The sequence below is a fragment of the Amphiura filiformis genome, chromosome 3 (genome assembly GCF_039555335.1).
Source record: "Amphiura filiformis chromosome 3, Afil_fr2py, whole genome shotgun sequence".
Lineage (NCBI taxonomy): Eukaryota > Metazoa > Echinodermata > Ophiuroidea > Amphilepidida > Amphiuridae > Amphiura > Amphiura filiformis.
Window position 1 is genome coordinate 61378511 of NC_092630.1, and position 72089 is coordinate 61450599.

A 72089-nucleotide genomic window follows, 5' to 3' on the forward strand; every position below is an offset into this window, starting at 1 on the left:
CCCTTGTTCAAAAAATTGGTACATTACAAGTGTATTTCAGTTGTGATTAATGCCAATTGCTGACGCAGTTTAAGAAATATCACCTCAAACCCCTATGAATTTGATAATAACAGCACAATGTTGAATAAGGTCCGAAATTGTGTCCACACAAAGCTAAAATTCAGCCTCCCCAAATCCGCCATTTTAGGCAAATTCGCTGAGCACCATAATGTAAACTTATGGAAAGCACATTTTCTATAACTATTTTACACCATCTCCCGACACACCTCAATTAATATATAGCCCGTGCGGTTTATTTAGACTCCGTCCAGACCAGTCTTGGAATTTAGCGAAAAAAATTATTCCATATTAAATGTCAAGTCTGTACAATGGTAATAAACAAAATTGAATTGAATTGAATTGAATGAGTAAATGACGAGTGTAGGTTGGCTTTGGCTGGCCTGCATGAAACAAAATTTAAGAATGTGCAAGCGTAGCGAGCCAAAAAATGGATTTTAAAGCTTTTTGGGTAAAAGGTCCAAATCTGGGGAAAGACGTCCACTTTTCACAAAATTGCCCCCCTTGGAAAAAAAAAGTCCATGACTTTGTCAAAATCAGCACCCCCACAAAAAAATCATCCTACTTTTAACATGACCGAGGCACACCCCTGCTCTGATCCCTGCCATTTCAGATAGGGAGTGAATGTGACCCCGGGACTGTTTGTTTTCTACCAATCTACATTGTTTTTCCTTTCTTGTTAGCTCTTGTTGGACCGAGTTGGTTTGGGTCATAGGACCGAATCAATGTTGGGCCGAGATGACTTGGGCCGGTAGTGTACGCGTTTGTGAAACCGGAAGTGATGTTGTGGGCAGGTCGCATGATGACGTACAAAAAACGTAAACAACGAATTTGTCACAAATTTGTGGTGAGAGTTTGTTTCGATTTGAACGCTTGAACTGTATCGAATGATTTCAAATTGAAGCAGAAAGTGTCCGTGAATGGATAACATCACGGAGTTGTAATAAACAGTACATTAGTGCCGACCTTAAAGCCAGGACCAGGTAATATTATAAAAAAAAAGCTTAAGCTTACTTACTAACAATTTAATAATATTATGATCATGATGATATAACATGCTTTCTATATTATAAGTTACTTATTACTTAGCTTATTTCTTCATTAGTTTATTTTAAGCCATATTGTAACATTTCTATATTTCTATCATTTTGTATTTCTTTCTGGTTCTGGTTCTGGTACAATACTCCAACAAAACGGGTTCCCGCATCACGCGTCAGAGGTGGATGACCTGCAGTTAACTTGTAGTGTCGTGTCGGTGTCGTCAAAAAGGTCGCGGAGTCTTGATTTAAATATTTTTGAGTTCAGAGCGTCTGATGTAATTTCAATAAAATATTAGCTTTTATACTGTCAGATATACAGGGTGCACAACTTCTAAGTTCCCCCAAATACTTTTTTAAATAAATCGAAAAATATTTGACAAAATGCAAATTTGTAAAAAGACATGTGTAGCCTTTGTTTTACACCTATGGAACAAATAATAGCTCGTCACACATCATTAAGTGCTCAGTCACAGTAGTTCATTGTGTAAAAAAGAGACCGTTTTAAACTGTGTTAAAAGTTGCATCTGAGTCCATAGGAGTCATCTCTCAAACAATACAGCAGGCCAGGCCTTTTCATGTGTTTGATCAAAGAAAACCTGACTGCTATGGGCTCAAGTGCAACCAGGGTATACCAGAACGAAATTACAACAGTGGCCTATGGAGCAGTGTAATACACATAATCATGCATAACTCACAAACACAAAATCGGAATCAACTGAAATTTTGGGAATAAGCTTTTTTTGTGGATATCTACTGGAAAATGTTATAAAAAGAGGATGCTAGGATCACGAAATACTCTTTTAAGCTATTTTACATGTTATTTTTTTTATGTCAAACATATCTAGGCATTAACAGCTGAAATCTTGGAGATAACGCTGATGAATCTTCGGCCAGGCACAAGTGACCTGATGAATGAAGGGGACGCCGTAGATAGCTGGTCAGGGCAATTTTTACAGGACAGTCAAGTGTAGCCAACAATCGGACTTGTTACCCTGATCGGAACCGACTGGCTTAAATCAGTCGAAATTTGAAATATGGGGAAAATAGCATTTTAAAATGACATTCCCGAAAATATTTGTGTACATAATAAATGTTTTGTGTTGCTTATTATTGGACTAATACTAAAAAGAGTTGTTGCTTGTATCCAGGGTGTTAGCTAGCCGTCTGTCCACCCATCATTTTAGACAGGCAGTTCAAGGGCCAGCAAAATGACTAAAAACAATGCTTGAATAATTAAAACAAGACCAGACAAAGAAATGAAAGACTACTTGTAAACCCCCAGTACTATGGGCAGAGGTCTGGTGTTTGTTTCCAAATTTTGCACAGGCAGTTTTGGTGAAAATGATGGTACTTCATTTAGTTAAATCCTAGCTAAGACCCTGCTAATATCCCATCAGTACTGTACCATGTTTGCTGGAATGTAAATTCTTTGTACCATTCTTTTTACCATCTGCAGAAAGTTCTGCTATTTTTGACAAAGTCCCTAGATACAGGCCACTTGCCACCTTGATATTAGGATGGCCACACCAAAAGGCAACAGTGGCTATGCCGTCTTTGGTGACAAGTCTGCCGAATTCTACAAAGATCCAATTGCCTTTGTGACCAAGAGAATTGATGAGCATGGAGCTAGGATCTTTCAGTCTAGGATTCTGAACAAGCCTACGGTGTTTGTGTGTACAGTGAAAGGTGTTAGAGACCTTCTTGTGGGTAAGTTGAGATTCAAAACCGTATTTCATAAAACAGTAATTTTTCAATGTGCATTATCATTATAAAATCACATTTATTGAACAAGTCATGTATGATGTAGCTTTGTAGGTGAAGGTTGTGAGTTTTCTTGGGTTAGCTTCCGAATTTAGAATTTTATTTGTGTGCATGTGCTTTGGTAGACTTAGTGTTGCTCTTGTTATCTGACTACTTTATTGTATACATTTAATCAACTTTGGAAATGAATTCAAACAAATAGAATGGACCAAGATGTTCTCATTTGCAATTCATGAGTGACCCAACTTAATCAATCCTTCGGTTTTTGCATTCTAAATCAAGGCAATGTTTATTGCAAATTTGTTAAAATTTGCAACAAAGAAAATGTATGTTTTACTATTTCTGTGCATTATGTCGAGTTGTGATCAGTATTTATATTTTGGAATAATCTGTTTTTGTCTCAAAACTTGTCCTTTTTCATTATGTGAACAGGATCTAGCCAGTTTGTTCATTGTCATGCTGTCATAGAAAGTTGATCCCATCAACTTCTATTAAAGAGCTATTTTAATTGGTTACAATTAGATTGATTAATTATATTATGTATTGATGAGCCAATCAGAGATATGATAAGAATAGTCAGTAGGGCTGAAGTGGATTAAGGTGCTACATCCCTGGATAAATTTGTGACTATTTTTGAATTATTCTCAAAAAATAATAACACACTGGTAACAAAAGTTATGTATATTATAGAGGCAAGGAAATGAAGGAATCCAGTTACTACACTGGACTTTCAGACAGTGACTCAAGACAAGCGGTACATTATTTATGATAAGAAAAGAGGTACTGCTAGAATGTACCTCATTTCTTAACATTTAATGAACCACTTGTCTTGAATCATTGAAATTTCAGTGAAGTAATTGCATTCCTTGCCCCTATAATATACATAACTTTTGTTAACAGTGTGTAGTTATTTTTTAAGAAAAATGCAAAATTAGTCACAAAATTTATCAGGGGGTGTAGTACCACCTTAAGCTTAAAATTAAGAGATATAAAAGCTCTATTGATTGGTTACTCAGGTGATTACCGGTATATATCATGTGATTAACCAATCACGGGCGCTGTAATAAATTTTTGTCTTTCCTCATTTCAGAGCAACATCATCACTTTGAAATGGGTTATAAAGCATTCATGTATCAACTCTACGGAGACAACATCATGTTTTCAGATGCGGTTGATGCAGCTAGGTTACATGGGGTCATACATTCCTTATTTGGCAATGGTGGGTTGCCAGATGTGAATCAACTGATTGACAGATTGATCGAAAGACACTTAAGTCACTTAGATTCAGAGTAAGTATGTATTTGAAGAATTTTTTGTTTTGGTCCAGTGAACTAGACTGTGTGAACTTGGACTTATTCATAGAGGGGAAAGTAATGGGCTAGGTCCACACTACCCCTGTGGATGATTGCGAATATTAATATCTACCAAAAAGTAATTACCCCCTTATAATAAATATAAAAAAATTGATGCATCAAAATTTAAAACTGAAATAGCAAAAGGAAACCCAGTTTTGGTTTGCAAATTCTGATACCTTATTTGTCTTAATGGCACAAAATGTGTTGCCATGGTGAACCTTTGAATGAAGAAGACCAGTATTCAAAAGTTGCTCCTAAACCCATTGAAAAAATTGCTTTAGTTCTTGGTCATCACTGGTCACTGCAGATCATCCTTGACCAGTCATGTAGAGAATGTAATGGTACACTGACTTGAATAGCTTTTTTTTAAAATTTTAGTGCAACTTTTGAAAATGCATCTTTTTCAATCAAAGTGTCACCATGGCTACAAACTTTGAGCTATCCAGACAAATGAGGTATCAAAATTTGCAGATTTAACCTGGGTTGTTTTTGCTATTTCAGGTTTTAAATTTGATGCATAGATTTGAGCTCGTAATAAAGGGGATTAATTACTTTTTGGGAGGCATTTACATGTATCTTCCAGAGAGGGAAGTATAGATTTCAAATGAAATTAATTTTCCAACTCTATTTGAAACTCACCCTCCCTCTGTGGAAGATTCAGGTTGAATTGTTCTAAGATAGTATATGAAATTCAAACGGACCAGCCTAATGTGTTCATTTTATTTGAAATTCATACCCCCCTGTGGAAGATAATTCTGCCACCTTCCACTGGGGTATTGTGGATTTTAAATGAAATAACTCAATGCATGTGCTTCCATGTTATTTTGCCATCCACCCAGCAAAATTCCATTTAAAGGTGGGTTGCCAGATTTTTTCATATTCTGTTTTCTATCTTACATTGAGGCCTACCATTAAAACAATCCGTTTCCAAATTTTGGGTTGCATTGCTCCAGTGGTTTTTTGATATGATAAGGCCAAGAAAAAAAAACCCATTTGTCTCAGCTTCCTGCGTGCATAGCTTTAAAAATGCCATTTTCCACATTTAAAAAAAATATTGCCCTAAAAAGAAACTGAAAAAAATAACATGAATATTTTCTTTGTGGATCTTTTCCATAAGTATTGCAAGATATCTGGAGTCTTGAACCTGGAAAACAATGAGAAGAAAATTCAATTACATATTTTATATTTATTTATTTTATTTTATTTTTTTTTTCATTGCACTGTGGTGTTGTCAATAGATGAAGAAAAACAACAAATTGGCATTGCCCAAAAATGTTTTTAAAAATCGCTTAGTGCTTGGGGTTTTGACCTGAAGAAAGCTGAGACAAAGGTTTTTTTAATATTTGCCTAATCAAAAACTTGCATAACAATGCCCCATACATGTAGGATAGTACATACTTACCAAGGTTTTGGTCAGACCATATAACCTAAGTCAGAAAATGGGGGTGGTGGGTGGGTGAAGGTGGCGGAGGATGCGGGTGTTGATTTGGTCACGCACCTTTAAGCTTGTGTTTTGTAGTGCTTTTTGTCAATTAAATGCATGCTAGGCACTGAATTACTCCCAATTGTAATTGTTCGATTACAGGCCTTCATAGCTGCATCGGTAAATTTTTCCCCATGTGTGATAATTCAGTATTCAGAGTTCCCATAATATTATGCATGGATATTTACTGGGTGAAGCCACCACTTTTAAAATTCTTTGTGTGCACCTTGCTCTTTGTGTCATCTTCATGCTTAGTTGCTTACTTACCCATTTCAATTGACCTGCTTGTTTAAAATTTCTGCTTCAAGTCATTTTTCATTTATTCCTTTATTATCTTCATTTTTTTTTGTCATTGTGCAAATTTCAGCGCCACAGACCAGAGTTGGTAAGACACATACATGTTTCTCACATAGGTCTCATTTTCTTTTGTGTTTCAGAGAATGTCTTTTATTGTCAAAGTACTGAAAATCAAAACATCTTTTAAACTATTGTCATCTATTTTTATCAGGCCTGTAACCAGGATTTATTTTTTTTTTTGGAGGGGCTGATTTTGAATAAGTGACACTTTTTCCCAAATTTGGACCTTTTTTGAGCAAAAAAGCATAAAAAACCCTATTTTTTCGCTCGCTACACTCACAAATTAGACTTTTTTGCGTCAAAACGGGGACTTTTCAGGAATTTTGGGATGGGGGGGGGGGTGGCTGCCCCCTGTTTACGAGCCTGATTTTCATGAAACTTTGTTGTGAGGATAATTATCACTATATAATTATCTTGATATTTTATCAATTAGGATGTTATATTGTAGATGGAGGTATTAGCTATTAAATTTGTCACATAATTTCTGCCCTTTCCACTTGTTCGGTCAAGCATTTGTGCTTTCCTTTATAGATGGAGTAGTTGCCAGACTTACTTGTTATTTAAAATTAAAGACTGAATTAAAAGGACTAATTTGCATCTGACATCACTGTCAATCAAACTCAGTGTGCCTTATGGTTAATTTTGCACCTTCAAGCATACAAACCCGTCTCAAAAAAGTTTGGTCTTAATAGTAGGAAACTTTCTTTCCTGAAGGCACCATGTCAACAATGCCTAGAAAATTGCTTTTTGCCTTATAAAAGTACCATAATTTTTGTGCGATTCCTTTTCTCTGATCTGCACCAGCTTAATCAACCTTCTTTTTACACACTTCTAACCAATCTAGGAATGTGGGAAGTTTGTTTAACAGAATGACAGTGACGTCAGATGCAAACTAGTCTTTTTAATTCTTTAATGTAGATGCACTATCCACAAAAACATGTACCGTATTCATTCCAATAAGCGCCCAGGGCGCTTAACAAAGTCATTTTGGGTGGGCGCTTATTTTTAACATTGTTAAATAGTCATCAATCACCGTCTGAAAAATGTGTCTATATAAAACAATTTTGAGGGAGCACTAACTGTGAATAAAGATGGCCGGCGCCATAAAAAATACGATTTTGAGACAAAAATACCTCAAATTTGGCCTTTTAAAGGCATTTGCAGGTGGTTATTGTGAAGTATTTTTAATATCTATACATCTGCCCACTATGAAATAGCGTCATAATTTAATTTTGATGCTCATTTCCCCACATGCATGCATGTAATATCACTCGACAGGTAAGCTTACTGGAAGTATTTTGACAACATTGGATGGGCGGTTAATAATTTCATATTGTGTTTGTTGCAAAGTCGCTGGGTGGGCGCTTATTGGGGCATGGGCGGTTATTGGAACGAATACGGTACTATCTGTAAATGGTTAGGTTTTCATGTATTAAGTTTTCTTTATTTTACTGTAGTATTCATGACATTTTTGGTGGTGCTATATCTCTTGTATGATACGTTATACTTCCAATAATCATTTTCCAAACATCTGTATATGTTTGCTATTGTGTATAGATCTATTCTCAGGTTGGTAAATTTGCATGCATGTGATATTGTTATGGGAAGAGTACATCTGAGTCCTGCCTGGATATTCATTAGACCAAAAAAAAAAATGTTTGGTTGCCCTCAAAGACCGACCCCAAAAATTGGAAATCAAGTTCGGTGTTTTTTTTTTTTTTTTTTTTTCAATCACTTTTTTAGAAGAAATCTTAAATTTGGACAGTATCAAGGACATTTTATATTTGTTATTCACTCATTTTATTTATTAAATGCATATTTGATTAAAAACAAGAAGTATTTCCATTTAAATCAGTCCAAAAATGCATAATTTTTTACTGTAAAATGATCAATCATTAATTGTCAATACTAGCCTTTTCAAAATGTAGGAAAAATGGAGGAACAGCCCATGGAAAAAAAAAAGGATCGACCTACCGACCCTCCAAATTTTTATCTTAAAAGGGCAACCGAACAATTTATTTTTTTGGCTTTATTGAGCATCTTCACTGTTGTAAGATTCAATTTGTCATTTTATTTAATCTTTTCTTTTTCATTTTCTTTTCCCTTTCCAGTCCTTCCACTTCAATCTACAATGTATTTAAACGTTTCGCAACGGAACTATCGTTAGCGATATTTTTAGGACTCGATGCGGAGAAATATCCAGAGTTGGTTGAAGAGTGCATAGAATTAACTACAACCCATTGGCATGGTAAGGTCATGAATAAGTTCAACAGGACTGTTAGATTTCATAGTATAGGTAAATTACTAACGTTTAGATGTTTCATCTTCTGTGGAAGACTTCATCAGTAATGCGATGAACCAGCAACACTCATACTCTCATCTCCAGAGTGTTCAGTTCTTTGCAGTAGCTCGTCGTATACTCAAAATGCACTTCAAAATTTCATTAAAAATTTACCACGATAAAATCCTGTTCTGTGGGGAACCACCATATTGAATTTGAACCCAGAAACAAACTGGAAGTGAGCGATAATTTTGATTTTCACCCCAATTTTTAAGCTATTTTCAGTGAAAATGTTCATCTAATAAATGCCCTTTTTCGAAAAATTGCATGCCCTGGAGCGTTTCTTACAGACATTACGGTATTATAATATTTTGGAGAAATGCACTGGCTGGTTCTTAAACAGTTAGGTGGGGGTGAAGCTAACACAAGGTCTTTCTTTTTATGCCTTAATTATTTAGTGGTAAATGTCTCTCTCCCTTCCGAATTTTACTACTAATTATGCTTTTGTGATTTTTTAATATATAAAAATAATTTGAACACAACTTTACAATTATATCTTTAAATGGTAATTGGTAAGTTTAATACCACTAATTAAATTATCTTCATGATATGTGTACTTCCATATCAAAAGGATGCACTTGTCGGCTGCTACATGTGTCTCGATCATTTCACATAATAACTGGAATAAATACCAGACTCATTTCAAGTTGAGGTCAGTTCAAATCATCCCTAAGTCACATGGCTTATTTTAATACAGAGAGTTTTTCATATTAAACCATGTCACTTGGGGATGATTTGAAGTGACCTTGAAGTGGGATGAGTCTGGTAGTTATTCCTAGCTATTATCTAAAATGAGGCACATGTAGCAGCCAAAAAGCGCATCCTTTTGATATGGATGTACACATATATTCCTTATGGCCATTAAAATGATATTTACATCTATATTTCTGTACAGTATGTAATCTTTAAAATAGCAGATAATTATTGTTGGAGGTATGTAGTGTAATATTAGTGATTTCAAAGCCACAATTGGTAATCAGGAATTTTGTCAGAAAAAAATTGGTTTGTCTGATCTTTTCCTTTAGACCACCCTCGCTATATAGGGACTAAATTATTACTTTTACATCAAGGTTTACTTTTGCATCAAGGTTAAACAGTTGCCAAACACTTTGAAGTCAAGGTTTAATGTATTGGAAGGAGGACAGGGCTTCGAATAATGAGGGAAATCATGGGGTAAAAAAACAAGGTTAAAAATTTTTTTTGAAACAAGTGAAAACAGCTATTCTGCTAGGAAGTTTTTGTCTCAAAAAACGATTAAAAAATAATCGGAAAAGCAAAAAACATACCTTCATAATATCAGCATCACTTTCGTCACATGAAAAGATGATCAGATGCGTGAAAAGTGGCAAAGAATTCGTGAAATGGAAGAATGTTCCCAGCAAAATATGTTACGTTTAAGAGAAATTCGCCATCTTGAATAAATGCAGAATTGCGTCAGGCAGTAAAAAACTGTCAAACGCGCTTGAAAATACATGATACGCTAGCGTAAATTACCGTCAAAATGAGCGTACATCACGCGCTTGTGTTTCGGAAATGGCATCACCGGTTTTGCAACCAGCTCTTTTACGTCCAAAATACCGATAAAAACATGGATTTTGGAACAAAATAAAGCTTGTTCCACGAAATAAAAGGTATGTTTGTATAGCTAAAAACATTTTAAACCTTGAATGATGCGAAAGTTTAATTTGATAAATTCATAGTTTTAACCCTATATAGCTCGGGTGGTCTAAAAGAAAAGATCGCCGAGATCAGTATGTGACAATTAATGTTCAGTTCTGTTATTTTATATTGTACATATAGGCCCTTGGCCCTTTGGACTACATATATAAATAACATTATGACAATAAAGTTGCAACATATGTTTGTTTGGAAGTCCATAAACACTGATTATTTTTACTATTGAAAATGTGTAATTATGGAACAATATGTAGCATGCAGCAGTTGCAGCTGTCAAAAGTAGCCAAGTTTGAATGTGGTAAAAAATAAAAATAAAGAATTCTCCCATTGCTAATTGGACATAAAATAAGTCAATTTGTGATCAGAAAATTACTGATTGTGGCTTGAATAATTTTTACAATTCATTAATATTTTATTATCATGTTTTCTCAATATCTGCACACACTTTACATTGGGAAAATAGATAGTAATATAATAATACATGACATGCACTTTTCATATTTGGGGAAAATAAGAGTAAAAAGCTTAAATTTTTTCTTCTCATGAATCAATATAATTAGCATGTAGTGTAGTGTGTGGGTCTGTGCTTGTGTGAGTGGATAATCCCTGCCCCCCCCATGAGGGCACACAATAAACTAAATAAATCAATATAGCACATTTTTCTAGAGGTTTCAAAACACTGTAATTTCACTGCCTCGGGTGAATCATCACAATCAGATCGCATCAACTAGGCCGGTTGCAGCCGATCCACATTGGCAAACCTATTCGCACTTAGATTGTAACATCCACCAATTGTCTGTGCAGCTCCCCAAATTCCATTGGGTGAAGAAAGTTTTTGTTAACCAAATATCAAATCACCGATTTTGAAAGCAGGAGGAAACAGGATGTCCTGAAGAAAACCTGCAAGAGCGAGCATGGTTTGGGGTAAACCAAGTGCATATACAGACCTTGGTCATGACCAGGGCTTGAACCCGGGACTGCAGTGGTGCAAGGTGAGGGAACAACCGCTGTGCCAACTTGCTCCCCCACTAATTCCAGACAAACCAGGAAGTATGGATTGTCTTCATTTTGAGATTTGGTGCAATAGGTTGCAAATCACACAAAATATAATGTTTAACATTGGTCTACTGCTGTATGATAACTAGAGCGATAACCGCACCATAGCTGAACCATGTGGCTTCGGCAGTATATTGTGGTAAATGAATCTTAAAATGCTTTTAAAATGTTTAGAATGTCATAAGGATCATTGCATGACCCCCTTAATGACCTTAAATGAATTTTAAAATATTTTTTAAATGGGTAGAATGTCATAAGGATCATTGCATTTAAATTTCAGCTCAATTGGAGCATTTTGAGAACCTTGACCTTTGACCCCTTTATGACCCCTTAATGACCTTAAATTAATTTTTAAATGTTTTAAACATGTTTAGAATGTCATAAGGATCATTGCATTTAAATTTAAGCTCAATCGGAGCATTTTCGGTTAAAATGACCTTTTTTGACCCCTGTGACCCCTGGATGACCTCCGACGTTTGGAAATATTTTTATTATATTCTTTATATTTTCCTCTTTCATATGACACCACTCATGGGGTCATACCTTCGTGGCATTTAGAGATATGTCCATTTCAGACCAAATGGTTAGTCAGTTAGTAAGCTAGTAAGCTAGTAAGCTAGTAAGTAAGCTAGTAAGTAACATTCACTCATATAGGCTGATACCATTTCATGGTTCAGCAAAAACTCAAAATGATGAACTGTTTTTGAGTAACTAAAACATTTGATTGATTAAAGGTTCTTTTTCTTTTGGATCTGAAAAAGAACCTTTATCAATCAAATGAACTATGAACGGTCCTAATGAATCTGTTTCAAGAGTAACTAAAACATTTGTATGTGTCCATGGCAGGTATGTTTATAGCATGTGGGGGTGTGTGTGGGGGTATGTGGGAGTGGAGGTGTGTACGTTTTAGTAGTGAGGGCTGGCCTGTATGGACTATCTTGCATTGTGGAAATACTGTATACAAGAAAACATAAAGATTAGTACTCATATTGGCAGAATTTTGCTATTTTCTCACTTTCATTATTGGTTTATGATATTTGAGTTTTGTTTCTCAGTTTGTGCATGTTTCATCGAAAATGATGGTAGCTTTTTTACATGCATGTTGTTACAGGTGACCTGCCACATATCATATCTCTAATGGATGCAGTTGTCACCCTTGCAAGATAGACCCCCCCCCAAAAAAAAACCCGATTAAAAACAAAACAAAAACAAACAAACAATTGTTTGCTTGTCCATGGACCACTTTTGATTGATGGGTTGGTTGGTTGATAAAAGTGAGTTTTCCCGCAGCATGCCAACATTTATGCATTCTTACTTCTTTAGGACTGGAGGTACATTCTGACCTTTCAATTCTGGTCAAAAAACACTTTTGTTCAAACTCTTTATTCAAATGCACAGTTCATGTGCTAGCTATCCATCTCTTTTGACCATCGGGTATGTTACTACATGTGCCCAATACTGCCCATCTAATATAGATTAAGAATTTCCTTTTACTTTACCCAAAGGCTGACAGTAAAATTGTTCACTTGATTTATTGGGAGTTGCATTTTTTTTAATGATTTGATTTGATTTGTTCGGGTTTTGACAACCCTGGATAACCCAAGAAAGCCTCTTTTTGAAGCTTATTTCCATTAGGGTCCATTTGAACACCGGGACGGGTTGGGAACAGTCAGGGGTTAACACCCTACTCTTTTCGAAACTGACTGTGAGATACATGTACAGGTTTGGCTCTCTGCACAAGGGACCGACGGCTTAACGTCCCCTCCGAAGGACAGAGTACTTTCATGATTCATTTACCCAATTCTATATAAATGAACCGTGGGGAGAGTGGAAGTCTGAATGTAATCTACCGAGGTTACCAATTAATTTCATACTGTTTTCTAAGTCAATATCCCAGCAAATCACCACCACCGGGAATTGAACCCAGGACCTCATGCACTAAAGGCAAGTACTCAAACCATTGCGCCATGCTCTCCCATAAAACCTCATTCATCTCCAAATCTTTGCCTTTCAGTATGCGTATATACATGTAGGCTTTGTATCAGTCTGGTTTGAGCATTTTGTTTTGAGCCTTGAGTATCAGGACCCAAATTTGTATCTGAATGGAGCAACTGTTTTAACAAACTTTATGGAAAAGGCATGTGTATCATTGTACTGTTGTCAACTGCATCCATATGATAGGACAGTACACACTCTACTCATTCATACCACCAAACATGCAAAATTAATGTCTAATCAATTACATTTATAGTAATCATCTGCAGGGACTGACTTTTGCAATTTGCAGGAGACCATTAAATAGCTCTTCTGGAGACTTCAAGGAGAGCTATTTAGAGTGTTTACAATAGAATGTAAGGAGAGATTGGTCAACTAAGGAGAGCTAAAAATCACTCTCCTATATCAGATTTAAGGAGAGCAGCAGAGAGTGATTGCTCTCGCTTGCCTCAAAAGGCAGTCCCTGCATCTGTATGTCTTTTCACAATTACTTTAATTTTAAACTATCGATTTTAGTAGATTAGTCCAAAGAGATAAGACTTAAATAATAGCCCATTGTGAAACACTAGATGTTTAATCTGCCATATTGGATTCTCATATTGGGGACCAAAATATTGGGAGTTATCAGCAATAGCTCAAAATCATATGATAATTGGCCTCTTTAAGCTTGAGCTTTGTGACAGCTTGTGTATATAGCACTTAGCATTGCACTGTTTACAATAGGTTAAATACTGATTGCAAACAAGCACAAACTTGAAATCAAAGTCTACCAGTCACTATGCAATCCTAGGGTACTCTATTTTGCCCACCATGGGCGACATGAAAACAAACACTTTTAAGTTGAATCTCTTTGGATTTGTCACCTCTCTGCAAATCTCATTCAAATGCTATTATATGTTTGTAACTTAATACCCATCATTTATGATTTCATTGTAGGTATAATATCAGTACCTCTTAGTGTCAAATTACCTAGCTGGTCATCATCGTGGTCATCCGGTTATAGCAAAGCAATAGAAGCTAAGGTTAGTAGTGATCTAAGACTAGTAGAACTTGTTGCTTTATTAGTCTCAAGTAGTCGCTTGTTATCTAAAGTAGTAGTCTAGTAAGCTTGTTGCTTTATTATAATTGAAGAGCAAATTAAAAAGACTAGTTTGCATACATGATATCCTGTCAACCAGACCAAAAATCCTGCGCAGGTCAGCAACCAATCACGTTGTGCCTTTGCCCTGACGTCAGATGCAAACTAGTCCTTTCAATTCGGTCTTCAATTATAGTCTCAAGTAGTGACATATTATCTAATATAATCAATTGCCTCTGTCAGCGCTTCTCTCCAGTCATCTCAAAAGATGGTAGACTGTAACATATTTCACAACACAACCGAAGGTGTATTTTTGGAATCTATTATTACTGCCCATCATTTGGCATAATCATCCAACAAAACACAAAACAAAATTTAAAAAGCGCAACTTTCAAGCACAGGTGAGAAACTTATGTGATACATTGGGCTTTTCCAGTTGAAATCCATATATACATCCCCTATGGAAGACTTCAATCTTCTACACAAGGGGTGTAGATTTCAAATGTACCCATTCAGGTACCCCCATTTGAAATGTACACTCCCTGTGTGCAAGATTAAGGGTATGTTTTATCATAGGGAGTGTATGGATTTCAGCTGGAATATCTCATTTTGAATGTTACCAGACCTTGAAAATTGCTCATATACATGTACAGTAGAACTTTCAATTGAATGAACACAGCCTGTTAGTGTGACGATTTTTCGTGTACACTGCACGACATATGCCAGCATGTACTCCTGTGCATACGTAACAAGGAAGTAAATCTAACCATGCCAACTCACTCGTGATTGGTTAGTATTGTATCCAAGGTTGTCCGTACACATTGTAGTTTGAAATACGCGATATACAATTGCGGTTGGATCGAGTACAGCTGTTGAAAGCTGTGTTCATTCAATTGAAATTTCTACTGTTGGTACACATCACTTTCAGGAGAAACTTATTAGGAGAGCTATCAGGAGAGTCAACGAACCTTGTGATCTGTTCATGACTTTAGGTGAGCTATAAATCACTCTCCCACATGATTGGTGGAGAGCAGAGTCAAGGAGAGCTGAATTATACTTGGTTAAAGTTCATACCCATCTCTTGCAAGCTATATCCTATGTGAACAAACTGGTGTTTCTTTTTCCCCGCCATCTACAGGATCAACTACTTAAAATAATCAACTCAAGAATATCCAATGCGGACAACGATAATATACTGAGACACATCAAAGAAGCCGGGTTTGACGATACTAAAGAGTTAGCCCAACATCTACTATGTTTTGTATCTGCCTTAGTACCAAAAGCCTTATCATCATTACTTACATCATTTACTTTAATGACTGCAGGACCAGAAAAGGTAAACAAAGCCATTATTTTGTGTCATTATACGTGAGTTCTGGGTGCAATCCTAACCAATGTTAGGTATTCTTAGGTATGCGGCATGTTTCATTGAAATTTGACTCAAAGAACTGGTGTGTATACATGTGTGATCAAAGGCAGTACATCTTTACATACGCCAAGTAACTGAGACAAAGTACTGATGTCCCTTTCTCTCCAGGAAGCCATATGGTCTGAGAAATGGACTCTCTAGTGTAGCCTTTATGGGTTCAGCATATCTGAGTGCTTTGCGGACCAAACTCAATCTGATCAATTTTAGAAACAAATGATATAAGCTGATAAAAATTAGTCAACATTTTGACCAGTAAACTACACCATGATCTTTCAAGTTACTTGAACCCAAATAAAAGCATTCCCTTTAGTTGTAAAAGAAATACACAGTGTGAAAAAACTCACTACAAATCATCAGCTTGATATTACTTTTTATCTGGGATGGTTCAGATTGTTTCACTTTTGTTAGGAACCTTATGTTTTTATTTCATTTAGTTTTGTTCATTTCTTCAGAAACATGTAATTTGAACATGTCTGTGTTATATTTGACATACGGTAGGCAGTCAAGTTAGCTCAATCGATAAGGCGTTCGACTATGAGTTAGCTTAAAATTCCCCTGGACTTGCTGCTAATTGTCTCGTTGTAACCCGTGCAAAACTCGGGAAGCTGATCTTGGTTGGGAAGGTTATTTGTCGAATGTCTAGGGTGTGTGCTCTTGAAGCAGCAGAGTCCTTGAATTGTTGTTAAATGGTTATGGAATGATGTGGGGCCGTAGTGGTCAGCGACAACCTATAAAGTGTGCTGCGGCTTGTGGATCAATGTCTAGGCGTTATGCCTGTGCGTAGCGCACTATAAATCACTGCACTTTTTTTTATTACACATTTCAGGAAGCCATGAGGATACGAGCATCAGACAACTCACAATATTTACACAAAGTGTTATTAGAGGTACAAAGATTAGTCCCTCCTTTTATCGGAGGCAGACGGCTCACAAGAAAGGTATGTGTACAGACTTATCTCCTAGAGTAAAACTAAAACCTGAAGTTAAAACCTGAAAGCTATGAAAAAAATGAGGACAGTCCCCTATTGCAGGTAGGGCCTTGTTTATATGTCAAGAAAAATATTGTTTGGCACCAAACACTAATGAACACACACCCCTGTGCACATTCCTCAGAATTCAGCACTTTACAGTGTGATCATACCTCTTACTGATTAAGAATCCAAACTTAAGGGTGGTGGGTGCCTTTTCCTTTGAGCTTTGAGCAAGAAATGAATAACGTAAAGGCTAAATATTGCCTCCTCAATGAGATATCAGCCTATGTCTTTGTTCTGGAAAATATGAAGCAATCCAATCCATCTTTTTTGTCCACGTGGAGTTTTTCAACATGTTTTTATTATAAGTTTTAACCACTAAATTATGTTTTTATTATATTTATTGATTTACAGGATAGTTTAATAGATGGCTATAAGGTGCCAGAAGGTACTGCTGTTATATATATCACTTACGCAGCTCATAGAGATCCTTCAGTATTCAAGAAACCAGACAAATTTAGACCAGAAAGGTGGATTGATGGGTAAGAATGCTATCATTTTCTTGTTTTGTATATTGATTTGATAAATCAAGGTGAATATTCAATTTCAAGGTTTTGCTTTACATCAGTTAATAACACTCTAAAATTTTGATTCAAACCCCATAAAAATTGAATATCTGGTTACCATATTATAGGCAAAATATCACTTGTGAAAACATTAATCACTTTTTAGATTAAATAAATTTTGTTTGCACAAAACCAGAAATTTACTCACGATTGACAGTTTCGTCTATCATGGGCGATAGACATCTTCAGAATGATGATGGTAGATCCTCACCACTTCCAGTTTGCCGGATCCCGACTGTAGATGGTGTATCAGCCAGGAGAGGATCATAGACGTGACTTAAGAAGTCACGTCTATGATTTGGTGCAAACGAAATTTATTTAATCTGTATATCTACAAACCTGATGAATCTATTCAGTGATTAATCACTTTTGAATGTTGAAATGACTAACCTAGCTTACTAACAGGGAACCAGAGTTTTTCGAAACTAGAGAACCTGTACATGTATAGACCTGTGACGTCACGCAGACGTCACAGGTCTATTAGATCTGTCGATTAAATGCACTTTTTTGGCCCAGATCTATGCTGTTTCGTATATTTATCTATGCGCTACAATGTCAAAATTGTGGCTACATCATAGATATCTCGGGCATCTCAGAGCATTACCTGGTTTTTCCATATAAAAGTAATTTTAATTACTTAAAAGGTGTTCCATCAAAGCTTTCGTCGTGTGCTGCCACCTAGCGGTGGTTCCGGGAACGTTGCGTCCAGTAAAAAAACCACCATATTTTTGCATTATTATTATTATTTTGTGTGTGTGCAGGTGAACAGTTTTAAACATGTTTGCAATTTTTTATTTATTAGGCGGAGGTGCCATGTTTCGCGATAGCTTTGGACATTTAATTATTTTCGACCCGACTTACCCGGGTGAAAAATAAAGAATATAATTAAATATCCAAAGCTAACGCTAAATATGGCGCCTCCGCCTAATGCATTAAACCGTGTGGGTCAAACTATTTTGCTTGCTTTTAAATTAGTAAATCTAAAATGAACTGTAAAAAGCGGGAACATTTTTGTTTGTTGTATAGAACCTTTTACTTTGGATTATAACCTCTTAATGTTTGCTACATGTAGAATGCTTGCACTTTTAACTAGTGTTGGGTATATTTCTTTCGCATGTTTTATTATACAGGGAGCAGAAAAGTGAAGATGTTTTATCTTGTTTTGGTGGTGGACCAAGATCATGTGTTGGTGTTGGGCTTATGAAAAATAGTATGATGGTAAGAAGTGTTTGTGTTATATTCCAAATTTTAATTTTCTTATATAAAACTTAAAAGTTTTGGCCTCATGGGATTGTCAAGCATGGGTACCAAAGTGATAATGGCATGTTAAGTATGAAGATTGCAATGGTTTGTGCATGTTGGATTTATTGTGGGTAATCGGTTCAATTACATGTGATGAAATAATTCTGATGGACACTATTTTCTCTTGAAAGGCACTATGGCAACATCTGGTACAATATTGTAATGTTGATTTACAGGTGGTATTAAAATCAGTTTCATCACTTTGTAATAAAAAAGAAAAGTATTTTTTAAATAAAGAGCATAACTTGAATATGTGCCTGTATCATCATCATCTGCAATATCACCCATTCACCTATCATTATATTCTTCTACTCTTTTCAGCGTGTATGTAGTTATTTACTTGATCATTATGAGTGGCGATTACCCGGCGGTCAGGATCTTACCTATAAATGGTTACCGGTGTCTAGGCCAAAGGACCCACCATATGTTGTGTTCTGCAGCAAGGGTGAAGAGGAGACAGAAATAGATTAATGCCGGTGATCAGAAGGCTAAGTGCTCTATGGAGAAAAATGTTCTACTATATCATATCGTTATGATCGCTGCATCTTACTGAATGGCATCCAACCATAATATTAGGCCGAAGAAATGTTGTATTGCCCTTAAACAAATTTTTTTTTGTTGCTCTTTTAAACCTACAATGGTGGTCAATAACTGTAAAAAAGAGGAAAATACATTTCAAGTTAACAGGTGTTTGATCAGATTTTATCATTTTAACCTAGTAATATTGATTTTTACTGCTTTTTATTGATTTTTTTTCGCGTAATTGTTAAAGTTTTATAACATGCCGACCCAAGATTTTGCTTAAATTGGGTAAGGGCAACACAACAATTTGTTTTTGGCCTATACTGCGCGCAAACCGAACCAGTTTTTCCTTCATGCTGTTCGCATGTTGGGGAATCGCATAAAACACTTAGATAGGAACGGTTTATAGTAATGTGTTATTTGGCATTATGCACAAACCACAATGCTATGAGATCAGGCCCAGACAACTAGATCTCCAGACATCAGATTCTCTCTCTCTATATAAGCAAAGATGAGAGTTCCAATTCAAGTTACAGGGTATCGGATGTTTGAGATGTATTCTATTACCTCTACTGCCCATTATTCAAAATCACACACTGTGATTTGTCTCAACACGTCATGTGACTTTACATTATTCGCAATTATGTGCCCTGATTACATCTGAAGCACAACAAAGCTTGTCACAATCTACGCAGAGTCTTATGTGTGGTTGGTTACACAACGATTTTCCACAATATGCACAGTCACTTATGCTGTGGATACGCATTCTACCTTGATATAAACAACTTAAATTATATGGGCAAACTTTTCACTATTTTTGTAGTAACTATACAAAGACATAAAGGATGTTGCAGTATCTTTAACACCCAAATAATGTGTCCTCAAGCGTAAACTGTGTAAAGAATGGTGGAAGCTACATTATGTACACTGTTACTGCCTTGGATACATCTGAGAGTACTAAATTAAGAGAGGCGCTACTTCGATCGCTAAAGTGAGGACAGCATGAGCTCGGTACCTGTGTAAGAGTTTGTTCGACAAAGGTGATTGTGAATATGTAATGATATGAATGAGCTATAATGTGACGTAGCTACGAAAAGGATGATTGACAGCGCCGTATATGGTTCATTGGGCGGAGCCATTATGCCCATATTAGGCTGTTGTTGTGCAGACTTCATGCTCTGCGAACAGTATAAAAAGGTGACTGTCAGATCTATTACGGGTTGGCAGCAAACAGATTGCAACTGTCCTCTGACCCTGTATGTATGTCACGTACACAGACCGTGACCTGGGTAAACACGTACAAAGCAGGGAATGCGACTGTGCCACAGGTCTTGTCCTCGGAATCGGTATAGGCAATTTGTACAGAGTACCGCTAGCCTGGATACATTAAGTGGGTGTATGGATACTGCATTACCCTTCATGTGTTCAATATTAGCTATTGATGGAAGTGGATATATGGTATGGGAAATACCATGCAAGAAGTGTTATACAATAGGCAAATCTGAAGGCCGAGCCTGCTATGACACTGTGCAAGATATTCAAGGTTTGGCAGTGCCTTTGGTGTTTATGTCAAGTTTATTTACAGGTGTAATAATTAATTATGTACTTATGTAACATTAGAGTCCTAAGAGAGAGCAGATAATTATGTGAAATCCACCAGATTGGATTGTAACATGCACTGTGACCAAAATAGTGTACATCCGTCATTTTGTGGAATAAGCTAACATTTTCAAGTTATGGGCCCTTGTCAGTTTTCACTGGCTTTTTGCCTGCCTTATTTCTATCTAATACAATGTACAACCATTATGTATGGTATCAACTGATTCATTTATTTATTGAATTTGAGTACAATTGCTGCAGTAACAAGTACAACTCATTTTCAAGGGCCATTTGTACCCTTCCGTCTGAAAATCTACAGACCTTCATCAATTTTTACAGGCTTTTGGCCTTATTTTTGTGTTTAAGATTTTATTCAAGTTCAAATATTTTGAGTAGTTGAGCTGTTGCCCCATTTATCCTGACACTAACCCTAATCTCTACTCTTAACACTAACCATAACCTGTACCTAGCCATAACCCTCATAAGCTAACCTAAATACCCTGGACAATCATAAGGTTTTCTTTTGAGAACTTAAAACAATCAAGCCTTAGTAGCTATAAAATGTTTAAACAAATAATGGTAAACTTATATTTATTCTACTTCTCATAATGTACTTCTTTATGCATTCAAATATGTATTGTAACAGCTGACTTTTAAATGGGAAGAGAGGTGTATGCTAATGCAATAAGATTCTCGCAACGTTTATAGATTTTGGCATCGGATTGCAAATTTGCAATAGCACACACCAGGCAGAGTTAAACAAAGGTTTGAATTATTTGGCGTAACTAAAAAATGTTAATGTTCAAATGAATAGTGGTATCTGAGCTATTGAATTGTTTTGCTATCAAGCACTATAGAGCTCGAAGGCATAACAACTGCTGTATGTATACATACTGTATACTTGGTCATGTTGACTGCACATAACCAAATATGTAATATAGCCAACTTACATGTGTGCATAATATCACTACATATATATGTATGTATGTATATGTATATAATATCAGATAAAGCCAAAAAGAATAGATTAACATTAAGTGCTCTATCAGGCCAAGAAAAGAAAAAGGTTTGTCTCTCAAACGTATGCATGTAACTATGTGAAATCGGTTTTGCCACATAAAAAAAGGCACAACGCCTAGACGTTGATCCACAAGCCTCAGCACACTTTACAGGTTGTCGCTAATCACTACGGCCTCACATCATTCCATAATCCAGTAAACAACAATACATGGACTTGCAGCTAAGAAGTGCACACCCTAGACATTTCACAATAGACTATCGCATCCAGGATCAGCTCTCCAGGTTTTGTACGGGTTACAAGGAGACAATTAGCAGTAAGTTCCTTTTCCAGTGGAATTTCAAGCAAACTCAATTTTTTACACGAGAGGGGGTTCGAACATGCAAACTCTCACACCATAGTCGAACGTCTTATCGATTGAGCTAACTTGACAGCTCAGGCTTGTTGTCTATACAACAAGCCCATTTTCTCAAAAAACAACAAGCCCATTTTCTCAAAAAACAACAAGCCTGTTTTGTCAAAAAACAAATTGCCACAAAAAAGTGGGCTAAAAACACAATTAAAAGCAAAATCCCACATTTCGCATAGCTTTTTTTGTCAAATGTTCGAGAGACAAATCATTTTTTACATGACTTCAGTAAAGGTTATTTATTACTTGTTTATCTCATGAGTAATTTATTATGTGTGTACAGTAAGAGCATTTCTGTAAATAATGTTAAATATTCAAAATAAGATATCGTACATTCTATTTTCATACTGTAATAATGTTGCACAGAATTTGTAGTGAATTACTACTGCAAATACATGTATCACTAAACATAATTACCTTGATAAATATTTTCAATTTGAAAGGTAATTAATGAAGTGGTACCAACTACACATTTTATAGGGTTGAAAGAATTGTTAGAATAAGCTAATTTACTTTTACAGGCCCAAACTCAATTTTAAAATTGACACATACATATGTTTAACATTATGCTGATTTTAATATTACACTACTAATATCATGACACTTTCTAAAATGAAGAAGCTTATAATATATGTAAATTTTCCTGCTCACATTATATAGGCCTATCTAGACCATTTGTGACATGATCTGGTCCATGGGGGCCAAAGGCGGCAAATTTGAAATTGAGATAAAGGCAAACATATGGAGTAAAAACAATAAAATACATAAGAAAATACACATCAGAAAACTTCAGAACTTTAGAACCAAGTATGCTAGACCTTTGGTGTTTTCAGTATATGATAGCGTAATGTTTGTATAAGGTATTAATAATAGTAACTCAATTTTCAATAATGCCTCCTTTGGCCCCCATGGAGCAGATCGTCTCACATTTAAGGTATGCAAATTAGGATCCCAAACATTTGTGCAAAGGGGGAGGGGCAAAGATTTTTTTGCAGGCCAAGAGGGGGCAAGCAATTTTTGGCAGGCTGAGAGGAGGGATGGCAATTTTTGGCAAAATTATTACACAGCCCCTAATAGCAGGGAAGGATTTACGTTGAAGTCGGTGTTGACATTGAGTCCGTCTTGCCCACTTTGATAGCAAAATCTTACTGGGCTGGACATGTTCTTAGCCCAAGAGCTTGCCTTATTTCTAATACGGGTAAAAATGCTTGATTGCACTTTTTTATATGTTTTAAAAAGAAAGCCTATCTCTGGCCAGCTATACCCAAGGGGACAAAGCAGTGGTGACATTCTCCATTGCTTATCATGTCATGTCTGTCATTGGGTGGCAGCTGGCTCTTTTGGGAGAAACTGGTAGAACCGGGTGTTGTCTTTATAAGGTGTACTTTTTCGCTTCAATCATTCCTTTTTTCAGTCAAAAAATTGTGTTTTTACATATTTCCAAATTTATTTGCACAAACTTTTTATGCAACTTGCAGTTTGTTTTTTACTCATTTTATGAGAAAAATACTCATTTGTGGCAGAATGTAATTCTTTTGACCCTCATTTTCTCAGGGCATAGTGTGTATATACAACTTGTCACCTAGAGAATGGTAGTGACGTCAATGCATGGTTAAGGTGCATCGCCTTGACACGTCTGCATCATTTTCGGAATCACAGCATAATATGCTTATGTTTAAAGGCGGTACAGTTGTAGCACTCTCATGCATATAGAGACATATTTTGACGTCACTAACATCTCGAGGTAAGAAGCAGAATAGTATGTATGACCCTTGGATGGAAGGTGAGACTTGTTTTGTTCGTAGGGTTTATTCACTGATCGCATGGTCATCTCAAAACGAGGTTCTACCTGCAAAGTGTGTTTGGGTACGCCTGTCAAACGCATGCTTGTGGTGCGTTGCTAGTAAAGCTAAAGAAACAAAAATGCATTAATTGTGCATGCATTTGCAGGGAGAACCTCGTTTTGGTAGCAATCTGTGCAAAGGCGGAATACCAGGGTTCCTAACCTGTTTTGGAATCCCTGACCACAAGTTTTGAAAGTGTGTTACATGCCTCGCTTAGGAGCACCTTATTCCAGGGTAATCGTATGACCCTGTGTTTTGATGTCATAGCCTGATGTCATAACCCCAAACAGGGACTGTGGTTTATACAAAGACCAAACATTCACCACACATTTTGAACTTGTCAATGAAAATGCCAATCAGATAATCCCAAGTTTAAGAACTTGTGGAACCATGTTTTCCCAAATAAACTTTTACAGGAATAGAGACTCAAATTTGGTATGTTACTCCATTGTGTAAACACACACACAAAGTCACACAATTTTGCAAAAAAAATTGACAGATATATCCAAGCTTTAAATTAAGGGCCAAAAGATATGTCTTTTTATATGGATTTTCTTATTCGCTGTCTTGATATAACATCAAGAGAAAAACATTACTTGCAGAAAATTTATATTTGCAATTTCAAAGATTGGGGAATAGGTATAGGCTACCCGGGCTCCAGTGTGTTAATAGTGGTATGCATTATATATATTTTCTTCTCAACATAACAATGCACATCTTACTGTCATGTAACTCATGAGTTTTACTAACTTAACATATAGTGTGCTTTTTCTGTAAGCTTATTTATCACTTGTACCGATATTGTCAAATTAGATAATATATATATTTTGACAGCACTGTGAATTTATGTTTTCATGTTTATATATAAATTTGTTTCACTGTATTTGATTATGTTGTTTGTTAAATAATGTTCCAATGTATATATATGTTTATTTATTGGATTTGTTATACTTCTATACCAAACTCAAAATTGCTTTTACATATTCTAATTGAAATCCATACACCCCCTGTGAAAGGCATTACCTTATAATCTCCCACACATGGGTGTAAGTAGATTTCAACTGGAGTCGCCTAATCAGGCAACCCCCATTTGAAATTCACATTCTGTGTGGAAGATTCAGGTCATGTCTGGATTTCATCTAGAACAACCCAATTTGTATGAGTACAGACAACTTGTAAACTTACAATGAGTAACTTAAATTATGATGTATGTTTATTAATTAAAGTAGTGTTTTGTGATCCTAGCATCCTTTTTTATGACATTTTTCAGTAAGTATCCACGAAAAAGCTTATGCCCAACATTTCAGTTGATTCTGATTTTGCCTTTGAGAGTTAGGCATGATTATGTGTATTACACTGCGCCATAGACAATGTTTGTAATTTCATTCTGGTGTACCAGAACGTAATTCAAATTTCACAATATTTTTGCTAAATGAATTAATATGCAAGACACTTTTTGTACATAAACATTATGTAGCCAGAGGTTTCCAGTGATATAAAATTCTCAACATTTGTTGAGAAAAGTGTGTAGGGGGGGGGATGCTGTGGATCACGAAATGCCCTTTTAAAATATGATGTATTTTAAAAGAGCTTTATGAAGTAAAATGAGGATGACTCATAGCTCAATTGCATCACATTTTATATAGCTTGCTTGTATTTGGACCTCTTATGATAAGCGAGTTTACAACAAAAGAAAAATTAAAAATTGTTATTGTCCGATTCAATTCTCTTTGTCATATAATGTATTAAATAAAGATAACATATCACGTCATTGTAATTACATATAGATCTATTTTGGATACACTGTCATTGCTAGCTTTGTAATATAGACTTTCATTATGATAATGTAGATTCGGAATGTTACAAAAATGATTGAGGCTGCGTATGATTACTGGAATAATTAGAACAGTTTTAGAACAGTGGTAATTTTCACAGGGTTTTTATTTTCTAGAATTTTGCGAATGGAGTTCCAAGCGCTCAATTAACATCTCACAAAAATCATAGGAGATGAGTCAAGATGATGTGTTACACTCGACATTTGTCGCACTTTCAAAATAACACTCATGTGATGCAATCAAGCAAAATCAGTCGGAACTCAGAAATATTGATTTTGAGATACAACCAAACAAAGGCAATATTTCCTTTTCTTTCCTGTTGTTTTGGAAACTCCAGTAATTGTTCATATCTTTGAAACTGGTTGTTCAATTTCAATGGGGTTTTCTGCAAAATGTAGCTTTGTAAATGCTTTTTCTATCCTGTAAGAAACTGAAAATTGAATATTTCTAAGTTCTGACTGATTTTGCTTGATCGCATCACATATTAGGCAAATAGTCAAAAACTTTTATTATGAATAATACTTAACTTCATACTTTAAACCTTACAAATGTTGTTGTGTTTTTGGAACCCAACTTTTTGTAAGTTAATACTTGACACAATTTGGTCCATGGAGGCTAAATAAGGTATTTTTGAAAATTGAGTTACTATAATTGTTACCTTATACAAACATTAGACTATCATATGAAGAGCTTAGTTTCAAAACCCCTTACATCCACTTGCCAAATTTTGAGAACACATCAAAATATCATCAAAATAATCACCAATATATGGGGTTTTCAACAAAAGCAGTTTTTGGTGGGATGCTCATCCTACCCAAGCATCCCACCAAAAACTGCTTTTGTTGAAAACTCCCTTATATCAATGATTTTTTCTCAAAATTCGGCAAGTGGATGTAAGGGGTTTTGAAACTAAGCTCTACATATTCTAAAAACACCAAAGGTCTGGCATACTTGGTTCTAAAGTTTTGTGATGTCTATTTTCTTATGTATTTTATTGCTTTTGTACTCAATATTTTTGCTCGATATTTCAATTCCAATTTTGTTGCCTTTGACCTCCATGGACCAGATCATGTCGCATATGAAGTTTAGATTTGAGTTGTCAAGATTGGTATGTTTGATAAACGCATCATTTTCAAAATTCTTCTGTATATCTACAAGTCTCTCAACAACCTTGCTCCGAAGTACCAGGTGTCCCAAAAAAAGGTTACATGTAGATTTTTGAAAACAATCTAATGTAGATTTTTGAAAACAATCTAAGTTAATGTTAACAAATATGAATATCCTTTTTATGACATAATTTATGTACCCTCTAACTAGTAGGCCTACCCCTGTGAATGTCAACAACCTACGTACTTAGTCCGCATTCCACGCATTCCTGAGCAACGAGGTTCATTATACGCCGTAGAAGTGACGTAGTTAATCGGATTAACTACCATAGCAATAGATGAATACAATTTTGGCTATATCGCCCCGCACTACAACGTTCATGCGGTACCGATGCATTGAACCATAGATTGCACCTGTAAGATTAGTCTATTTGAAAAGAGCGGTATTGTATTCAATCTATTATATGATTGAAGACAGGTGATGGATGCAACCTGCTGCAGTGCAGCGCGTATATTCAAAAATTGTATTCATCTATTGCTATGGTAGTTAATCCGATTATGACGCCACTTCTACGGCGATACCGTCACAGCCACCGTGCATTTGGCGGGGCTTTTGAGTAGGCCCAGCCATAGCATGGCAGATGCAGTATTTTATTCTGACAAACAAATAATAAAACTTGTTCAGTTTTATTTCAAGAGTTCAGTCAGAAATGCAAAAACAAACAGCAGCAATTTCAAGTCAACAAAATTCAAACAAGGCGTAAATGCAAAAGATTGTTATTTAATTTCATTATGTTGATGACAGGAGATACAGCGTGCAGAATTACTGCTTTCACCAAAACGTGTTCTTCTCTAATGACTATCTTCCTTTATTTGTTACCACCAAGAGTCAAGAAGCTCTAAAACTGATTTATTTTCAGTGTACAATATTTAGTTTTCCAATATGTTTCTTTTGTACAATAAGTTCAACAATGACAAATAAGAGAAACATAAAAAGTAATAAAAAAAATCTGAAAACAAAGGTGTGCGTGTGTTCAACTTTCGTTGTGCGATATTTTGATGGTTAGCCACTCTTGACACCACTGTCATCTTGCGCTCTTATGTTAAGTTGCTTTTAAGATACGAAATTGAAACTTAGCAAACAGTTATAAGAAGGATTAATAAATAACATTCGAAAAAATGACATCGTTTTGTTGTACCATCACAAAATGCGGTTCATTTTCTACATGTAACCTTTTTATGGGACACATTGTACATCTCCAACAAACTGACTCCTTATATTCCTCAAAGGACTCTCAGATCAAGTAATGACACCACACGTCTCCTGGCTGATAGATCCATCAGTGTCGCCGGTGATCGCTCGCTTCCCTGTAGCTGGTGTTAAGCGCTGGAACTCAATACCAACAGAAATCGGACTTTCGCCATCGGTCACTCTTTTCAAACAGAGACTCAAAACTTATTTATTCTGAACTGTTTTCTTTTTTCATCACTGGTTTTCTTGTGTATTTGTTTTTTAAGTTGTAAGTGCAACGATGCTTTCTTTGCGAATTGCACCCTAAGAACCTTGTAGTAGTAGTAGCAGTAGTACATTATTATTTTCTGATTAAGACTAAAGCTAAAGCATATAAATTTACGAAACATTGTTATTTTGGTTAAACTTTTACACAACTCAGATATTAATAATGTATGTAAGTTGCCACAAAACATAATTTTAAAGAATTAGTGCCATTCATGAAACCATTTTGTTAGGATAATTTTAAAATTTCAAGAAAAAATATTTGTGCTTGTACATTATATTTGTAAACAAGGTATTAACTATGTTATACACTCAGGCATGATGCACATTTTTTATAACTGAAATAAACAGTTTTAGGAAATAGGTCTAAATTAACTCTGTATTTGTAAAAAAAAAAAAAAAAATAAGTAAACTTAAATGTTTTTATACTTTGTTTCTTTATTGTTCACTCTCAAGAAGTTTGGCTCCATTTGGGCAAAATGCACAATATGTCATTAAGAATGGGCCAAATCTTACTTTTCACTTGCACCAAAAATTACAACATGCTGGGGGTGGGGTGGGGTGGGGTGGGGGTCTTGGTGGAAACGTGGGTACAGGGATGTGTAGATTTCGGGTGCATTTTCAGACTTTATGATATAATTACAAAGTTGAGATATCATCAACATAGTGCTCCTGGAGCAGAAGCCTTACCCCTAAATCTAGGATCCCTAACCATAACATTACGTCTCCAGAAGCCGCTATGTGTTGACAAAATTTGATAGTATATTGGATGGCTTTGAGTGTGATATGAGAATATACTGCACGAGTCATGAAAATACTGACTGAAGGCAAGTTTGGCATTTTCATGACAATTGCAGTTTATTGTTGTATCACACAAAAATAAGCTATCCAATATTATTATTATTATTATATAATATGAAGCTTTTTCTATGCTTTTTGAGTACCATAGTACCAAAATAAATATGTTGGTGCATTTGGAAACCAATTGTAATCATTTGCATCGTGTTTGCCGGCAGTACATGAACTGTGAAATGCCTGCTTTGGTCTCTTTGCGCATACAGGTATGCCGTGTAACATGCTTTCAGTATCAGAATATCTTGCATGGTATTACTGTGCAGTTATACAAATTTGAGGTATAGCTAAAAGCTTCATATTATATAATAATTAAATTTGCTGCACAACTTGTGTGATACCTGCTCATTTCAAGTACAAAATGTAAGTGATGATGTTGCTCCAAACATGAAGCATATTCATTATGCTTAGCATATTCAGTGTAAGCATGGCTAGTTGAACACAAGAATATAAGGAAAATAATATTATACATTGACTGAATTGTGATCATTATAACAAGGACATTGATGTCAGGAGGTATGTCAACATGATCTGTGAAGCAGCTGATTACATACATGTACCACGAACCCAGGGGAGTGACTGTAATAATTGGATAACACTTTTCAATACGGAATAAATCGTTACCATGATGCAATATCATCCAGATTGCACAATTAATTTGTCATTGAAAAGCATTTTCCACAATGAGCAATTCCAGTTGAAATCCATATGAAATCCTATGGAAGACCAAACCTTAATCTCTCATACAGGGAGTGTGAGTTTCAAATGGGGTTACCTGAGCTGAATTGGTGACTCCATTTGAAATTCACACTCCCTGTGTGGGAGATTAAGGTTACATCTTCCATAGGCGGGGATGTGGATTTTAACTGGAACTTGTGGAAGAACCTAATTACACGCTCCGCCATGGTGGCCATATATACAATCCATCCTTGAGGAAGCTGTTACTATGAATTGATTGTATATCATGGCTTATTTATCAATAGCATGTAGACATTACTAACAAAAACAACAGCTAAAGGGGATTATCTTATTTATTATTGTTTATTATTGTTCTCCTGTGCAACAAATTCATATGGAGTATCTATGATTGTGAAATATATGGTTTGGATGAATAAAATATAACTATTCTTCCAGAATATTATATGCATACTTTTCTGAAACTTGTGATTTTGTCTTGCCAAGTTGGTGGTGCAATAATTATGTGTACCCCAGGGTGGTGAATTATAGGGGTGGGCAAGGATTTTTGGCAGGCTAAAGGTGGGGCAAGCATTTTTTGGCAGGTCGAAAGGAGGGGGTGGGGTCAAGCAAATTTTGGCATGTCGAAAGGGGGGGCAAGCGATTTTTGGCACAGATTTTTTGGGCACCCTTTCTAAAAAGGTGTAGGAAAACGTTAGGGACACGTTCAAATATGCAAAATTTCCTGCTCGCTGCGCTCGCATATATGATAAGACAATTTAAGGTTTTAAATTGAGGTTCCCCAAAATCATACATGTGTAAGGGGGGGGGGGGAAGATTTTTTGGCACATCAAAAGGGGGGGCAAAGGTTTTTGGTACATCAAAAAGGGGAGGGCAAGCAATTTTTGGCAGACCATTTTGAGAATTCACCACCCCGGGGTACACATAATTATTGCACCTCCCCTTAACAGAGCATAGGTTTTGCTTTTAATTTTCTGATGTGATGCAATCATCACAGGTGAAATGAATGAAGAGTGGTTTTCCAAAACTCACTCGGGTTTTTGTTGGTCAGAACCAGACCAAGCATGATAGCAGTGAATATAAACCCTAACCGAACCCAACATCAAAAAACCTCAATTTACAAAGCATCTGCAAGAGTGGGTATCCCACATGATGTGATTGCATCATGCGAACAGTCACATGGGCGTGGAAAGCTTGATTGGCCACGGTAGACCCCTGTGGCAAGGGTAAAGCTGTGCACGCGTCTGGCACCCAAAGGGTCCCCGATTCAAAACTGCACCCATAAAAAAAATCGCTTCTTTTTCCTTTCTTTCTTCTTTCCTCCCTACTCGCCAAAATAGGCCTAGGGTGTTAGGGTTAAACTATCCCATTTTTTCAAACCCATCCAGTCACCCATCACCAACCAAGAGAATCTGCCTTACTTTGCCAAAACTCACATTGGTTTTGTAAAATTCAATTGGTCCAAAGGTGATTTTCTCATAATGGGTAAAAGTGGACCAAGAAGTTTGGCAAACCAGTTCTTTTTTTGTGGGACATGAGAGCACCTCAGACGTATCGAATTGCATTCTGAATACGAAGCATGTCTTTCTGATATCAAATAATTTTCATTTTTTGAAATTCACAATATAATACAAATTTCATGACAAATTATTAAAATTTCATATTTTTCAAATTTTTGATATATAACAGTCCTCGAAATAAAATGATATATTCTTAAAGTGTATGTAGCTGGGAGGAAAAGCCGACAATCAATTGAAAATTTTGACCTTTTATATTGAAGATATGGATTTTTTCCCCAAAAGACCTTTTTTTTGGTGTTTTGGGAAAAAAAATCCATATCTTCAATACGAAAGGTCAAAATTTTCAATTGATCGTCGGCTTTTTATCCCACCTACATACACTTTAAGTATAAATCATCAGATTTATAAAGTTTTATAAAGTACTGTTAAGGGCTGGGGTATGAACGTTTGGGCAGTATTTATTTTGGGACATCAGAGCACATCAGACATATCGAATTGCATTCTGAATACGAAGAATGTCATTCTGATATCAAATAATTTTGATTTTTGAAATTAGCAATTTAATACACATTTTATGGCAAATCATTAAAAATTGATATTTTTGATATTTAACAGTACTTGAAGTAAACTTTATAAATCTGATGATTTATACTTAAAGTGTATGTAGGTGGGATGAAAAGCCGATGATCATTGAAAATTTTGACCTTTTAGTATTGAAGATATGGATTTTTTTCCCAAAACACCAAAAAAAATTAGGTCTTTTGGGAAAAAATCCATATCTTCAATATGAAAGGTCAAAATTTTCAATTGACCGTCGGCTTTTCCTCCCTGCTACATACACTTTAAGAATATATCATTAGATTTATATAATTTACTTTTGAGGACTGTTATATATCAAAAATTTGAAAAATATCAAATTTTTATAATTTGTCATAAAATTGGTATTATATTGTGATTTTCAAAAATGAAAATTATTTGATATCAGAAAGACATGCTTCAGATTCAGAATGCAATCTGATAGGTCCGAGGTGCTCTCATGTCCCACAAAAATACTGTCGAAACGCATAATAAACGCTCATTTTAGATCCCTTAAATATCAAAATATCAATTTTAATGATTTGCCATAAAATGTGTATTACATTGCTAATTTCAAAAATCAAAATTATTTGATACCAGAAGGACATTCTTCGTATTCAGAATGCAATTCGATATGTCTGATGTGCTCTAATGTCCCACAATAAATACTGTCCAAACGCTCATACCCCTTCCCTTAACCCAACAAAATTGAGATTTTGGGTCATATTTTCTCACAACCCCAGTAAAATTGTAGACCAGCGATGTTGCCTTTAGATGGCATGAACGAAAATGTACCCTCATCCACAAGGTGTATACCACCCCACCCATACTGTTGTACTGGCCATCGTGATCCGTATTTGCCATATACAAGCCAGAAGCTAGATATCCCTTATCAAGAAACCACCCATTGATTGATCGTATTACATGTTGCATTTCTTGGTCAAGAAAGGTGCATGTAGTAACTATGATGTATTCCTGTTTTACTTAAAATATCTTGACTAACTCTGAGATACCACAGTATGGCCTTCATTTTTTTTACAAGAATACAAAAGATAAGATGCATCAATAAACAGTTTTATTACTTTTCAAAAAGTGTTTCATTTATTCAAAATGTTCTTGTTTCCTTTCATCTTAATCTCCTTTCATAGCATTATATTACATTCAGATAAATATATTTCCTACTTCATTTTTCATCTTTCAAGATGTAAACACCATGAGTACTACCTGCTGCAGAGCTGCCAACATTGGAATATGTAAATACACAAGATTTTTGCGAAGTGCAATAAAAGCTTAAGATGTTGCGTTTTCGTGCCAAGGGCAACGGCCCGAAAGCTCCTGGATGTTAGCTTTTTGAGACCCTTAAAATGCCTTTCCAAGGCGACCCAACACTTTTTTTTTTACAAAAAGACAGAACAGTGGGGCGTATAATTGATTTTGTTTTGATTTTTTAGCCAGATAGCTGTAAATACAGAAGATTTAGCCAGATGGCGGCAAATGTAGAAGATTTAATATGTTTTGCAGAAGACCGAAGATTGTCAGCAAATGAGGAAGTCTTCTGCAAGATCAAAAAGGGTTGGCAGCTTTGCTGCTGATTGGTTACAAGAAGACGACTATTATGATATATTGAGCCAATCAGCAGCATGGGGCTTATGAGGATTGAACCTAAATATTTAAAAGCTGTATTTTAATTGGTCATTCAGATGAAAATATCATGTAATTAACCAATCAGACATGTTGAAAGATAGGCAGGTTAAGATCCTGCAATTCATTCACAGTCTGTCACAGAATGGCTTGGCTCAAATATTTGGTAACTCAGCTCTTCAAATAACAAAAGCATTTTACATTACATGGGCCATGTTCTTTCTTACTGATTTTTGGGAATTCAAGCACTTTTGAGCTCTTCAATGGAACCTGTTAAGCAAGTTCAACAATGGAATTTAATAACAGAAGTTATTGTTATGTAATATTACATATTTCAGCTAAGCCACTGTATGAAATACTTAAAAGTCCCATTCAGTGATCCCAGCAAAAGTGTAACAAAAAAAATTTGTTTATAAATTGCTTAAAAGTGAAGGATAAGTTATTCAAATTGTAATTGAAAAATTTTGGCAAAAAAAGAAGAAAACAGCACTACAGCAGTATTGAGTAAGTTGAAGCTCCATTCAAATACATGTAGCCAATTTATATACTGTCAGTATATAAATTAGAGATGTAAATGCTTTATTTTGTCTTAAATTGAGCTGAACCACTAGCAGGCTATGTTAGCTCATCGATGACAATGATAAATGTACAAAAATCTGAATTTTGATGATTTTAAGATCGTCCGGATGAGCAAATCACTGAATGGGCCTTTAAGTTTTTTATTTTACATACAAAAGATACATATCAATAATACAAAGATTTATGACATGTTGGTCAGCATATTTACAATATGAGCACCTTATGACCTATTGACCCCAACCTCTTGGTATTTCTTCTCACGACCAATGTGCTATATCAACAGGGGGAGGGTGGATTTCTAATGGAATGCCCCATATCAACATGATCTATGTAACAAAACTAGTCTTAATCTACATGTAATTACTGAATGCAAATCACATATAAACCTAGTTATCAAAATTTATTTATAAAATTACATTGCATGAGATAGTGGTATAAAGCAATAATTTATACCACAGAATAAACTTTGGTTTGTTTTTGTTCAGTAGCTCAGAAACACAAAACAATTATGTATAAAAATAAATCTAAATCAAAATTTGAGCAATATCAGATCACATGGATACCTGTTTCAGGAGGTGGTTTCCAAAACACTTGGAGCAGAGTCACTAAAAGTACTTTACTCCAAAACATTTGGAGGAAAGTCAAAGTACTTTACCCATTGTAATGGATCATTCATACTGTTCATGGTTTTTTTGTGTTATTCAGAAATTGACTAACTGAGAGAAGAGTACAAAAACAAAGTCTGCACAAGAAGTAACGCAGCTGTTATAAATAGCTCTATAGCTTCAGAACTAATAACTATTTTCATAATATTTTAACATAAAAAGAAGGATAATTTATTTACACGCATTTTGATACCCAATTTGTCCAATTTTGTTCAATATTAACAATACAGCAGTGTTTTGAAACAAAGATACCCGAATTTAAAAGTTGCAGCTATTTGTATTGATTTGAAGTAAGCGCGAAGATAATGGCGTGCTTTATACATGCTACAGTGCTGGCATAATAACCATTGATCGCTGTAAACTGCAACTTTTAAATTTGGGTATTTTTCTTTTAAAGCACTACTGCGTTGATAATGTTGAACGACATTTGACAAATGGGGTATCAAAATGCGTGTAAATAAATCATCCTTCTCTCTATGTTGAAATATTGTGAAAACAATTATTAGTTCTGAAGCTATAGGCATATTTATAACAGCTGTGTTACTTTTTGTGCAAACTTTACATCATGCGAGTCTTGCAAATTGTAGGTGAGCTACAAACTGAAAGGCATCTGACTATATCGACTGCTCATGCAAAAACTGGGTAAGTGCAATAGCTGCCATATGTAGATGAGTACAATATACTGTGTAAATTGCCAAATGTTCACAGGGCAGCTGTTACACTTATAGTCTATTTATCTACTTCCAGTCAGCAGCACTAGCTTTGAAGTTCAGCATGTTTTGTGTTAGCTTAGCTTTACTTGGTGCGTGTACATACTTTTACGCACACAATCGAAGTGGCACGTGTACACGCAAGAAGCAACACTAAGCCAATGCAGCACATGCTGAACTTCTAAGTTATAGTACCGGTGACTGGAGGTAGTGATAGAGACTATACCCACTTCTTGCACTGAGCAGTAGATATTCATATAACACACTACACTTAAAAATACGCTAGACATACTGGGCAGTGTGGTGCAGCCAATATTCTGACAGACATAAAATGCTTACAAATTTCTGGAAAAAAGGTTGCCTCAAAATGGAATTGAACCACTTGGAAAATTGAAGAATTTTTCATGCCTTTTTAATGGTGGAAATACAGTTCCATCAAAAGAAGGCTTCTCTTACTATTGTCACAGCCAATCAAAACTTTCTGTCATCATGCACATTACTTTTTTGCAGACAAGTTGCAAGAACTTGATGTTGCGACAAATTGCTGATACCGAGGAAACAACCAAGTCCCTCCCTCGCTTAGGCTATATGCCACTGAGTACTGGCTTATTTAATTGCAGCAACAATTGTGTCACCATAGACTTACTTTTAATGGAAACCCTTACTTCAAGCTAAAGGAAAGTTTTATATTTCAAGTATCTTTTATGAATACCACTACTGAAATTCAGGAGTTATTTGGCGGAACTGTTCAATGTAAAATTAAGGATTGCAAATGATTTACACTCCTGCAAGAGTTTGAGACAAGGCTTCAAGTAGAGCTATAATTAATTTACTCCAATAAAAACGGAAGCCATGATATCGCTGTGATTTCCGCATATGGGCAAATCCCAGATTAGTATAAACCGTTACTATATATCCCATAGAGTGCTTCACCAAACACAGATAGCAACCATGACAATGTCACTCCATATATAAGAGCATCTTGATTTATTAGTTTGTCTCAAAGCCCTTCACAAGTTGAAACCCTAATGCAGAATTTGTTTTTAGGGATCAAAATGTGGGACTGGCTTTTGAGAAGAATTCACTGGGGAATATGCACATACAGTTTCACTGTGTTCAAGATGAAGAATTTTATTGAGGCTTTGAGACAAACTATTAAATTAAGGGGTTCATCAGCAGATACATGCCCTCGGTTGGTCAATGCTCATGTTGACAACTGAGAAACTTATGGGCAAATTTTGTGTCCGACTTCTCTCAGAATCTGGGGAACTGATTCAGTGTGCGATCCTGTAACAATGCTGTGGTAGGACAACGGCACATCACAAATTTCTATATGGATCAAGACCAAAGCCCGGGAGGTACTCAAGTTTGGTTTGGGTAGGGATGTGCAATGTTTGATGCTCATATCCCCGTATGGCCATTTGTACTGAGTACCCCACTCCAGAACCAAAGCCCTGCACAAATATTTCCTTGTGACCGTCACATATTGGAATGTATGTTTTTCAGTCGTCACTCAGGAAATATGTGTTGTGGGTAGGCAACAAGAAAATCACAGCGAAACAGAAAAATATTCTGCAAACATATTTGACCGCACAACACAAAGACATACATTATGACATCCTTCTATATCCTTTTTCAGTTCCTGATTATCTAATGTCCATCCATATATTTGGCTTGTTTATTTTCCCATGAGCATTCTGTCCAATTTGGCCTGTAATTGTTTAAATTTAGCCAGCATCCTACGTATGACATCTGGCATTTGTGCGGTTGCTTCTAACTCCACCTTGTAGCTTGATATTGCATCCAGACATACTGTGATGAAGTGTCGTCTGTATAAAGGAAAGAGAACAAAAGAGATTATGCAGAATAATAAAATGTGACCGTCCACGGCGAATGAGCCGTAAATTCCTCCCCCGGTCAATTTTGTTTTATTTCGTGTTTAAAAAATAAACATCATAAACTTAAAAGTGGTATATCATTTGACTTCAAACGATATCCAGAAGCGGAGTTATGGTTAGTTAAACTTTGCTCCTTCAACAAAATTATAGCTTTTTTCGTTTCTATGTGTGTCTCTTTTTCCACATTGCTGGCAATAAATATCAAACAGTCATAATTGGCGGTCATTTCAAATCATCCCCAAGTCAACGAGGTTTAAGAAGGTTCTCTCATTGTTAATTGTTGGTTATGCATACCTATACAAATAACCCACCACTTGAAAAGGATTTAGCAAAAGCAAACAAAGACCAGAGCTATTAAAAGTTCTATAGCCATCTAAGGTAGAAGCTTATTATCCACTTCAATAATAGGATTATTGATTGGTGTTGTGACTATCAAAATAAGACAGATGTCGCACTAGCTTAAGTGACCGATGAATACGACCTTCGTACACATTTTACACCATAACTCAGAATACAATTTAGGGAATTTACGGCTCGTTTGTGCTGCCGGGTCACAAATGAAATTTTTATGTAATCTGATGTACATATTATTAAAGTCGCAATATGTATTCATTTTATAATTAGTTTTTATACAGAAAATACAATCCAATGCCAGAGAAAATCCCTAGCTATATTTACAATTATTATATAATATTAGTGTCCAAGCTCTGAAAACCAAACTTTGAATACTGATTGCAATAGGGCAAGTATCAAGAACAAAATGCATTTCATTTTTTGCATCTTGTGTATTTTACCAATTACCTTCTTGGATACCATATTGTTCCAAAGCAACACAGATCATTGTGTTATGGTAACTTCTACGTTCGACTTAAATCATTTTTTGTAATGAAGCATAATAATAACAGATCCCACACATAAAAATATACATCTTGTTTACACGATTTCTGCCACCCCATCCCCACCCCAACTATCAATTTCTTGTGTGAACTGTGAAATGTCATTTATTAAAATATCATGAATATTGTTCTTTCTTGGCATTTTCTTCTTTTCTTTTTTTTTTAACTTGGTAAGTTTTTGTAGTTTGTATGTGGTTACTTAGGTCAGTGTAAGGGACACGGTTAAGGGGGTACTTGATTCACGGCTCATGACCTTTTGAGCATTTCCTCAATCAAATTTGTGTTTTATGTTTTCTGTATTTTGTATGTTTGATTTGAATGAAATAAAATGATTATGTCTCATGTATGTATGATATTTGTAAACTATTGCACTTAATTACCTTTCATGTATAACTACTGCAGCAGGTGTGTCACAGAAATAGTCCAATAAAGCACAGATAACCTCCAGGAGATGTAGAGGACTACGGGCAGTCTGCCAAAATGGATCCTAGAAAGAAAGAAAGAGACACCATCATATAATTACAAACTGCACAGAATACAGAGATGCCACTTGTCAAAATTTCCTGAAAAATATGGAAATTCATGAAAATGTACTTTTGCACAGGAAGAGTAGATGCAAAAACTTCCTGAAATTGGTCAATTTTCTTGAAAATTTCCTGAAATCAGTAGGTATAAACACACATCATATGTTCACTCTTAAGGGTACATGCTCTTGGGTCATGACCTTGACATAGGGAAATTTTTTTATTTTATTTTTGACAAGAAGACATACATACCCTTCATATAAAATAACATGAATCCTGAAAAAAAGTGCCAATGTGTAATTTCCCCCTATTTTGTCTCCCGTTGCTAATGAAAACAAACTCCGATTGTATGCGTGCGGTCCATTTATTAAAAGCTCCATGGTATGCACCAATTACTCTCTTAGTTTCGAGTCCAGACTGCATATTGTAAGGACGAACGACGTGTGTTTAGAACGACGTAAACCACAGCATAAACCAATTGTGAAGGAGACTAACTCTCAAAACCTCAAAAGAGGCAGTAACCTTAAGGTAGTATGAACGACTATGGTGTCATGCTCAGATTTGCTTGAAAATTGTACAGAATGTGGAGATGGGTGAGAAAAACTCACCTGCCAATTTTTAATTTTTTCCAAAAGAGTGTTTTTGACTTATGTAATTTTTTGTAATTGGAAAACCCCATTGACTTTACACACGACATGTTTTTGGCGTGTTGCCAAGTTCTTCAAATCAACTTAATTTTTGAAAACAAGTAATTTGTTTAAATGTTATTTTCTCTCCTTTATACCCACTGCATAAATCTGTTTTTTAATTTATTTTATTGCAAAAATGCTACTTTTTTAAAGGACAGCAATTTTTCCAAGATATTGGCCTTAACAAAGGAGATATAAAATGGTAATGTTAGTACTTTTTTCTATTTTTTTGACATTTTCTAGAAACACTAAATTACCTAAATTCTAGAATTTTTTTTGAGCTAACTATAGGTCCAATTTCAACAAACAAGGTGTCATATGAAAGGTAATCAAATTTAGAACATTCTCTCGCCAGCTTTTTTTAATTAAGTGTTTCTATTTTAAGTTATAGGTGTTTCTAAATTTCCCTAAAATCAAAAATTTAAAAGTTAATTTTCTAAAAAATTAAACACTTTATCCAAAAAAGCTGGCAAGAGAATTTAGATATTAAGCTTATACACCATCCCTGAAAGTTTGAAAACCATAGCACACTCCATGTTGGTTAAAAAAATTATAATGTGAAAAAATTTAGGTAATTTTCAAAAAATAAAGAAATACATAAGAAATGGTAAAATTTTTATGAAACTCTAAAAATAGGTGGAGTGAAGACTTATCTTTCGCTTGTTCTAAGTTTTAAATTAATACACAATTCCAATTTGCTATTGTGGCTATTTTGCTGCAAGCTTGATTAGCCGTTCATACTACCTTAAGGCCATATGATGCTCAAATGATGCTAAAATTACCAAATTAGCCCCAAGTTGAAAATCTTTAAGATGGAGCACTGGCCCTCTAGGAACACAGTATACACAAGAAATTTGTAAACCCTTACCAACATTTTTGGATCCCTAGGGGGAATTTTATTACCTGTGATCAATTAAATATATAGCAGAAAATTAGCGTGAAAGTTCATCTGTGTTGGTAGACATATTTAATTATATAAACCAATGTCTTGGATATAGCTTCTATGTATTTCATAGCTTTGTCAAAGTACCAATTTGGATTACCGCACTTCTTTAGTGCACTGTTAATTGAAATGGGTGTGAAGGAGTCAATTTACATCAGAGTCAACCAACAATCACTCAACTGCGACAGGGGCCGATACAAGTTACCAAGAGTGTACAATCAGTTTTGTGGTCAAGTGTCCAAAAGGTCATGATTCCGAGCTTGGGTTGCCAGTCTCCAGATGAGGTCAAAATGTCACTGAAAATTTGAGGTTATGTCTAAATTTTATGTTAAGCTCATAGGTTTAAATAATTAATTATAACAGAAAATTTGCCACATAGCTCCAAGAGATCAATCCATGCCCAAATTACTGTTGGTGGATTATTCAATTTGATGACCAACGCATACTTTGGATAATTGACAACTTGAGTAAAAACAACTCTTTCTCTATTGTAAATTATTCTCTTTCAAGTTGAATCACCAAATATAATGCATAATGCCTCACCTTGGCTTTGAAGTGTTGATCATAGATGACATAAAGTCTTGATAGAGGCACTTCCAGGGATAGGAAAGCTTTGAACACCCATAATGAATCCCAGTTCAGTTGACAGCTCTTCTTTTCTAGCAGTAATACCAAGAAAGCTGTAAAGGAGAGAAGGATAAAACAGGACACGTCATGAGGTGATGATTGAATCCATGGACTGATACTTTATCACACTATTTACCACAGTCAGATTTGCAGCACATAAAAGGAAACATACAATTTTCACCGAGTTGCTGCATACATAATTTGCAAACGGTTTCTGGAGAATATAGGTCAGCAATGCAGGCAGCAGTGTACTCGGTATGCAGAAATGTACCACTTTACATAGTGACTGAACAGTCAACTGGTAAATTAAGAGCAACAACAATGGACTAAACATTGGTTCACCTCAAGTTCAGTAGTGATGTAGGTACATATTTCGCTGGTTACAATAACAAATCGAACTCGCAGAGCACATAAGGGTACAAGGGTGGTTTGTTGGCACGCTTACATGGGGCAACCACGATAAAGCACTGATAACACTACTGAACTTGAGGTGAACCAAAGTATGGCCTACATGTATGTGTGACGTGATCTGGTCCATGGAGGCCAAAAGCGACAAATTGAAATTGAGATAAAGGCAAAAATATGGAGTAAAAAAAACAATAAAATACATAAGAAAATAGACATCACAAAAGTTCATAACTTTAAAACCCAGTATATATATGCTAGACCTTTGGTGTTTTCAGATATGATAGCCTAATGTTTGTATAAGGTAATAATTACAGTAACTCAATTTTCAAAAATGCCTCTTTCAATCCAAAAATTCTGTGTGAAGCCATTTATTGCTATTCTTTCCCAACTTAAAACATTATGAATTATTGATATACTTACAAACTGGGAAGTATCTCTCCGATGAGCTGTATATCTTGCCCAGAGATACCAGTTTGTTGGTGAGGATGGTCACTCGACTACTAGCTGCTTTGTTGGTAGTTTCCTCCAGTTCTATATTACAACAGGAAACAATCAAATTCGAAAGCTGAAAGCTGAATACTTGAGCAACCTGCATTCTTAACATAACCAAGTATTACTAAACCCCATGAGAACTACCTGCCGATTGGCCAAAATGAATATTGTGTCCAATTTTGAACAATCAAGAAGGGTATTAATAAGATCATCTGCAAATGCAAGTTTGACCATAAATAGTTTAAAGCCTAGTCATAATTGGCAATTGAAATGAGCATTTCAAGTTATCAACCAATCAGAAATGCTGTTAGATGACCGACCATTAGTGTCCAGGGGCTTAATGGATTAAACTGTTCCTGTACACCCAGCTACCAATGCTGACGGACTCAGGTCTGGTCTTGTCTCAAGTCCCATTTTGTTATTACTCTGTCTTAGACTTGGAATAAAAGGACTTGGACTTGACCTTTTAGGGCATGGCTCGAGATTATGCCTCACCAGTTCCAAGAAATTGTGCTCACAAGCTCGGATGGACTGCCGGACAACCCGGGAATGGAAGTAGTGATGTAACAAGATTGATTATCATAGTCAGTGTCTTAGCTAGCCACCCGTCTGGTCGTCATTTTAGATGGGAAGTTTGCTCCTGGGACGGGTAAAATTAATGCCTTTGACAGATGCTGCATTATAATTGTAGGTATTGACAAAGGCTGTTGACCTTTTTAGTAGACCAGCTTTGCAAAAAAGGCCATAGCAAGACATATTTGAACTCTTTGAACCCCTAATGGGATGTAGAGGTCTGGTAAATGTTTTAAAGGTCAAATTAGGACAGGCTTTTTTTTATTCAAATGATGGGCAAACCTCTAGCTAAGACCCTGATCATAGTGATGGGTGATAGTGATGGGTCTACATGTATTTAATACCCTGCTTTTCCTCTGCATTGTACTACAGATTATCAAAGAATAGAGAAACAACCCTGAATCATAATTTAGTCCGATTGTTAAACATAACTTTAACACAGAAGCTTTTTGGCAAATGTCGTAAATCTTGATTTTGATGGATATTTCTTCTAAAGACAGCCAGTTTCAAAAATATGTTTACTGGCCAGTAAAATGCACATGATGGTCTTGAGAAGCAATATCCACCAAGAACATGACTTAAAAACAAGTTACATATGGCCAGCAGTCGGACTAATTGTATAGAAACTTATGCTGAAAGTCCATGTGTTTTTCACTCACACCTGCCAGATTAGTGTCTTTGAAAAGAGCATTATCTCTTTCTTTGATAATCTATGATTGCAAACAGGTAATGAGAGCAACCTGCTTAGTGAAGACCCATCGCTATGGTAATTAATCCTGTTCCATCGCTACTTCTATGGAGAATACCTAACATGTAACATGGTGGAGACACAGAGACAATGCTTAAATTATTTTACCTGTTGCATATTTGTGAGCTAATGGTACCAATTCATTAACTGTGTGCATAAAACAATGAACTAGCAGAATCAGCTATTGGTGAAACAAATTTTCAATAAAATTATTTTCAACATTTATTTTGAAAAGAATACCACATTACCTCTTTCAATGATCTCTTGCCACAAAGCCTGTACAAGTTGTTGATCATAATGTCCAGCACAATGTACAATAGCAAGCTTGCATTCGGATAACTCAAAGGTATCAGCAAAGTCACCATATAACTGAAAAGAAAATAGATGAAAATTATGTGATAAAAATGGAAAATAGAGATACACTTTGAACTTGTTATGAAGAAAAAAAATCTCCCAAAATACAGGGTGTGTCAAAATGATTGGTACCGGGATTGGTACCGGGATACGTGACATTTTCAAAAATATATAAAAAATATAAACATTTTGTGTTTACATGCTATTAACCAATGACAACATCAAAATTAGGTCACTCTTGTCCCCTACATAGATTGTACTAGCCAACAGATACATGGTTGCATCCTGGTATGTGTAGCCATCACCTGCAAAATGCAACTCCAGCCAGACAAAACTAAAAAAAACACAAAACAAAAAACCCACCTCCTGACCTCCTGAATTCACATAGCTATAGAAAATACCAAAAAACATTGTGCGGATGCTACATTTGAGTCAAGCCAAATTTTTATTCCCATTTCATTTGCCATTTGACGTTATGATTTGGTGCCTGATTTGCAACATTTGCAAAAGGTCCTTCTCTCTACTGTCTATGATTCAGATAAATCCCCGGGATAAATCTCACTGTTAGCTCACTGTTACAGCACCAATATTGGTGTCAAAACATCTGTTGTTACAGGTATTTGTTGATACATGCAAATAAATATATAAATGCATCATGATAATCAATAGAATTTATTGACACCGGGCTAGACTGGTCCATATTTTTGGAGGTGGCAATTGAAGTGCACATTGGTAAATCAGTGTGTAATTACATTCTTTCTCCCCCAACAAAAAATAATTAATAAAAGTAGACAATGATACATCCACATTCCACAAAATATTGTAATATTTTAGCCCCAAGCATTTACCTATGCACCAAGTATAAATTACTTGGATCATTCATAATACATGGTGTGAAATGGTGAAATCCAATTGGCAGATCGATAAACATGATCAATAAATATTCGAATTAGGAAACTCAAGTGTAGACTCAATCGAAGTCCTACATGTCCAATGAATTTCTGCCAAGTTGATTCATTTTGATTTCATTACTTGATGCATACACACAACATCTATTTATAGCTCCTGAACTTAAAAATGGATTTTTCCACCACTGGTAAGTTATAATAAGTACTACTTTGTTTTAAAATACTTTTCATTTTCCATTCATTTCTTTCCCAAATATTTCTTAATTTGTCTTCTTTCTTCTATCTTTCCCATTGTCATGTTACTTTCTTTCCTCTTTATTTTCTTCTTTCCCTTACTTTATTCCCCCTTTTGGTGCTTAATAGCCTTACTTCTTTTGTTTTTCATTTGCTACTTTTGTTTTACATGTACATTAACTTTCTGTTTAATTTTCCGGTGATTTCAAAAATATAATTTCTCAATTTACCAAATTCGATTAAAATGGTTTAATTTATTGAAATTCTCTCTGAATAACATTTTGTTTTTATCAGATTCTGCAAGTGTATTCCTTTTGTGGCTAGCCAATCACCTTGGTTCTGAATGGATGGAATTGGCCATATATTTGGGTTTTCGGGCTGATGAAGTGGACAGAATTAGAATGGACCATGCTCGTTCAAGTGACAAAATATATGCACTGCTAAATCAGTGGAAAAATCGTCAGGCGACGAGTGTGGATTTAAATTTCATTTTGCAAGATGCACTGAAGAATTGTGGAAGGCAAGATCTGGCAAACAAAGTCGAAGGTAACCATGAAGATCTCAAACAATTTCTGTAAACTTTCTTAATTTTTGGATGATGACCCTCTCATGCTACAGTGCGCAAAGAGGGGGGACAGGGGAGCACAGCCCCCCCCATTTTGTTGGTCATTCGGGGGAAATCAGTCATTCGTCATTTTTGACGGTGCAAAAAGGTCCTAATCAGACTCCATTCGGGGGAACTGAGTGAACAACCTGGCCCCCACTTTCAATGTGCTGCGCACACCACTAATGGCGATAGGGCAGTGCTGTGCTGTCCCTGCCTCAAAACAAAACCGACCCGAAGTATATAGAAAATGGATGTTGTCTAGATACTCTATAAAAATTTGTAGTAAGAGTAAGACTAAAGAAATATGCATAGTGAATTGAATAGCTTAAGATTAGCAACTATTTTAAACTGTTGCGATTCGGTAGTTCACAGCATCTTGCGAATGGTAGTGAGCTTTGGCAAAAATGCATTGATCAATCATAGCGAGAGTGTAGAAGAATTCACAGATCATGCAGATTGGTTCATGAGTTATGTTGTAAAGAGGGCTGAAACAACAACACTTTTTGTAAAATGTACGTAAAACTCATTAACAGTCGGTTAATTGTGTCGGTTATTGCCAAATAAATATGAATGAATGAATGAACAGCAAATAAATCAAGCAAGTTAGTAGAATGAACTTTTGCAAAACTTCAAAGTGTTATTTTTCAATAATATATTGATTTAGATAATGAAAATTGATTTTTTTTTTTTGCTTTCTGACCAACAATACCTCGTCTACCCTTAACAACTTTTAGATCAATGCATATAATAAAAAATAATAATTAAAGCGTTTTATAAACAAATCTCAAAGTGATATATAATCATGTGATCATAGCATCGGTCGCAAAAATGTTAGTAATAACAGAATATACTCCTCCACTTCCACTGTTATCTCTCAGTGGCCCGATTCCATTTGAAATTGGAAGTTTAAGGTTCAAACTATTAAAGTGTATCTTTAATAGTTAAAAAGGAATAACCATATAGCTCTAAACCTTTATTATGTGACACAGAAAATTGGAAAAATCACTCTACACCACTATGTGTTGTGACCAGCGACAGTATGTGTACTTTACAAAAATACATGTATTGTAAACTAATTGAACACTTGTACCTTGATTGGACAACAAGCCAATTGCTTATTATTCCGATGTCGTAATAATATGTTCATATATTTAAAACAATTGTTTCGATTATTCTATTTTAAAACATAATCATGAAAAATTAATCAAACAAGTAGACCGCCTAATGTGCCGTACGCTATTTTGTGCGGTTTGTATTGCAAGGAGATCACTGGCTTGTGCAACATTATTTTTTGTGGTTTGCATAATTCATTGACCTACAATTTACTCATGGACTAATTTGCAGTCATTTATAATTTTCTCCAGCCAGGGTCAACAGGATTTTTACCGTTTTTTGTTGTTTTTTAAAGGAATTTTTATTCTATAATGATAACGACACAATGCCATAAAGGATGCTAAATTGATTGAAAAAATGATACCCCCCTGCCCCCCCCCAATTTGACATTGCATGTAGGGCTTATAACGTTGTATAACGAGCATGGTTTTTGGCATTCAGGGAGACCAAAATGTACAGAATATGGGGTCATTGGTTGAGAGAGTAGATCTGTTTGGATCTAAATTATGGGGGGGAGGGGGGAGGGCATTGGGTGAGAATGACTTTTTAATGGGTCTTTGTGTGAGAGCCTAAAGAAGCTCGAAAATTGAATTTGTAGTTCTAAATGACTTCATATGGCTTTGTTATTTCAAGTCTTTGGGTAATAGATCTAAAGGAAAAATATGGGGTCTTTGGGTTACACAGCATGTACTGGTAATGGGGTCTTTTGGTGACAGCGATGGTGAAAAAGGGGGTCTTAACAGCCCTACATACGCATCACCTCCAAAGTGGGAGAGTCCTCCCCCCTCAGATTTCAGCATCTCACATCAAAGCTCCCATTGGGCGCCCCATTCCTTTTGTAAAGGAATTTTCATTCTATAATGATAACGACACAATGCATACCTGCCGACCCTAAAACCTCACAAATAGGGACAAATGGGAGAAAAAATCTGAAAACAGGGACATTCCTGAATTTCCTATACATTAGTATAGTCATATTTTTGCAAAAAAAGGGACACATGATAAAATTGCTCTCTTTTATGCTTTTTGTTTCAGTAAAAATAGGGACAGTCCCTATAAAATAGGGACAGTTGGCAGGTATGCACAATGGCATAATATAAAGGATACTAAATTGATTGAAAAAATGATACCCCCTTGCCCCCCCAATTTGACATTGCATGTATAACGTTAATGGCCATTTAATCTAATGGTATTAGTTTTATGAGCGTAGATTAGTGGCTAGACATGGGATTGATGTAGGCCTAGGATTTATGGCACCATATCCCACAATGCAAATTGATTAAAGTGACTTTCTGATGCAGGTGGTGATTACATTTGGCAAAATATCATGAAAAATCCCACTGCACGATGGGTAGGTGTATTATATATTACAATTTCCTCAACAAATTTGCCTGGCCTAATTGAGTGTATTTAGCTCTCATTTTATTTACTCAGAGTATATTAGTCAAAGATATAACAATAGGTGCTAATAACTTGTACACACAGAGTGTGTACTCAATTGAAAAATCAGGAACAATTATATACAGTGTTTCTAAATCAATTTACAGTTTCTCTCTACTAAAAGAAACTTTAACCATTAAAACCAATTAACAAACATATATAACATCCATGCCTGTAAAAAATGTATCTAATATGCGACTACAAACACAATTTGAGAATGTGGATAGGCCTATAATTTTTCACAATGAAGGAAGGACGGACAGACAGACGGATCTTCAGACGGAAGCGTTCTTATAATCTTTACTCTATTCCATGGCGTACGACAATAAGATCAAGCAAGAAATTGTGGATCAACCATAAAGATTAACACAATGGCATAGCGTGGGTCATCATATTGGAGGCGCCGACCATGATTGCAGACCTGCCAACCTACCGAAGTCAGAATGAGGGACATTGAGACCAAAACCTTGTACATGTACACAAACCATGTACCGACAAATTCAAAGACAAGGTGTGCAATACTTTCAGAATTTAGAGAAGGTTTTGCAGGTCCGAATTTATCACAATAGACTAAAGAGAATACTATACCCATTTTTAAAGAGACATTTTCGTCATTTTCTGCTGTTCTTACATTTAAATTTGCCATCACTGAAATTTTCAGAAAACAGGTCTGTCCCTCATTTTCACTTTGGTAAACCCCAAATGAGGGACAGTCCCTCAAAATGAGGGACAGTTGGCAGGTCTGTGATGGGGGGGGGCACTGGGTACTATTGCTGGGGGGGACACAAACCACTTTTTGGCAATTTTTCTACTAGGTTTTGAAATTTGCAAACCGATGGGGGGAAGGCATGTGCCCCCTGTGAGTGACGCTACACGACTTGATACACATGATTGTAAATTTTAGTTTTAATAAATCAAATCAAATTAATTTCTTATAAAAGGACCAAAATAGTAATAATATAACTTTCATTACAAGGTAGGAGAACCATTTCTTAAATACAAATAAAATATTGTTTGATAATTTCGAAAAAAAAAATTATATTGTAAAAAATATAAGAAAAGGACATTTGGTTCATTTCCGCTAAACTGGCCAAAAGGACTGCACAAAGTTCATACCAAATTAAAATACTTCCTAATAATCAGTTTAGTGATTTGGTTTAAGTCTATGCTATGCAGCCAGCACAGAGCCAATTTACCAACAGGGACAATCACAAAATCTACATAATTTTTGCCATGTTTATTTTTTTGCATTTCCATCATTAATTTTAGAACTGCAAATTTAAAAGCCCTGCTTCAAATCGTGAAAACATTAATACCGTGAAAATATTACACTTTACAATATACAGGGAATCCCCAATCCACAGGGAATCCCCAATCCACACATCAGTGATGCCAATGTCGCGCCTAGGCACACAATTGGGCTGCTTTGCAATCACTTGCCGCTACTCAAAAAACTTTTGCCAGTGTCAGGCCGCGGCAGTAATTTCATGTAATTTCCTTTCAATTGAGCTGATTTATAATGGTTTTGAGTCTCTGAAGCTCCCAATTGCAATTACAATGGGTTTTGTGACCATTTATTGATCGGCCAGTAACTTCCCATTATCTATCAGAAGTTTTTAAGTCAAGTGCTTTTCCGCCCAATTAAGTGATTTGCGTTCTAAATTTGGATCAATCCGCCCAAATATCCAGTATTGGGCGCTTTTTTGAAAGCTTAAAAATTGGGCTACCGTGGCCAGGCGAGCCAATGTGCCGCACCTTGATGCTGAAGTTTTAGCAACACTGGCACATATCAGGGAATTCCCTAGCTCTCCACAGGGCATAGACGGAGCCTTCCTATATGTGTACCATACAAGGTCCAGTGACCCCGAGAAAAGCATGTGGAAAAACTGGTATTGGATATGGCATGGTTTTTGCAGCTCAGTTTTCTTTTTGCTGAACCATGAAATGGTTAAGCCTATAATATAACATTTTGCAGTAAACCTTTGACGAGCACATACTACTGTCATGTTGCCAAGTTGGAGCTAACAACGCGTACGGCGCAAAGTTCATTCATAAATTGTTATAGCCAGTAGCCTAGTATCTTGGGCACATCAGCTTTGAATTATTTCGAGTCCAAAGGTCGATTATTAAACAAATTTAGGATTTTTTTAACAAATGCCTGGTTTTTTTTTCATGCCCTTGAAAATTTAGGGGTAGAGGTAACATCATGTCATTTTTCTCAATATTTGTAAACAATAACTACAAAAAAATTATCAACATTTAGCTTATTAAATACTAAATAAATGAGGGGTAAATCTTTTTTGTAGCACCTTGATTTTATGAATGTTAGAAGCCATTTGACATAAAAAATAAATGATAAATTGGACAATAATGATTTTGAGTGAATGATCCCAAATTAATGAATATATAACCATAAGTAATAAATGGATCATCATTAAAGGTTAAATAGGTATATTGTATAATGTGATGTGCCCTGAATAATTTAATTTGATGATTTATCTTTGTTTACAAAATTACATGAGTGATGACATTTTGGGGGAATTCTCCTCTCAAATTGAGCAAAACAAGTTGAATCATATCTAATTTGGAATATTTGGAAACCCCCCTGAGGATGTAAAGTAAAGATGATGTCACGGGATTCCCCTCAGGAAGTGATGTCAGGGGATTCCCCTCAGGAAGTGATGTAATGAGAAAGGTTAATGCTATAATTAAGGCTTGGGAATTTCCAAGATCACATTTGGCTATTAATATTTGGGATTTCCCCCTGCTTGATATATAAGAAAATGTAAACACAATTATTGTCACAGTTGATAGTGTTGATCTGGGCTAGCTAGCTAATATGCTTACAGTCCAATTCCTTCAAAGAAAGGAAATTGCAAACCAGAAATATTTTATGTAGTCAAAGTACTACTATTTGCCAGTGTTGTCGGAGAAGATCTAGAATACGTCAAAGAACGTACTTCTTCCAAGAAAGGAATATATATTCTTCTGTCGACTTGCTGAAGTCTGGTGTTTTGATTCAACGCAACTGTCAAAATAAGTGGGGACAACTGCATCGCAGTCCTGCTTCCTGAAGATATTGTGTGAAAGGTGGAAATAGCACCATACAGCGCAAGGAGTTATGTTTGGAGCAAGCAGCACAAGGAGTTAAGTTTGGAGGAGAAAGCAACGCAAGGAGAAAGCAACGCCATTTTTGTGTGAGGATTTCATACGCAAGGATATTTATAAACTCAAGTATACACTGGACTTCGCTGATTTTCGCAGGACAAGTGAATAAGGATATATTTTGATCATTTTATGATCACCAAGAAGAAGAATGCTGGCTAAGTACTAAATAGATAAAGAGTGATTATATTTGATTATTGTGTATACATGTGCATTTGTTATCATATATTATACCAATCATAACGTGCTTTCAATTAAAGACTTAAAATTTGTTAGCTTAATCAAACAGTGTATTTGTGTTGTACATTCGTGTGAGTTCGGGTAAAAGGTGATTTTGGCCTTGAGTCAAGTACGACTCGTAACAATAAGCAGCAATTCTAAATGAAGGCACAAAATGTTGTCACACGAAATGGCATTAGAGAAAAATGAAAATCACATCCCAGTATTCGGTACCTTCTTGGGCAATTTATTTGGGAGCAGTAGTTACTGGGAGAGCTCCCATATTGTACAGAGGAACATATACATAGTTTGATTGCAATATGGGCAATTCAGTGGTAGCTTCTTGGTATTGGCATATTACTTGGACGAGGGTCAAACAGCTTACCAGGGAAGTGGATTCAATAAATTCATTTTTATTTGGGTATTTGGATACGGGCTCAGAAAGTACCTGGAAAAGGGCCCTGTATCCTACCGGTTAAAACATTTTTGTTAACTTCTCTTTAGGAGTTAGACACACTGAGCTTTGTGTATATGGGAACAGATGAAGGGAAATTCTTGTAAGAGAGGGCCTGTACATTACGGGGAGTAAATTACGGTTATCTTCCATGTCAGAAGTCAGGCCACACAGTGTGTATAGGGGAATAGGCTCGGGAAAATCTGGGAGGAGAGGGTCCTGTAAATTTGGGCTAACTTCTCTTAGCGAAGTTAGGCTTCTCAGGACATACCTATTTTTGCACACAAGATTTTAGATTGACAATAAAGCAAAGTGATTATATTCAAAGAGTACCGACTCAAAATTGCACTGTGCATGTCAGTCAATGAATTTTGAAAAACAGCAGGTGTGCTACAAATCGCACTTCTGGAAATAGTCAGGCGAGCTACAGGTGTGCTGTTAATTGCACTTTCGGTAAGGATTTTAGGTGTGCTATCATTTGCACTTTCGGTAAGAAGTTTAGGTGGGCTATTTGAATTATTGCACTTGATATTCAGATAAGCATTAGTGTTGAATGTGGGACTACAATGTACAGGTGGGCTTACTAACTTAATGAGAATAAACTTTCGACACGAATATCGTCCCGTCTGCCTCAGTTTTTTCAAACCCCATTACATCATTAAGCTTGTAGGTTTTCCACGTCTTGTACTGGACCCATTTGTTCTTTTTGTCCGCCATGATGAGTAGTATAAACTGATATTTCTATCGGCAAACCTTGGTACAATTTTATTATAGCGCTACACTCACCGCTGACAGATCACACGTGTGTAGGTCATGTCAAAATATTAAATCAGCCTTGTTCAGCTTCTAAATAATTATACAGTTCAGTTGAATGCATAAACATTACCACATTTACTACGGTGGTCAATGGCATGTCATTTCTTTGTTGTGACATGAACAGCACGTTATCATATTTCGGTAGCGTGACCTCACAAGAAAGGTCAGCTAATTTACATATTAAATTGTCGAAAACAGCCAATCAGCGAGTAGAAAAGATATTGTTTGGGTCGTCACCTTTGTAAAGGCTATGACGTCGATTTATTTTATGCAAATCACTTTCGGGAACCGCTGCAACTTTGGAAACTCCTTGAGGTGACAAGGTGCGCTATAAATCGCACTCGGTAAAGTGATTTAAAAGGTGGGCTCTATGTGCGCGATCGCACTCACGCGCCTTAAAATGCATTGACTGGCATGTGCGTATATTGGGGGTGGGGGATTTGGGAGGCATGAACCCCTGGGGTAAAAGCAGGGGGCAGCAAAAAAGAAAGGGTGGCAGAAGAAGAAGAAGGGCGGCAAAAAGAATTATTAAAGAAAAAAAGGCGGAAAAATGGCCAAACATCGAGAAAAATATGAAATTATACATAACATTTATTTGTTTTTAGGTTGCTAGCACCTATTATCTTTTTTTGTTGTTTTTTTACTTCACTTTTTCAAACGATCGAAAAAAAAATTGGGCCAACCTTTTCGGGCTGTTGAAGAGGGCGGCAAAATTGACATCTTCTCCAGCCCCTGGGTTGGAGTGGCATGGGTACGCCACTGCTGTGCGATATCGACAAGAGCACAAATTGAACAATAATAGTGTCTTTACGCTGTTTTTGTCGCACTTGAGTTGTTACACGCAGAATGCAAGCAACCACACAAATTGAATCGAAGTTTGCGGGGCGTATAGTAAAATAATCCAGGGCTTACTATTTTGCCTCCATGAGCGTCAAGCAACACACACTGGTGGACTTGGAATATAAAATCTATGCTATACAGTCACCATCTTTATCTTTTTATTTCAGATGAATTTCCAACAACGAGCAATGCAGTTGTGCCTCAACATCATGAAGACGGGTACATTCCATGGCACCATCTCAGTCAACCAAGAATACAACAACCAATAATCTACTTTCAACCTAGACCAATCCAGCTCTGGCAAATCTACCCAAGCTATGGATTAGTACTACCGACACTAAGCCAAATTTCTTACGCAGCTACAGGCCCAATTCAGTTCCCCAATTCTGCCGTTACATCAACACAACACAGATTCGCACTACCAAACCTAACTTCTGATGCAGCTATGGGCCCAAATCAGTTCCATATCAACTCTGCCACTGCATCAATGCAACAGAGATTCGCACTACCAACCCAAACACCTATGGGCCAATTTCAAGTTCGCAACTCTGCAATTGGATCAATAAATTGGATGGCAGGATTTCCAACAGGACAATCAGGTTTAACCACACCAGTCCAAGTACTCCCTAACCAGCACAACGGCAACAACTCCCTGGTGTATCTCTGCATTCCATTGTACCATCACTAAGCATCATATCACAGGACACAAGGGGGTTCTTATTTGGGTTCCGATGCTTATGCTAAAGGTGCCTCAAAAGATATCCTAAATCGAAATTAGACCCAAAGAAAACTGACTCCACCATGTTTGCGTTATCGCTCAGGAAGGACAAAAATAGTGTATCTCCGGATTCTTTTGCCATGCGCTTGGTAAACTTCGATTTGAAGTGCATACTTAAATAGGTGTAAGTATGCACTTCAAATCGAAGTTTACCAAGCGCATGCTTACACCTATTTGCATTGTGTGATTAATGTATTGTGCCGATAACGCATGGTAAAAATGTTACACACACAAACCCTGGCACAAACCTTTAAGATCATGCTTAAGGACACAAATCATCATTCAATATTGGGCTTTGTTGATAAATAACAGAGGTACACTCTTTTGCTCTCCATGCATGACAATTCAATATGGCAGATTTACATCCTGCATCTAATCTCCTTGTCCTAATGGGACTAAAAGTGGTGACAAATGGTGCCTTTTCATCACCCAAAGATGACAAAGACAACTAATATATGACAGCATTCAAGAACTCACCCCGATTTGACTGACACGAGCGTGAAAAAAAATATTTGAGGGTGAAAATAACAATAAAACATATGCTTATTGGTCATTTCTGGGGTAAAATTGTCTGTAGTTTCTAATTTTACCACTTAAAATCTTGTATCTAGTATAGTTTTTGAGAAAAATATTGATTTTGGGTCATTTTTGATCCATTTATGACTTTTATTCATTAATTTAGGGTAGTACCATTCAGTCAAAACCATTATTTTCCATATTGATCATTTATTTTTCTTGTAATGGTCACTGGAAATTGACATTTGCTGTGACAAAAGATTCATGAAAAAACTCAATTTGCGGATGACAAACGGCTTGTAACATTCATAAAATTTGATCAGAAGGTACTACAAAGAAGATTTACCCCTTAATATATTCAGCATTTAATAAGCTAAATGCTGATAATAATTTTATATTTATTATTGTTTATAAATATTCAGAAAAATCACAAAATGTTACCCATACCCCTTAATTTTCAAGGGTGTGAAAAAAATACATGCATTTGTTTAAAAAAATTCGAACTCTTTTAATAATCGACCTATTAATTCAAACTTGATGTGCCCAAGATACATAGCTATAACAAGTTTGAGTTATTGGTGCTCACTAACTATATTAAAAAAGTTTGGATTTTTTTTTAACAATCTGATATGCCCGTTTTAGAGCCCTGGACACACTTTTTCGTATAGGAAATTGCCATAGGAATTTTGGACTTTGAAAACGAAAGCATTGTAGGCATTTTTGACTTCAGATTCTGCACAAAATTTCACTATAGAAAAAGTGTATTTTATTGTTTTAGCAATAACTTTACTTTTTGGCAAATTTGTCAGTCAAACCAGGGTGACATTTCGAACCTTGTCATATGCTACCATATCCAGTACTTTTGCAGAAGTGCGGTTTCAATTTTCGATACCCTTTTCTAAGAATTCATCATAAATTTGATACAGCAAATTGGAAGCAAACAGCAAACAATTGCAGGCATGCGAACATGGAATGGCTTTTTTGAAAACTGCCTGTTGGAATTTAAAAATAAAATAAAAATGCATAAATTTGGACAAGAAACCTGCCTGAATTCAGGTAAAAGCCTGGAAATTCTCATGCCTGAAACTTGAGTGTAGTGTTGTATGCTTCCCGATTGGCTAGATTTGGAATAAAAATCAGGGCAATTGATAATAATGCAACAAGCAATAATGTGTGATTTGCATAAAAAGATTCTTATTTGTTTTCCACAAAATGTTAGTTTTCACTGATCACATTGTCCCCTTTTGATTTTGAGCCAATCAAATGAGATTAATTAAGCAAAGACAATTGCTAATTCATTCTAGCGCCTATAATTATTGTCAATGCGTGTATTAGCTTGCTGATCATTACTGAGCGGCGCTTCACGCAGTTGGGACGTATAAATAAGGCTTATAACTAAAGATGAATAACGATATACAGACAGTTTATATGTCAATGATTCAATAATACACATGCACGAGACGTGGAAGCCATCACTAGGTCAGTGAACTAAAAAGTTCACTTTTACTGTAATTAAAGCACTTCAGGCTCAGTCTTTCACATGGTATTTTAGTACACCATTGGGCATTACAGTCATGGAAAAAGTATTAGAAATTAAAGAGAAATTGACATCGTCACTGTGGAGGAAATCGCACATTATGGCTTTAACTACATGTAGATAGGAAGGTATCATCATAAGGTATATTTGAAGTTTATTTTATTAAGGATAAGAGAATTACACAGTTAAGTGATTATTTGTGACACAATCTGGTCCATCAAAAATGCCTCCTTTGGCCCCCATGGAGCAGATCATGTCACATTTATAAAGTAATAGTTCAGACTGTTGAGTATAAATGTACAATACATGCACATGGGTATTATGATTTGGAAGTCCATATACAACCAATCTCACTTACATTGTACATGTTTACAAGTATTTGATACGTATGTAGAAATTAATTTATAATGCATTCCTTGTGAATACTATATACAAAAGGTTTGAGTACAAATGGGAGTGTGCAAAATACTGAAATATTTTTGTTAAAAAAAAGGTGTGTAAATATTACAATTATAGTTGATATAATTTTTCATTTTTCATGTTTAAATGCCTTTGTGTGGGGGTGTGTGTGTGGAGACTCGTATGTAGGGGTGCGTGTACTGTGTTTGCCATTAATCGCAGCCGTTCATATCAAACAAACCTCCAAACACGGTACCGTTGACGGTTTTCGGGTCCATTTTTATGTACTAGCTGGACTAGAAACACCTAACATTTTAGAATTAATATCTTTAAGTCTACTTCATCAGTTGTTTTAATAACTTGCTAGTCACAGCTATCATGTGACTCTAATTTTCAAAATGAGGCTGTATGGTCATGTGTCTTATGGTGGGACCACAAAATACCTGGTGGCGTTACATTTTTCTCTCCCCTTTCTGATTTAACTTGTTGTCACAAAGCTATTCTTGGTCCAATTGCATCAAGTTTGGGCTTATTATACAGCTTGATTATTCTAATTTTCAAATATGTTTCTCGATTTGGAATTCAAATTTGTTTAATTAGTGCAAAATATTAAAATGTTAACGAAGGTAAACCTGGTGGATATGTGGTAGAGGAATATGTACAATCTCTATGGCAAATGCTTTGAAGACATGATATCTTTTTGAATTTTAATTATATCATTGTCAAATTGTGTGCTATACATAAAAATCATACCTCAAATGAAAGCTTGTTTATTCATTATTCATATTCAGCTATTAATTTTATCTAATCGTGTTTACAAGTATTCACTGAGAACTGCAAGTCGCAAGAACCACAATTTTTTCCTATTCACTTACACACAAATGCCAAAATTTTCAGTCACAACATGCGTTTTGGCTTTCAATTGTTGTATCTTGAGAATTATACAGCCCTAAAATAGGAAAAGTATACATTTTTGAAAAGCTTTTTACCCCAGGAATCTAAATATGCAGTTAAAATAAATGTAGGATACACTCTAAAGAAAATATTTTCAAAAATGTAATCAACATTTTGTGCATGAAGTTGCGTATATTTCCGCACCCTGTATCACCACTTTGGTCAATCATAACATAGCAAAAGTATACATTTCATTAAAGCTCATAGTGTGGCCTGTCACAAAATTAGATTTCATTTGAGGTATTCCATATCAGTAGCAAATGCAATAAATAATCAATTTACTAGTAAAATTAAATTTTTTCATGATATCACCCTATATATTTTCTTACGCACCCTGTATACCAACTTCAATTTTGCATAGTTGGATTCCTTGGAACATAAGCTTTCCAAAAATGTATAGTTTTGCTGGTGTGAGATGTATAGTTTTAGATATGTATCAATTTTAGTGAAAAGGAAGACAAATGATCAAAATCAGTGCTTGTAACGCAAATGTGCCCCACCATATGACACATGACCGTATATAACTGTTTCAAGTGATCAGTACTACACAGACTTAAATACAATGTTATTTATAAGGATCTATATTAAGCAATATTTATACACAGGAATGTCACAGGCAGTGTTTTTGACACAAAATTTGTGCTTGGGATGGGCAAAACCAAAGTCTTCCAACATATGATAAATATACATGTAAACTCCTCAACAAAAGTTTGGAAAGTTTTTTCAAGCATCTGTATCTCAAATTATTTGTGACATATTCATATCGTGTTGCATATCACTATCTAGCTACAATACTCCTCTTTACAATGACACCCCATTTGAAACAATAACATTTTTCACGGCTGAGTACACGCCTTGTGAATGTAGTGGGGTCTCAAACAGAATTTGCCAAATTGACCACAATTCTGTGCTCAAACAACGTTCGCCACCAACCTCAATAGCGGGTGGAAAAACCACAGGCAGCCATTCTTCAACAAGGATTTGTCGCAGGTCATTCAATGTGGTTACATATGGGCTTCTTTGGCACGTACAGCAGGATCAGACTGGTCCCGGGGTCACTCCGACTGTGACCTGTACACCATCCGTGATAATCAACTTTTGAAAAGCACCCTAAACAAGGATTTAACCCTTGGCTAAAACGATACCCTAAACAGGTAACACGCGCCTGTTTTACACCCTAAACAGGGATTTTATTCCGTGCCTCAAATATCATACCCTAAAATTTTATTTCCGCATATTAGCAATTGCAATTTGGTACCCTTTCCACCAATTTTTCATGTTTTGGACACCCTAAACATGATACGCGCGTATCGTGCCTACCCACGAAAAACTACCCTTTTTATGCATTTTTATTATCGCGGATGGTGTACAGGCCACAATGGGAGTGGCCCCCCCCCGGGCTGGTCCCACAAGTGTTCACAATCGGGTCTGGCCCCCGGGTCTGGCCTGATGGCAGGCCATTTTGGCTCTACTCTCATATTCTGTAGGTAGTCGTTGACTACCGTGGCTCTGTGGGGTGAGCGGTGTCAACTTGGAGGATTGCATTAGGTCCCAGATTGTGAAGATATGGGATTGCAGCTTGCTGCACAGAATAATGCTCAATTTGGCAAATTCTGTTTGAGACCCCACTACATTCACAAAGGCGTGTACTCAGCCGTGAAAAATGTTATTGTTTCAAATGGGGTGTCATTGTAAAGGGGAGTATTGTAGCTATCCATTGATAGGCAACACGATATGAATATGTCACAAATAATTTGAGATACAGATGCTTGAAAAAACTTTCCAAAATTTTTGTTGAGGAGTTTAGCTTAGGCCAAAAAACGTTGTTTGCTTGCCGTCTTTTCACTGACCATAATCTGTAAAAAAAGTCAAATCAAGTTCTTTCTTTGTATTACTGTAGAAATGAATGCCGACCCTAATTTTGAAAGTTACAGAAAATTCCAACATTTTTGACATCCTGAAAAGTTTTTTTTACTGTTTCTACACACTTCTAAACTGTTTTAAAAACATGAATGAAGTGGTAGGAGAGAAAATACAGGAGAGAAATATCCCAATTCTCAACTATTTGGGCTATTTATTAACCTAACAAGTAGACCGCCTAACGTATCGTACGCTATTTTGTGCGGTTTGTATTGCAAGGAGATCACTGGCTTGTGCAACGTTATTTTGTGTGGTTTGCATAATTCATTGACCTACAATTTACTCATAGACTAATTTGCAGCCAGGGTCAACAGGATTGTTACTGTTTTTTGTTGTTTTTTAAAGGAATTTTTATTCTATAATGATAACGACACAATGCCATAATATAAAGGATACTAAATTGATTGCAAAAATGATACCCCCTTGCCCCCCCCCCCCAATTTAACATTGCAATTTAACATTGCATGTATGGCCTATAACGTTGTGTGAGAGCATGGTTTTTGGCATTCAGGGAGACCAAAATGTACAGAATATGGGGTCATTGGTTGAGAGACTAGATCCGTTTGGATCTAAATTATAAGGGGGCGGCATTGGGTGAGAATGACTTTTTAATGGGGTCTTTGTGTGAGCCTAAAGAAGCCTCGAAAATTGAATTTCTAGTTCTAAATGACTTCAAATGGCTTTGTCATTTCAAAGTCTTTGGGTGATAGATCTAAAGGAAATATATGGGGTCTTTGGTTTACACAGCATGTACTGGTAATGGGGTCTTTTGGTGACAGCGATGGTGAAAAAGGGGTCTTAACAGCCCTACACATCTGCGTCACCTTCACAGTGGGAGTGCCCTCCCCCTCGGTTTCAGCATCTCACATCAAAGCTCCCATTGGGAGCCCCATTCCTTTTAAAGGAATTTTTATTGTATAATGATAACGACACAAAGGATACTAAATTGATTGAAAAAATGATACCCCTTGCCCCCCCCAATTTGACATTGCATGTATAACATTCTATGTTCACCAACTGTGACAATTTCGAATTGAAGGCAACCCAAATATCTAGATTTTTATCAATTTTAATGGCCATTTAATCTAATGATATTAGTTTTATGAGTGTAGACATGGGATTGATGGCATCATATCCCACAATGCAAATTGATTTTAAGTGCCCTTCTGAGTGTAGGTGGTGATTGCATTTGGCAAAAATATCATTAAAACTCCCACTGCATGATGGGTAGGTGTATTATATATTACAATTTCCCCAACATATTTGCCTGGCCTAATTGATTGTATTTTATAGCTCTCATTTTATTTACTCACAGTATATTAGTCAAAGACATAACAAAAGGTGCTAATAACAGAGTGTGTACTCAATTGAAAAATCAGGAACAATTATATACAGTGTTTCTAAATCAATGGTATAGTTTTACAGTTTCTCTCTACTAAAAGAAACTTTAAACATTAAAACCAATTAACAAACATAACGTCAAAAGTAAAACATAATCCGATATAATTTTTCTGTTGAACAAACTTTAACAAAAACGTCACACAATGATACCAACTCTATTACATTTATTCCTGTTTATAAATTATAGCGACTACAAACACAATTATTGAGAAATAATTTTTTACAATGAAGGAAGGACGGACTGACTGACTGAAGGACGGATCTTCAGACGGAAGCGTTCTTATAATCTTTACTCTATTTCATAGCGTACGATAATTAAAGGCATACAGTCATGTTTTGGCTGTGACCTTTAAAAAAAAAAAAAAATTTTAATCTGACCGACCGACCCAATTCTGAAAAAGTTGTGGAGGACAAGCAACCTATCTTTTTTTTTTTGCCTAATGGTATTATTCAATTGAGTAAAACATTGGAATAAAATCAGAAAATAAAAAAAAAAAAAAACTTTAGAAGATAAAATTTAAGATGGGCAGTTTTATTCAAATGGATGGCAAAATGTTAATGTCTAGCTTTGGCACTCGTCAGGGTGTTTTATTTAATATTAAAAACAAAAAGTCAAATTTGTCAGCATCAGATGTGTTCTTTGTAACAGTTTGTACGTGTGACTCAATTATTACTAGTGTCATATACCCTACACTCAATAATTAGTGGGGTTTTGTAATGTGATCATGGATAAGAAAGCCGGGAAAATGAATGAAGGGAGAAGGAGCTTAACACAAGCACATTAACATATTTACCTAGCTAAATTGTCATAATCCACCAAAAACTTAATTTCGACAAAAATGACATACAAACTTTTTGTGGCAGTATCTCAAGCATACTTGTTATGGGATGAAGAGAAGTTTAGTTTTGCATGTTTATGATTGCCTTTAGATCCTTTCAACATTGCCCTGAGTGGATCATATCATGTCACAACTGCATCTCTATTATCATCCTACCTTTGTGATATCCATGAGTTCTGAATTCAGTAGTGATAATGCATCTCCATATTGTGGGTCTTGGGTGGCTATCTTGGCTACGGATTCAAACACTTGCAGCTGTAATCTGGCAACCTGGGATGATTAAACAACAACATTATAATCCTTTTTAATACTCCTAGAATGCAGCAAGTAGAAAGTAGCCAAATGCAATCGCAAGAGATATAAAATATACAATTGGGGTTCTGTCTTTAGTAATTTTCCTTATCAAGTAGCGAAGCTTTTATTCATTTATTTGATGCTCTACCAAATGGCTATCAAGCAAGTCCTGACATCACAATCTGAATTTCACAAAAGGTGGTGTAAAATATATAACTCGTAGACAAAATATATTAACATGTGAAGTTTATCATGCGAACTGGATATGAGTGTGGTAAATTTTAATCTCAACAGGGTCCAAAGACTGTTTAAAAGTTAAGTTATTGCTCCCATTTTCTGTGATTTTTACTGACAATTGGACTATGTGTTAAGGGTTAAAAATTCAAGGACCATAAAATATTTGTACAAATCATGTTCTTCAATTCCTTCAACTAACCTCCAGTTTTTCCTCCAGCTCATGAAGAAACTCTCCTTCTGTAGCTGAACTGGTACGTAGAGTACTGCTCTTGGCACACATGACGGCTCGCGATAAGTACTCGATGCGTTGTTGTAATGAAATGTCAGTACTGTAAAAAGAACATCAAAATATGTATTTAAATAGCAGTTTATACTCTGATCAGCTCGTAATAGGCGGGACTCATAACATCATGGATTGATATAGAATGGCGTACAAACAGCTGAGCACAGCACTAACACGAACTGTGCTTTGAGTATTGCGTGATTGATGCTCGCTTTTGTGAATTTTAACAGGCTTAAGTTAGAACATTATTGACTTGCACAGTAACAATAATTCTTGCCTATTATGAGCTGATTAAAGTATCGAAGTTAGTGCTGTCGTCTGCACCGTTTTTTAATGTCGACATAATTTGTAAAAAAAATTCTAAAAAAAAAAAAAATTTTTGGCCAGAAAAGCAAGTTATAGGCCCAAAATGACTTATTCAAGGTTGGAGACCTGAGAAATACTGCTACTAAAAAATAAAAAATTGCCAATTTTTTTTACAAAGTTGGATAAAGTTGTACATTTTAATTATTTTTGCTTCTATCAAACAGCTAGCAATGCATACTAATTCAATGTGTCCCTGACTGTTCAATAGAAGCAAAGGTAATCAAAATGTACAACTTTATCCAACCTTCATTCATTCCAAACCATCCATTTCTGGATCAAAAATGCAAATGAAATCTTAGAATTATATCCATACACAATGTTCTTTCACATACTTTCTTATTGTGTTCTCCTTTGCTGCAGAATTTTGATTGATCTTATTCACCTTATTCAAGATACAGTCACACAAAGCTGTTCACTTTGGCAAGAACATTATTTCTAAAGTAAAAAAAAAAAAAAATTGCCAAATCTAGGGTCGGATATGTTTTTGTTTTTTTGACAATTTAGCAAAAAAATCACTATTGCTTGGCTAAAATGTCAAAATCTGATAACATATATATCTTTGGGTAGAAAATACAGCTAACAATGTGTTTTCCTCTCCTTTATAGTTTAAAAAACATATTGATGTTTCATTTTAAGTTTACAATGGTTGAGGTGATAAATGAAGAGTAAAAAAACATAGAAAAAACACCTGACACTGCCTGAAAAAGGGCAATACAGAATTTTTTGCTTCAGTTTCAGCACAGTTCTTCAGCGGTCTGCCGATTTGGTGCAGCTTATGGCATATGCGGAAGTGGGGTTCAGATTGGCTAATTGAATCACGTCATCATCACATCGGCACCTCATTCACTGGTCAAGCTGCGTAGCAACCTAGTTCTTTTTACGCGATAATCAGATGAGCAGACGGACACCGCTGATGGAATTTGCTGAATAGTGTAACTACCCCATCATGAGTAATTAATGTTTCAGTCCTGTATAACAGACCCCTCACTCCCATACCTGTGTCGTTCAGCCAGTTTGCATAGTATCTTAGCAGCGGCGGGATAATTCCTGGTCTTCTCATAGTACTTCCACAATAAATCTAACATATCCAGATTGTCTGGTTTGTACTGGGTTGCTCTCTTCAGGTACGGCTCCACAAATGGTGAATTCACCTGAAAATGATCCACACACAAATAGATATGTCACTTACTTGGAAAAAAAAAACATCGAACAGTACGATGTAAGATAACAAGCACAGCACTATAGTTTGATCATCTCGTAATCGGTGGGCCTTATAACATCACAGATTAATATCAATATATTTTATTTTGAGAATTGCCTTGTGACATCTCGCCAGAAGCATCACTAAGTATTAATTGAAGTCCTATACTTTGTCTACTTTATTTAACATGCACAATATAGACCAGACAGGTCAACTATATCACTCTTAATGTGGGTCGACTTTTTGGCGTAGTGGTAAAACAATTCCCGCCGTTTACAAGCTGATCAAAGTATACAGACTTCACTTCTTCTCATGTCAACTCCAGTTGAAATCCATACACCTCTATGGAAGACATGTCGTTAATCTCCCACAAAGGGGGTATAGATTTCAAATGGAGTCACCCATTCGGGTAACTACATATGAAATTCACACTCCTGTGTGGGAGATTAAAGTCATGTCTTTCATAGGGAATGTATGGATTTCAACTGGAATAGCACATTACAAGGTCATAGGTTCAAATCCTGGGGACACAGTTGCTTTATATACTTAAGAATTGCTTTTTACCTCTACATGTATTGCCCCTCTCACCCATGGCATATAAATGCATACCCCTAAATATGCTGAGAATACAGAATCGTGCACAGGTGACTAACTCCCAGCAAGTTATTATGTTGTACCCAAAAGTTACCATTTCCACCAGGTTTCAAGAAAATCCAAGAATATTTACCTCAGATGACCCAGATGACCTTGAATTACCTTGCAAAATAATGGTTTTCAATTTCATGAACATTTGTTATTTATTGACCTCGGATGATCCTGATGACCTTGAAAAATGGATCATCATTATCACCATTTTCAGAGTTTCATGAGAATCCATCAATCTTTACTTATTTGACCTCAGATGACCTTGAAAAAAGTAGTAACAAAACATCCACCAACTTGTGTGCATTGGTCAAGCATGAGCCTTACTTTATGTTAGCTTTTGTAGAGGTTCACTGGACAGGATTGGACTCTATAACATTTGCCAAGGACCTTTAGCATATGGTTGCCCTAAAGGCACACAGACTAAGTGTATTTAATGATGTAATATTACCTCCAGGAGACGTTCTGTGAGTCCTTGGTCTACCAACCAATCATACAGAGCAACATGGAACAACTCGTCATCTGTGGCTAATGCTTGGTTTAACATTGCCTCTATCTGTGGTATCAAAGATGGATACAGTATTTGATTACAAACTAACATGCATGATAATCTTTTAAGTCAATATTAAGTAACCCATAGTTACCCACTGATGATGTTTGGCAATCAGGGAAATGCTACTAGATGATATTGAAACATGACAATATACAGGTTTATTCTCTTTAAAAATATGTGCCACACATTTTAATGTTAGTTTTTAGTTACATGCAATTCAGTTGTTCCTAAAATCACAGAGTGACTTGCAACCAAGTCACATCTCTAGTACTTTACTCAAGACCAAAGTTGGAAACAGTAGTAACACTTCTGGAAAAACAAAACATCTAGTTAAGGTTCCCGCTCCTATAGCTAAAATAATAGTTTCTCGATCATGAGAGCTCAATAGGCACGCAATGACAATTGCGTTGGCGTACAACACACGCTTTGGGTAACGCTGCATTTCCTGTGCGTGCACAATCGATCGCGCTATCGTGTCATTCCACTAAACTTGCGACATTACGCAGTGTACGCAGTACATCATACTTTCATGATAGAGAAACTATTATTTTGGCTATAGCAGATGGGATCAATAACATCATCAACGCTTTGAAAGCCAGAAGGTTTGTGGGGAAACTGTCAGCAGAAAGACACAAATTTTCATTTTGTCTTGATAAAAACATAGTGATTTTTGGTAACCAAACTGGAAGTGCATGTACTATCCTATGGGGCATTGTTATACATATTTTTGCTTCTCATATCAAAACCGCTGGAGCAATATAACTCAAAATTTGGAAACATATTGTTTTAATGGTAGGCCTCAATCTACGAAACACACCATGAAAAATCGGACCATGCCTCTTTAACAGACCTGATGAACCTCTTCAATCACATATCACTTTTGTGATTGAGAGTCTTGATGTACAAGGGGAAAAAAGCATCAAAAGCACTACACTGGTGGTGACTGCTTTATCATACCTTAATTGTCACCTGCTACCACGAATTGAGCATATTGTCGGAAGTTGGTAGTTTTGAGATGCCCTGGCTACTGCATTGGTGTTCTTTGTTTCACACGCACCTGTTCAAGCCAGTAGTATGTCTGTATGTCCTTTGTGAATGGCCACACAATGGGCCAGTCATAAAGGACACTACTGGCTTGTGCAGGTGCGCGGCAAACAAAGAACCTCAACCTAGTCAGCCAGGATGTCTTGAAACTACCAACTTGCGACTTAGCGCTCATTTCGTGGTAAAAGGTCACAATTAGGGATAACTGATAAGAGAAGCATCAAATCACTTACATAAGCTTCTGCTTGTTGGCTTGTCATCTGATGAGGATCGGGTGTAGCAGGTGGTCCTGGTTTATTTGGTAGGCTTGGTGATGCTGGATGAGCACGGCTGGTATTAAGTAACTCCTCCATGATGTCTGTGATGCACTTGTAGCATTCATACCTACAAAAGAAGGATTGTTAAATTTACTTGAAATTAAGGGAACGTAATGCCTTTTTTCTTACATGCTATATGAAGGTAGCGGGGTGGTTATGCAACTGGGCGGATAACGGGCCTTGTTTTATCAACTCATAATAGGCAAATATTGTGCATGCTTATTATGCGCCAATCAATAAAGTCCAAATACAATATTACATAGGTACTGCACACATCTGCCTGTGTGCCATTCTTGAAAATTCCAAGCTAAACAAGCTGAATGGAGTGTATTAAGTTAGCCTGACATATTTACAGGGTATTGCTATTGTTCATTTAATGCAAAGGGCACAAAATTCATCTCATGAAAACAGTCTTCAGGAGGTTTACCATTTTTGCAATAGTGTTTTGTTAGTGTAGGTCTTCAGGAGGATCACCATTCTTGCAACAGTGTATAGCTAGGCTCTGTGGGTCATTTTACCTTGCCATGAAGACAAGTCTTTTTTTGTACGTCTTCAGGAGGTTCGTCATTTTTGTAATAGTCTATGGCTAGGTTCTGAGGGTCATGTTTAGTCTTACCTTGCCATGAAGACAGTCTTTCCTTGTATGTCTTCAGGAGGTTCACCATTCTTGTAATAGTGTATCGCTAGGCTCTGTGGGTCACATTTAGACTTACCTTGCCATGAAGACAGTCTTTCCTTGTATGTCTTCAGGAGGTTCACCATTCTTGTAATAGTGTATCGCTAGGTTCTGAGGGTCACATTTAGACTTACCTTGCCATGAAGACAGTCTTTCCTTGTATATCTTCAGGAGGTTCGCCATTCTTGTAATAGTGTATCGCTAGGCTCTGTGGGTCACATTTAGACTTACCTTGCCATGAAGACAGTCTTTCCTTGTATGTCTTCAGGAGGTTCACCATTCTTGTAATAGTGTATCGCTAGGCTCTGTGGGTCACGTTTAGACTTACCTTGCCATGAAGACAGTCTTTCCTTGTATATCTTCAGGAGGTTCACCATTCTTGTAATAGTGTATCGCTACATTCGCTAGGCTCTGTGGGTCACGTTTAGACTTACCTTGCCATGAAGACAGTCTTTCCTTGTATGTCTTCAGGAGGTTCACCATTCTTGTAATAGTGTATCGCTAGGCTCTGTGGGTCACATTTAGACTTACCTTGCCATGAAGACAGTCTTTCCTTGTATATCTTCAGGAGGTTCACCATTCTTGTAATAGTGTATCGCTAGGCTCTGTGGGTCACATTTAGACTTACCTTGCCATGAAGACAGTCTTTCCTTGTATATCTTCAGGAGGTTCGCCATTCTTGTAATAGTGTATCGCTAGGCTCTGTGGGTCACATTTAGACTTACCTTGCCATGAAGACAGTCTTTCCTTGTATGTCTTCAGGAGGTTCACCATTCTTGTAATAGTGTATCGCTAGGCTCTGTGGGTCACGTTTAGACTTACCTTGCCATGAAGACAGTCTTTCCTTGTATATCTTCAGGAGGTTCACCATTCTTGTAATAGTGTATCGCTACATTCGCTAGGCTCTGTGGGTCACGTTTAGACTTACCTTGCCATGAAGACAGTCTTTCCTTGTATGTCTTCAGGAGGTTCACCATTCTTGTAATAGTGTATCGCTAGGCTCTGTGGGTCACATTTAGACTTACCTTGCCATGAAGACAGTCTTTCCTTGTATATCTTCAGGAGGTTCACCATTCTTGTAATAGTGTATCGCTAGGCTCTGTGGGTCACATTTAGACTTACCTTGCCATGAAGACAGTCTTTCCTTGTATATCTTCAGGAGGTTCACCATTCTTGTAATAGTGTATCGCTAGGCTCTGTGGGTCACGTTTAGCAGCAGCAGATAGACACAGGTCCACTACCCCATCATAAAAACGGGCTAAAAAAAAAGAAAGTTAGCCATGTGAGTGTTAAAAGGTACTATTTTTAAAAGCTTTTCTGATTACATTGATGATTTTGAAGTGCAAAGTTATCATCAGCCTGTGTGTAAAGTGCATGGACAGCAAGGGAATTTTGCAGCCCTATATTTTCATATTTTTTGATACCAATTGTGAAATTAAGTGTATTGTCTGAAGTATGCCATTAATCTTAATTCCATTTCTGCAATAATTCTATCACTTCAGTGAGGCTGGTAATTAGACTACTTCCTGATCAGCTTCAGACTGATCCTCGTCTTCGCCGGTTTGCTACAGTGGAAATTCCGATTGAATGAACACAGCCTGACATAGTGTGACCTTTTTTTGGGTACACTGCGCGATGTACGCCAGCATCTGCGTTGAGTGATGCGGAAGTGAATCCAACCCTACAGTCCATACATGGAATGCACTGCCATCTCACATTCCAGGAATTGCAAAATGAGCCAGCTTCTAAAAGGAGGTTGACAGCAATCTAGGCACCAACCTGCCAGATATACCGTTATGATAAAAGCTGTTAATGTCTTGATGTCTTGACATTACATAAAAAAAGCAATGGCATCCCTATTAGAGAATACCATCCACACCAATAATACTGCATTTAAATAAAGAAACTATTACATTGTTATTAACAACATCCAACCCAATTACCTTGGTGATATTCCTGACATACTGCATCCAGATTCAATTGATGACTGATTTTCTTGAACAGCTGCGAACAAACAAACAAACATGAATACCCAGTTTAATCAATAACAAAGCATTGTGTCTTATGATTCTGACTTGTTTCTATGTTACATTGTACTACATAGCGCATATTTTAACACCAAGCCGTATATTGCATAAGCCATTGCTTCTACATAAAAAAATGTGCATTGATTTATAGTGCGCTATACACAGGCACAATGCCTAGACCTTGACCACTACAGTACCACATCATTCCATAACTATTTAACAACTCAGGGACTTCGCTACTTAGAAGCGCACACCCTGGATATTCCAGGGTTACAACAAGACAATTAGCAGGAAGTTCGGGTTACAATCAGACAATTAGCAGTAAGTTCCTTGTTCACAGGAACTTCAAGCTAACTCAAATTTTCCACAAGTGTGTACTAAATCACCGCCAGGGTTCAAACTTGCAACCTCTTGCACCATTATTAATTGAGCTAACTTAACTGCTACCATAATCACATGTAGGGGCCTGTAGGTTAACATCTCATCTGCAGGGGGTTTGATCACTCAGGATTTGTCTGTTAATTGCTGCAAGTGACCATCCAAATTCATTGTGACTCACCTCAAGAGATTCTTGCAGCATCTTAAGTTTATTAGATCTGGTCTGAGAATGCATGGATGCCTTCAGCAGCTCACTGGCCTGTAATAGAAAAGTAAATTAATCATTCATCATCACATCTGTAACCCTTACAAATGAATTTAACAATTGGGTAAAAAAATGAAACAGTGAATCAATATCAATATTCAGGCATGCACTTTCCTAAAAAAAACTGAAAAAAACAAAAAACAAAAAACAAACCAGAAAATGTGCATGAAATTGGGCAACAAATACCAAAAACAGAGTTTTAAATAAAGTTGCGGAAATTTTGACTAAAATAAAACTGAATTCAGTTTTAAAACTGAAAATTCTCATGTCCAAATATTTAGGCTTCAACCTGCTTTACAGGATTCTGATATTATCTTTAGACTATGCCCCACAGCATAGTCACGGTTTTGAAATCACTGCTGGCCTAAAATTTTAACCATGCTCGAATAAAATGCAGTCAATATTTGTTTTATATACCAAATCTTAAGATTCTTGTCATCTGTTAGGTTAAAAGCGTAGATTTTGGGAAGAGAAATTAATAGTGTCAATGCAAACGGCATAGATTACAATATGCGATTTCCGTGTAGGCCTAATTATAGCGCGTGAAAACATTACCGCGTGCGTAATATCATTTTACGCTGGGAACAATGCATACGCAGAACTATGCCCGCGCTTTTAACCAATCAGATGGTGGGAATCTTTAGATGAGGTATATAATCCTTGATATGACATGATAAATAGATTTCTCAAGAGTTTGCTACAAATTGCATAAGTTAAGAATTTTTGTTTTTTAAGAATTACTTTATTAGCCTTTAGCATATTCCTTTCTGTACTGTGATGGCTACACTTCCATAAGTTTAATAACTTAAGTATTTATCATCTTGGCAAGTCACTGCCCATAATTGGGCGCAGCTTTAACAAATCATGAGGATTTGCCAAAAAGTGCTTGTGTACACAGGCATGCATTTAAAGACGCTGCTTTGATGCACGCATGAAATAGCTACCACAATGCACCAACATCTTAATCGCCGAGATGAAAAATAGTATAATCACATCTTTATTAGCATAATAGCATTTTTTTCAATTAGTGATATATTACCTTTGAGCATATGGCATCTTCCTTGCTATACAGTGATGGACACACTTCTCTGAGTTTACTACTGATGGCGTCAGTTGTGGCATTGTCACCTATGTAGCGATTGATGAGAGCGGTAATCAAAGCTGTACAAACCTGTAAGAAATCAAATAGTTTGTTACATCCCAAATGAATGGACAATTCGGATTAATTGGTTTGTTCATGGTATAACAGGGTTGTTTGGGGCAAGAATATGAAAGACATTGCAAAATCATCCATAAACTCTGGCAAAATATTAGAAATCGTATTCCTAAAACAATAGTAGCAGTAAAAAAATGTACAAAAAAACAACAACCCAAAAATAAAATAAAATAAAAAACAAAAAATAAAATAAAAACAACAACAACAACAAACAAACAAATCAATAATTATTAATTCAAACTGACATTAAATAAACAATTTTTTAAATGAAATCCATTATAAAACTGACTGTAGTAGTCCACTTCTGCTTGCAATACGTCTCCACAAATCGAATGGACAGAATATTATTGCAATGGAAGGTCTGTAGCTAAATTTCATACCAGAAGAGTCATTGTTCACAGAACTTTGAAATTCAAATTTACATTTACCTCTTTTCCATTCAGCACAAGTTCTCTTAGAGTCATGTTGCGCAGCTGTTGCTGTACCTCCTATTTGAACAAAAGAAGAACAGTTTCAAGTTATATGTTATTGTAGGGTCTAATTTTGACTCGTTCTTGAGTCTATCGCTGATCTTTTAGCGACCCTGGTTCTTTTCATAATATCACATCGATTTGGTCTGACAAGACTGGAATGACCCATTTCCCCATCACACGCCAAGATTTGCAGATGATAATGACAGGAGT

At 36.1% G+C, this 72089-nt stretch overlaps 2 protein-coding genes across 3 annotated transcripts in view; one reads left to right on the top strand and one right to left on the bottom strand.

Annotated features, from left to right (window-relative positions):
- The first annotated feature begins 863 nt into the window (after positions 1-863).
- LOC140148883 (putative cytochrome P450 120) lies at positions 864-21633 on the top strand. 2 transcript variants are annotated; one of them, XM_072170977.1, is made up of 11 exons: positions 864-1040; positions 2554-2804; positions 3949-4147; positions 6064-6081; positions 8165-8301; positions 14059-14144; positions 15339-15536; positions 16456-16566; positions 17014-17141; positions 18356-18443; positions 18849-21633. In XM_072170977.1, the coding sequence occupies exons 2-11, from the start codon at positions 2615-2617 to the stop codon at positions 18996-18998; spliced, it is 1305 nt and encodes a 434-aa protein (XP_072027078.1). In that variant the 5' UTR covers positions 864-1040; positions 2554-2614; the 3' UTR covers positions 18999-21633. The 2 variants fall into 2 exon arrangements, with proteins under 2 accessions (XP_072027078.1, XP_072027080.1); XM_072170979.1 differs by lacking the exon at positions 6064-6081 and having other exon boundaries at positions 18849-19163.
- Positions 21634-36655: 15022 nt separating this feature from the next.
- LOC140148885 (nuclear pore complex protein Nup155-like) overlaps positions 36656-72089 on the bottom strand; it is an 87395-nt gene continuing 51961 nt past the window's right edge. Inside the window, exons 21-35 of the mRNA XM_072170981.1 lie at positions 71835-71894; positions 71230-71361; positions 70107-70184; positions 69464-69524; positions 68643-68778; positions 66761-66911; positions 65382-65486; positions 64084-64238; positions 62638-62767; positions 62064-62177; positions 43662-43782; positions 42021-42131; positions 41109-41245; positions 38790-38896; positions 36656-37444 (exon numbers count right to left, since the gene is read on the bottom strand). Of these exons, the coding sequence (XP_072027082.1) occupies positions 37294-37444; positions 38790-38896; positions 41109-41245; positions 42021-42131; positions 43662-43782; positions 62064-62177; positions 62638-62767; positions 64084-64238; positions 65382-65486; positions 66761-66911; positions 68643-68778; positions 69464-69524; positions 70107-70184; positions 71230-71361; positions 71835-71894 (1749 nt within the window). The 3' untranslated portion in view covers positions 36656-37293. The remainder of the gene's footprint in view (positions 37445-38789; positions 38897-41108; positions 41246-42020; positions 42132-43661; positions 43783-62063; positions 62178-62637; positions 62768-64083; positions 64239-65381; positions 65487-66760; positions 66912-68642; positions 68779-69463; positions 69525-70106; positions 70185-71229; positions 71362-71834; positions 71895-72089) is intronic.

Bases quoted from the DNA above. Each gene is read 5' to 3' on its own strand.
- LOC140148883 (XM_072170977.1), top strand. From the start codon at position 2,615: ATGGCCACACCAAAAGGCAACAGTGGCTATGCCGTCTTTGGTGACAAG. The intron at 8,302-14,058 runs GTAAGGTCATGA...ATTTCATTGTAG, and splicing joins AACTACAACCCATTGGCATG to GTATAATATCAGTACCTCTT. The intron at 15,537-16,455 runs GTAAACAAAGCC...TACACATTTCAG, and splicing joins TGACTGCAGGACCAGAAAAG to GAAGCCATGAGGATACGAGC.